The sequence below is a fragment of the Pelodiscus sinensis genome, chromosome 13, assembly GCF_049634645.1.
Source record: "Pelodiscus sinensis isolate JC-2024 chromosome 13, ASM4963464v1, whole genome shotgun sequence".
NCBI lineage: Eukaryota > Metazoa > Chordata > Testudines > Trionychidae > Pelodiscus > Pelodiscus sinensis.
In genome coordinates, this window is record NC_134723.1 from 3,245,278 (window position 1) to 3,316,382 (window position 71,105).

Below are 71,105 nucleotides of genomic sequence, written 5' to 3' on the forward strand. Positions count from 1 at the left end.
AAGCAACAGGGACAGCCAGTGGGCCCAGGAAGCCAGGCGAGAGTCTGATCCCCCCTGCACACACCACGATAGCGAGAAATCACACTGACCCCATTGGAACATATTCCGAAACAAGGCTCAATTCTGGCTTCATGTCCCCAAAAGGCACCAGCTCCATTTCCAGTCGTAGATTTTGGACCCTACCCAAATCCCATTAGCTTTCATGGAAGCAGGTTATTAAAATCCCTGACCCGCACATTCACATCCCCCTCTGTTTCCTTATTTCCTACTTCTCAGCCCTGGGAAAGCAGAGAGCTGCTGGTACTTACAGCCCATAGGAAACCCCAATCACACCCATACACAACACTCAGCAAAAGCATTCTAAATTCCCCAGCAGAAAAGCCCCTGCTGGCACTAGTGACCAGCCAGTGCAGAACCTCAAACATTAACCCTCTGTTTCCAATTGCATTGTTCAGGCTCAGCACCTCTGGGGGCCAGGAGCACGTCCCAAGCCGAATTCGCCATATTTAGAGTGCGTTTGCTCCTTGGTGCCATCACCATCGTGGCTCTGTTCCTGGTGCTGTTCCTGCATTTCACACACACGGTGAGCATGCTCAGTCAATCCGTGAATGGTTCAACCCTCGGGGAGCTCTGGGCTTCACATTCCTACAGCACCGAGTGTTCCTCTGGGGTGTAAACAGGAGTCAGGGGGAGATACGGAGGGAAGAGCAATGGTGAGAAGTCGGCCCACGGGAATGCAGTGGTTGCTTCCGCACATGGCTGGTGTGTGCCCCTCCCCCTTGCTCCCAGTGACAGTTTTCTGACTCTGGCCTAGCTACACCGCAGCAGTGTGGGGCACAGACAGTACGAGTGTAGCTACCCACCACAGGGAAAACAGGCTACAGTCGCACTGCAGTGAGTCACTATATGTGGCAGTAAAAGGCTTTGTCCGGGGGGAAGCTTCTGGAGTCTTACCCTGTGGCCTGGAAGGGATCCGGCAATAGGACACTGCCCTGCTAAAAATACCTGGGTAGGTGAGTGAGGCGCTGTGTAGGCGTGTGGAGAGCTGCGTAGGGCACGTACCCTACGGGGCTGGTGTATCTGTACGCATCTAAGCCCTGCTTCACCATCTACACTGCTGCTGACAGCTGTGCTGGGGCAGGATGGGGGTTCTCTAGTGCATGTTCTGTGACACTGAGGTAAGGACTCGGGATGTCCAAAATCGGTTAATTGAATCGTCGATTCACCTCATGAATTCTTATTGGCTACTCGATTATTCTCTATTTCCTGGAGGCGGGGTCGGCAGCCAGTGTGCTCTGGCCTCACTCCTGAGGTGCCCCCTGCCACTCCACACTGCTGCCTCTGTCTCAGGCCGTTATGAGAGGCAGCAGCGCAGGGTGCCAGGCGGGAGCTGGTCCGCGAGAGAAGCCAGTTTAAAAACCAGCTCCCGTCATGGACCGGCTGCCTGTCGCCCAGCGCTGCTGCCTCTGATAAAGAAGCAGCAGCACGGGGTGGCAGCAGCCCCTGTCTGGGGCGGGGGCTGAGCTCCCAGACCCGGCGTGAGCTGGAACTGAGCTGGGCTGCCTGTCCCCCTGGCTCCTAATACACGTTAAATGCAGAGCCTCAGTGGGGGTAGGTCCCGGACCTGGTGTGAGCCAGGACTGAACCGGGGCTGCTGGCCAGCTTGCTACAGAATTTACTGGCAAAGTGGGAGTTGGGAAATGCATGTCGTCTGTAGCATTAACCTATAAGCTTTTGCTTATTGGTTAATTGGTTAATCGACTACACGATTACAGCCCTAGTAGGGACAGTGCACTGTAGGGAAGTACATTGAAAACCTGTATTGATAGACACACATTTTTCCCACTAGAAGATTTACCAGGCATTACTCGATTCCTTAACTCGAATAATTTGTGTTTGTCTTCATTTAAATCTTTGCTTTGAGGTGGCGCCAGGGAGGAGCGGTGCAGGGTGCAGGCTGCCCTGGGGAAAGCCCCTTTTCACCACAGCTTGGGGCCAGGTGAGACACGGTCATGGCTGTTGCAGCTGCTGCAGGCACAGCCAGGGAAGGGGTAAAAGTCCCCTGGCTGGGGACAGACAAACAGAAACACAAACACACTGCAATACATAGCAGATAGCTGTCCCTTTCTCCACTCCTGCCTCTTGCTAGTCCAATGGGGTTATAGCTGTCCTGGTCTCCATCTCTGGTCCCTTGCTGCCCTCTGTGGTCAATCTACACTATGACTTTCCCACCTACCACATTCCTCCCTTTCCATTTTATGAGAAACAATCAAATTCCAGGCACATTCCATTTTCCTGGCACAACCAAACTCTTTCCTTGCTTTAAGTTATGATAAGAGGAAGCTGCCCACCAAATTTGATGTCCCTACCTCTTACCATCCAGGAGGAATTCTTGAACAAACAGACTCACAGACAGTCAGATATACCGATGCACATTTCCAGAATACACAGATATTAGATTTGATATCTACGTATCTCCACTACTTAGCTCTCAGCCATTGGCAACATTTCTCCACAAGCTAATATCACATCCAGATTCCAACTCAGCAGTACTTTTTTGGAACACAAGATCAATTGCCGACTAATACAAAACCCTAATTTATATACTTGAGAAAGAAAATAAGGTATTTCCAGTTGCCCTGAAATACCGATGCCTGGAGACATTATACAGTAGGACTCTGACTGCCAATTGTTGAGAATAAGTGACAGGAGAGGGATCTCTTGATGGTTCCCTGTTCTATTCACTCCCTTTGGGCATCTGGCATTGGTCACTGTCAGAAACAGGACACTGGGCTGGATGGATCACTGATACAACTCAGTATGGAAATTCTTTTAGCAACAGTTCCAACTTCAGCAATACACAGCTACTCAGATAAATAAGGACAGCGGTGTGCAAGGGGACGCTGGGCTCCTCGGCCACATTGCTGATGGGAAAACTTCCACCCCCTTTGTTCCCATGAGTATAGGGCTGCAGAATCAGTCAGTCAGCAAATCTTCCCCTCCCTGACTTCTTTCATTCCCGGCTCCATTTTCCCCCAGACATGCGCCCTGCTGCCTGCACCCAGGAGAGCTCTGAATCCTGCTGAGGAAGTAAGATCTAGCTGCCTCCAGACACCCTATATCAGCATCTAAGCGGGGTCTGTGGAGCCCTTTGTGAGCAGTGCATGTGGAAACTTCAAATCCAGGACACAGACCTGGAAGCCTCCCGTGTCAGAGGAGACGAAGGGAAGAACAAAACTACGTCGCTCTCCCCTACCGATGGCGCTTTTAGCCAGACATCTTCAAGGGCTTTACTAAAGACATGAAATATTCTCCTATTTCAGAGGCAAAGAGGTGGAGGGATGTGAAATAGGCACCACGGTAGAACTATGGCAGAGACCAGGTCTTGTGTCTCTACTGTGGTGCTTTCTCCATTGCCCCATGCTATAGTTCCTAGGGTCTAAATCAGGGGTGGGCAATAATTTTTGGCCGGGGGCCACTTAACATTTTTTTTAAGTGGCCCCAGGTCACCTTGGAAGGGGCGGGGCCTGGATGCTTTTGGGCTTCCTCACCCACAGACCATGATTGGTCTGGAAATGGGGGGAGCCCCTTTGCTCCGCCTTCCCACTAGGCACCTGTATCCCTGGCAGGGTGGGAAGAGGCTTCACACACTCCCCCACCCCCAGGCCAATCAGGGTCTGGGGACAGGAGAGCATTCAAAGCCTCTTCCCGCATTGCAAGGAACATGTGGCACTTTGAAGTGCCACATGCTCCTTGCAGGGCCAGGGCAGGGCAAAGGAAGTTTTGCGCAGCTCCCCTGCCCCCAGGCCGTGATTGGCCTGGGGGTGGGGGAGCACGTAAAACCTCCTTCCACCCTACCCCTGCCCTGTGAGGAGCACACGGCGCTTCAAAGTGCCATGTGTTTCTTGCAGGACAGGAGGAGGCTTCGCACGTTTCCCTGTCCCCAGGCCAATTAGGGCCTGGAGCGGGGGAGCTGCACAAAACTTCCTTCGCCCTGACCCTGTGCGCTTCTCGCAGGGGAGGGGAAGGGTGGAGGAAACTTTGCGTGCTCCTCCCGCCCCCCGGCCAATCAGGGCTTGGGGGCTGGGATGTAAGTGACGTCTCCTCCCACCCCGAGAGGAGTGCATGGTGCTTCAAAGCGCTGTGCGCTCCTGGCAGGGCGGGAGGAAGCTTTGTGTGCTGCCCCGCCCCCAGACTTTAATTGGCCTGGGGGCGGGGGTGTGGCAGAGCTTCCGCAGGCCGGATCAACCCGCTTGGTGGGCGGGATCTGGCCTGCCGAGGCCCTTTTGCTCACCCCTGGTGTAAATCCTCAGGCAAACTCAATTAAAGCCTTGGCTAGAAATGACCTGAAATTTCCCGACAAAGCAATCAGGATACATTTGAAATAGGAAACACCGCACAGCCACAGAAACAAGGAATTATAATTAACAACATCAACAAAAGACAGATGTGGTCACTGCTTTTCTCCCTCACACACCAAAAATGCCCCTGAAATGTGGGTTGTTGAGTTTCGAGTCTTCTCAAGTAATGAAAAGAAAATGGAAATGTGGGTTTTGAAATAGTCTTTGCAATGATATTTTTCCATTTCTAACTATGGTTTTGAAGCAAAAAGGTCAGTTCTTGACACGTCTTTTTTTGTTGTTGAAATAAAAAGGTTAATTTTCCATTTTGACATTTCCAGTTTCATTTTTTAAATATTTTTTGTTAAACATGTTCAACATTTCTACTTTTCCCCCTTTTTCAAGTAAGAAATTTGGAATGTAAAATTGTGCAGCAGAAGGGAAATGCCAGCTTTTTAACAGCTCCACTGGTAACTGGTAGGCCTAATGGCAACACCAGGAACCCCTCATTCAGCCAGTGAATATCAGCAGTGCAGGGCCAAAGGCTATGGCTGGCAGTAGGGTGACTGAAAAAACCAACAGATGGTCTAGTAGCACTTTATAGACAAACAAAACATGTCACTGGTATCATGAGCTTTCGTGGGCACAGCCCACTTCTTCAGATGAAAGCTCATGAGCCTATCTAGGTGTACCAGTTAATTCGAATTAAGGGGTTTTTCTCAGAGTACCCCTTCTATACGCGGCAAGTTAAATCGGGCTAGTCAATTTCCAAAATGGCGACCAGACACGACTATGCTAATCAAGCGTGGGATATTTAAATCCCGGGCTTCATTAGCAACTTCAGTCACCTTCATTTGCCTCCCTAGTTCGAACTAGGGGGCAGGTGTAGACGTACCGTAACAGACTAACTCGGCTATCCCCTGAAGCAGTAGGATGACAGTAAGGAGAGAACAGTACCACAGACAGCAGGAGGAATGTCAGCTAAAAGAAACCACAGAAAGATATTAAAAAAATAGTCAGGCTGCTGTTACTGTGGAGCTGCAAGATGCCAAGAGTTTCTCGTAACAAACACACACATTTGTGTTTGTGGCACCTTCTTCCCTGGCTCTGTATCATCAACACACATACAACATTTTAAAAACAAAGAACAAGACCAGAAATGCGATTCAAAGGAATAAAAGAACTAAGAGAAACGCAGAGCCTTGTGGCTTGTAATACGCTAACCCCTGCGCCATGTGGGGAAAGAGGGAGGGAATGAGATGAATTGAATATCAACAAATCATTAGTAGAACTTTAAGAAGAAGAATATTGTAACATACAGCTGTGTGTTGATCCGCTCAGCACTATTGCCTGGTAATGGTGGGACCTTTCTGCTCCAGCACCCTTGGGACCTGAGCTGTCCCAAACCCACAGGGTGCATCTAGACTGGCAAGATTTTGCGCAAAAGCACCTGCTTTTGTGCAAAATCTTGCCTCCTGTCTTCACTGGCTGCGAGTATTTGCGCAAGAGCACTGACTTTGTACTGTACAAAATCAGTGGTTCTTGCGCAAATACTCTGATGCTCCCGCTGAGGGATAAGCCCTCTTGTGCAAGTATTCTTGCGCAAGAGGGCCAGTGTAGACAGCCACGTTAATTTCTTGCGCAAGAAAGCTCAGTGGCTAAACGTTTCCATTAAAAGTATTTGTGCAAAATCATGCCAGTCTAGACGCAGCCACTGAGTTTGCTGCAGCAGGGAAGGTCTGTGCTCCCCTTTTGGCTGTCGTCCCCGATCCCTGCCGGCCCTACTGTCCCCAGCCCTGCCAGGGCCACACTTCTCCCATATTGGCCTCGACCAAGGCTGCACTCCCGAGCACCAGTCCAGACTGCTCTCCTGGTTGCCAGCCTTCCTGTGCTGGCCCCAGCATCTGGCCAGCCGGGGCCTTTACAGCCCCATCTATTAGCCTCATTTAGCAGGGGCACAGTAATTAAAAGGGGCTTTTCTCCCCCTCTCCCTTCTTTTTCTGCGGGGTTTGCCCATGAAAGCTCATTCTACCCTCCCTCTATTTCTATTTTCATTAGTCTCTAACGTGCCACAGGACCACTCTTTTTTCCAAGTTCCAGACTATCACAGCGACTCCTCTGGTCCCTCTCGTTGGTTTTTGGTTTTGACCCTCTTCTGCGGCATGGCAGCTGTGAGCATTTTTGAATAATTAATATTTTCCTGTCAGATGCTCTGTGCTACCAATGCCCCACTTATGTCTCTGTGAGTTTATTAGCTTTGCTGACACAGAAACCCCAGCTGGAGACCTACAGATAAGCATCTATTTGCCTGTATTTGCCCACATTGCTACAAATACATTCTGGGAGAAAAATAAGAAAACGGTACTTAAAAATAATTGCATCAATTTCCTGAATAACCAGTTTCCAGGGAGTCTTTAACAACTGAGATGTGTAGGCTTTGGAGGGGGATGTCTCCCTATGATATTATTTTCCAGGAGTATCCTATAGAAACCTCACAAGTTAATGCTACAGTTACCACCCTTAAAGGTCCTTTGTTGTAGCAGTGATACCACTAATCTGTATCTGAACAGACAATGGTCCCTACAGAAAAGCGATATTCAGTTACAATGTTTACTTGGGTATCAGGGGCTGGTGATCTGCTGTTCTCTGTCTCTCTTTATTGCAGGCCTCTCTTCACTGAAATCCCTGCGAGTTCAGTCAATGGAACTGTAGGTCAGTCTGTCCTCCTGTCTGTCTCCTTTCAATTCAGTTGTTCTTTTTTCAGTGGCATTGCTGTAACACCCCGATGCACTCACCATCTAGACAGCGGCTAGCTGCTCTGTCCCTGCTGTGGGATTCCCACCCGCTGCTCTGGTTATAGTTACACAGATCTTGCATACCAAGGCCAGGCAGAATTGTTGCACTACCTAGATAGAGTCACAACTCTCCCACACTTGCCATCCCATTGTGCCCTGACATCAGTGTATATTGGTGCAACTCACATTGTGAGTCTGTTTTCTGAAGTTGCATCACAACATCTAAATAGCCTCATGGCTTCTTAGCTTCCCTATGAGCTCAGCTTGCCCCATGATTTGGCCTGTCCTGCAGATTTCAGGCCAGTATGGCACCGAGAACTTGAACTGTGGATGGAGTGGGGGAGAGAGACAGAGCACAGACCTGTCAGGGGACAGCTGCTGTCACTCAGATGTTTTGAAAAATCAATAAACAGAAGCACCAAGAGTAGCGAGCAAGAAGCAAGAGCAGATCCACTCACCGTCTGAGCCATCTGCAGCAGGATAAAACAGTGACGAAGGCAATGCCGTGGAGACGGGAATCCTTCTTTTCTCCTTCGCTGTCTGACACAGGACAGACAACATGCTGGGTTTGTATTTCAGAAATTAGTACTCAGAGAGCTGTACATACATGTCCCACAGAGGATCCCCAGTCAGGCATTTGTGTTAATATCAAATAGGTGACAACTGCAGGTAAGATGCCTCAGTATTAAGACAAGCTGTGGATATTAGGAGACAAATTTTCAGCCAAATTGAAACCAACCATCCGGGAGCTTATTTTCATACACTTGCTGCTGGGATCTCTAAGGGTATGTCTACACTAGAAAGTTAGTTCGAACTAACGGACGTTAGTTCGAACTAACTTTCCTATGCGCTACACTAGCGCTCCGTTAGTTCGAACTTAATTCGAACTAACGGAGCGCTTAGTTCGAACTAGGTAAACCTCATTTTACGAGGACTAACGCCTAGTTCGAACTAGCTAGTTCGAACTAAGGGCTGTGTAGCCCTTTAGTTCGAACTAGTGGGAGGCTAAGGCTTCCCAGGTTTCCCTGGTGGCCACTCTGGCCAACACCAGGGAAACTCTATTGCCCCCCTCCCGGCCCCGGAGCCCTTAAAGGGCCACGGGCTGGCTACTCACTTTGTGCCAGTTGCAAGGCTGCCAGCACCCGTGCCTGCACAGCCTGCACCTGCCACACCATGAGCCAGCCATCCGAGGGCTCCCAGCCCTCCACTGCTCCCCACGACCAGCCTGGCGGCTCCCGGGAGCCTGCCCGGGGGCGCACAAGGCGGGCGCCCGCCTGGTCAAGTGCGGAGATCGTGGACCTCATCGAGGTTTGGGGGGAAGCCTCAAATGTCCACGATCTCCGCACTAGCCACCGGAACGCGGCCGTCTATGGACGCATGGCTGCCAGCCTGGCCGCCAGGGGCCACCAGCGCAGCCGGGAGCAGGTGCGCTGCAAGATTAAAGACTTGCGGCAGTCCTACTCCCGGGCCTGCCTGCCAGGGGCTGACCCGGAGGCCTGCCCCCACTTCCATGCCCTGGACCGCATCCTGGGGCCTCATGCCGTCCCTGCCCCCCGGGACGTGATTGACCCCGGGGCAGAGGGACCGCTCCTGGACACCGAGGAGGAGCAAGAGGGCTCTGAGAGCCAGGAGCCTGCTGCCAGCCTTCCCAGGACCCGGGACCCCCGAGGCACCCCACAGAGCCGCTCGCCTGCATCATCAGAGGCCGGGGAGGCGTCCACCTGTGAGTACCCTCGTGTTCCCCTTATGTGTACGGGGGGCTGGGGCGAGAGGGAGCCCCGGGACCGTGCGCCTGGGCCTTGCCCACCACGGAGCAGCAGCTGGGGATCCTGCAGGGGCCCTGGCCTTGCAGAGGGGAGCTGGGTTTCACACACCTGGGCCCCTGGGGTAATTGACCGCTGGTCTTCTTGCACCACAGCTGCAGCACCGGGGACTGCAGGGCGCACCACACCGCCTGCAGCAGCCGCCCGCGCCCGGGCAAGCAGGACAGCCAGGAACCAGGAGGACTACCAGAGGCGGCATCTCCGGTTCCTGGACCGACAGCTCCGTCTCCAGGACCACTGGGTCCAGGAGGACCTCAGGCTGCGCCAGAGGAGTCTGGAGGCCCTGGAGGAGCAGGGCCGTGCCCTGCGAGGCCACCTCCAGAGCCTGCTAGACCGCTTTCCATTTCCTCCTCCCCCTGCTCCCCCTCTTGCTCCCCCTCTTGCTCCCCCTCTTGCTCCTCCTGCTCCCCCTCTTGCTCCTCCTGCTCCCCCTCTTGCTCCCCCTGCTCCCCCTCTTGCTCCTCCTGCTTCCGCTCCTGCTTCCTCCACACCCCCTGTCCTCTCTGCCCCCCCCTCCACAACCATTCCCCACCGACGCCCCCGGACCCGCAGTGTGGCGAGACGGGAGAGGCACCCAGACTCCCACCCCTGAGCTTTCCTTTCCCTTCCTCCCTTCCCTCCCCTCCCCTCCCAGCTCCCTCGTCCCAGGTTTCCCCCTCCCTTCTCCCACCTTCATTCCTCCCTCCCCCACCCCAGTTCTGTGAAATAAACAGACGTTTTTGTTGGAAAAACAGGTTTCTTTATTGTACAGTAGGTAGGGAGGGGAAAGGGGAAGGGGGGGGTAGGGTGGAAGAAGGCCCCGGTGGGGCATGCAGGGAGAGGTCAGTCCTCCTCCTCCTCCACCTGGAAGCTCTCCCGCAGGGCTTCCCGGATCCGGATGGCCCCCCGCTGGGCTTCCCGGACGGCGGCGGTGCGGGGCTGACCGTAGTGTCCAGCCATGCGGTCAGCCTCAGCCATCCAGGCTGGCAAGAAAGCCTCCCCCTTCCGCTCACACAAATTGTGGAGCACACAACATGCCGCCACCACGGGAGGGATGTTGTGCTCGGCCAGGTCCAGACGGGTGAGGAGGCATCGAAAGCGGGCTTTCAGTCGCCCGAAGGCCCCCTCCACCACGATGCGGGCCCTGCTCAGCCTGTTATTGAAGGCCTGGCGGGAGGGATTGAGGTGTCCCGTGTAGGGCTTCATGAGCCAGGGCTGCAGTGGGTAGGCGGCATCCCCCACCAGGCAGACGGGCATGTCCACGTCCCCGACCCTGATGTGGCGGTCGGGGAAGAAGGTCCCGTCCTGCAGCCGCTGGCACACGGAGGAGTTCCGGTACACCCGGGCGTCGTGTGCTTTGCCGGACCAGCCCACATTTATGTCCGTCAACTGTCCCCGGTGGTCACATACGGCCTGCAGGATGACGGAGAAGTACCCCTTGCGGTTCACGTACCGGGACGCCTGGTGTTCCGGGGCACGGATGGGGATGTGCGTCCCGTCGATGGCCCCCCCGCAGTTGGGGAAGCCGAGGGCGCCGAATCCCCGGATGACGGCATCCGGGTCGGCGAGGCGGACCACCCTGCGGAGCAGCACCCGGTTGATGGCCTTGACCACCTGCGGAGAGAGACACAGCAAAGCGTCAATCAGTGGGGCGCCCGGGTGGCTGGGAGCGTGCGTGCCCTGGCAGTGCCCCGCGCCCCACTCCCGGAAGCAACCCCCCTGGCGGCGTGTAGTACGGCCGGGACAGCCCGACCCCTCCGGTGCGGGGCGCTTTCGCCTCCTCCCGCCCCCCCCTTTGTCCCTGGGGCGGCCCATCCCCTCCTCGCAGCCCCCCTGCCCCCCGGCTCGGTGGCCGACGAGCGCCGTACCTGCATGAGCACTGCTCCGACAGTGGATCTCCCCACGCCGAACTGGTTCCCGACGGATCGGTAGCTGTCCGGCGTGGAGAGCTTCCAGAGGGCGATGGCCACCCGCTTCTGGAGGGGGATGGCGGGCCTCATGCGAGTGTCCCTTCTTTGCAGGGCAGGGGCGAGCCACTCGCAGAGCTCCAGGAAGGTGTCCCTCCTCATCCTAAAGTTCTGGGTCCACTGTCGGTCGTCCCAGCGCTCCAGGACGATGCGGTCCCACCAGTCGCTGCTGGTGTCCAGACGCCAGATGCGGCGGGGCACGCCGGTGCCAGGGCGCCGCCGCGGCTCCTCCACGGCCCCCAGGGCGGCCAGGCGGAGAGGCAGGGGGCTGACGTTCCCCAGGTGGTGCCAGGCAGCCTCGAGCCATTGCTGGCAGGCTTGCAGCAGCAAGTCCAGAACGTGCACCAGAAGGTGCAGGGCGAGCCGTGGCTCCATGTTGCCACCTGCGGTGGTCCCCCCCGAAGGGAAGCACCGACACAGACGGGCACAGAGACCGACGCTTTGCTGTCCCTCGGCGAGGTTGGCAAGCAAGCAGGAAAAGCTGAGAACCGGCTGTCCAGGGGGGGTCCCTTTAAGCACGAGCCTCAGATAGCCTCAGACAGCAGCCACACAAAGCAACTGCTGACCTGATGCCCTGCCAGAACCGGTTTCAGCTGCCCTTAAATGCCCCCCTGCGTCCAATCAGTGTGGACGCGCTAGTTCGAACTAGCAAAACGCTAGTTCGAACTAGTTTTTAGTTCTAGATGCGCTAGTTCGAACTAGCTTAGTTCGAATTAACTAATTCGAACTAAGTTAGTTCGAACTAGCGCTGTAGTGTAGACGTACCCTAAGCCCCTGTGAAGCTTTCACTTCACCCCCTAAGCAATGGTCCTCACCAGCCTCATATTTATTTAATATCAGTTGATATATTTACCAGAGATGGGTCAAGAAAGTGATGCCTGCATCACATATAATCACGGCTAATGGAGTTAAGGGAAATGGAAACTCACTGGAACCTGTGTTTTGATGGTTAAAATGAGGCGTGGACGCAGTCTGTTTTGCTGCAATGCATTGAAGGTGACGCTGTAGACGCTGCTGTCATTCAGCCAGAGGTTCTGAAAGAGCAGAGAAGCATTTTCAGGGAAAAATACAGCCCAGCCTTGGTTTGCGAAATGTGTGTGCTATCCACAGCAGCGGGTGGGAATCCCCTCAGCACGGACAGAGCAGCTAGCCACTGTGTAGCTGGTGAGTGCCTCAGGGGTGTTACAGCAATGCCACTGAAAAAAACAAAAACAACTGAATTGAAAGGAGACAGACAGAAGGACAGACTGACCCACAGTTCCATTGACTTTATTCTTAGGGTGTGTCTACACCACAAAGTTAATCCGAAATAACAGCAGTAATTTCGAATTATAGCATCTGCACAGGCAAACTGCTATTTCGAAATGAATTCGAAATAGTGGAGCCCTTATTTTGAATTTGGTAAACCTCATTCTACGAGGAGTAACACTAAATTCAAAATAGCTATTTGGAATTAAGCGCTGTGTAGAGACTAAATTCGAAATAGGGGGCCTCCTGCCCTTCCCAGGGAGCCCTGGTGGCCACTCTGGGCACAACCAGGAAAACTTATTCTCCTCTCCCCCAGCCCCAGAGCCATTAAAGGGGTAGACCCTGGCCACAGTGCCTGTGCCAGCTCCAAGCCTGCCAGCCCAGAGCCAGCAGTGGCCACCGGGACCCCTGACCCAGTGGCCCCAAAACATGAGCCAGCAAGCCCCTGGCAGCCAGCCCTGCACCGCTCCCCAGGAGCAGTCTGCCAGCTCGCAGGAGCCTGACAGGGGCTGGAGAAGGCAGGCTCCTTCCTAGTCCAGGGTGGAGATCATGGACCTTATTCAGGTTTGGGGGGATGCCCCCAACATCCATGACCTCCGCACTTGATGGTGGAATGCGGCCGTCTAGGGCAGGATACCTGCCAGCCTGGCCACCAAAGGCCACATGCGAACCCAGGAGCAGGTTTGCATGAAAGTCAGGTTGGTCTGGCGAGACCCCCAACCCTGAGCCCTGAGCTTCCCCTCCCCCTTCTTCCCCTTGCTTTCCCCATCCAGCTCCCTCCTCCCCGGTTTCCCCCTCCCCTCTCCCACTCCTTTTCCCAGTCTCCCCAGAGTTTCATCCCCCCCCCCAGTTTCTATTTTTGAAGATACGTGTCTTTTATTTGACATCAGGAAGGGGGGATAGGGAGGGGTAAGTGGAAGGACGTGAGGGAGGAATGGGGCACGAGCCCCTGGTGGGCAGGACCAGGGAGGCTCTGAGGGCTTCTCGGGGTGAACGCTCTCCCTCAGGGCCTCCTGGATTCTGACAGCCCCCCGATGGAACCCCCCAGATGGCAGCCTGCACCAAGTGCAGCTGGGCTGATGGCAATGACCCCATGAGATGCACCGTCATGCCCAGGGGCAGCTCTGGCTCCATGTGGCCGAGTGCTGTGGTGTCCCGAGTGCGGGCACTCAGGGCACTCCAAGGCAGGACTGCTTTGCTGTCCCTCATCGAGGTAGACAAGCAAGCGGGGAACCCTGAGAACTGTCTGTCCGGGGTGGGGATAGGGTCCCTTTAAGCACTGAGCTCAGTTAGCCTCAGACAGCAGCCCCACACACTAAGTCCTAACCTGATGCCCTGCCAGCACTGGTTCCGGCCAGCCTTAACTTCGGTTCAGGGTCCACTCAGTGTGGTCATGCTATTTCGAAATAGCAAAATGCTATTTCGATATAGTTTTTGTGTATAAATGTGTTATTTCGAATTAGCTTAATTTGAAACAGTTAATTCGAATTAAGTTAATTTGAAATAGTGCTGTAGTGTAGACATATCCTTAGGGATTTCAATGAAGAGAGGCCTGAAGAAACCTGCAATAAACAGAGACAGAAACCAGCAGATCACCAGCCCCTGATGCCAGCGTAAACATTCTACCTGAATGTTGCTTTTCTACAGGGACCATTGTCTACTGAGATTTAAAAGAGTTTATTTAATTGCACCCAGGTTCTGCTACACAAAACATCACACATTTGATGGCAAAGCTCGGCACCATCTTCTATATATTTTATTATTTCCCAGTCACTTAATAATTATCATGACTCCAGTAGGTTCTATAGCAACGCTCCCCAGTTTTTGAAGTATATGGGGGGGGGGGGAAGAGGGGGATCTCTTACAAAAGCCTGCATCTACCCTAGAGACTAGCAATGATGTAAGTTGCACCAGTGGGTCTGAGCCAGCACAAGCCGTTCCTCTCAGGTGCTCACAGAGCACTGAACCCACACACAGCGTACACTGCAGGGGCTGTGGGTTATTGCACCTTGACCACAAGGGCCAGCACTGCTTCCAGGAGCAGGTGTTTCATGTTCAATCGATGTGGTTAATGGGGTTAACATTGCATCAGTACGCTCTCTCCCTTTTTACTTTGCATGAAGGACATTTCACATAGTTCTATCCTGCCTGAGGCTTTGCGCATGAGAGGGAGAGTGTGTGTCTGTCTGTCAGTCTGTCTGTCTTGGGGGGAAAGGGCTCTGTCTTCACTCACATGGAAGGGTAGGATGTTACTAGCTTTTTCCAAACCACTCCCAGAATAGCAGGCTGATCTTTACCGTGATGAGCGCTGTTACTTTTGGGGATGGAACTCAACTAGGAGAGAAATGTGAGGGTCTCCTCCTATTATTTGTTCCATTTACTAGTCTTCTGGTTTTATATATGAGAGAGAGAGAGAGAGAGAGAGAAAGAGTGAGTGTGTGTGTCTCTCTCTTTCTCTCTGTTTAACATGTTTCCTTCTATTTTTGGTCTCCCCTGATAATATTGAGAATGTAGAGGTCCAGGCCTGGCTTTGGAGGAGAATCTTAGATTTTCTTACTTCCCTTCTCTGGTTCAACTAAGCCCAGAACTAGGCGATGTTGATAAAGTTTCAACAAAGGCTCAGCTGGATCCATCTTGCATTGACCAATTGGCAGCCAAATGAAGTGAGACATGGTGTGGGTTGTGTTGTGTTGCAGTGTTTTTCTTAGAAATGGGCAAAGAGTCCAAAACCAAAAGGAATATATAATTCAAAGTGATCTGCACAGGAAAAGAAACATTATTTGTGCTCTTTGTTGCTTTTTTAAGATGCATGAAATAAGTTGTTGGCTTTTATACTTTATCTTCTGTTTTTAACCTAGAGATATGCATGTATATTCAATTCTCTGCCTCAGCACTTTGTTAATGCAGAGTTAAGGTTTGCTCTGCTCCAAAGGGGATTAACATCTGGCAGTTCTGGGGAGGTCTCTCTAGCACAGTGAAGTGGCTGAATGTAGGCAGGAGCAGCCACCTGGCGTTCACAAAGCCTGCCCTAAATGTGACTTCTGCCTTAATAAGGACCGGCTCACCCCCTGCACCCACGTGCCGCGTCCCCAGCGCTCCGTATCTGGAAGGCTCAAGTGCCATGTCCTCTGCCGAGACAAGCTGTGGGAATACTGAAGGGGGTGGGTCAGGCACAAAAGGTGATAACTGTCCCACTCATTTCAACAGACGCCCCCTGAGCCTTCGCCAGACCAGCTTGTGGAACACAGTTTTGATGGCAATCTCATTATGGCCCAGGGTTGCAGAGCACCTGGAGTATTAAAACTTGCTCCTTTGATTTGTTCTCGGGGGTGGGCCAAGAATCCCACGCTAAATCACCGCCCTGGATTCCCATGAGGCTCTGCAGTTTCAAAGGCAAGCAGAGTGAGCAGGCGGATTTTGGAGCATTTCCACAGGCTGTGGTGCAGTAAACTGGCTTTGAACTAAACGCTTCTGGTTGCTCTATGGGAACATCCAGGCCACTGACTGCAGCTTGTGGGGCTCAGGCTAAGGGACTGTTTACTTGTGGGGGAGACATTTGGGCTCAGTGCAGTCCTAGCTCTAGGACTCCCCCACGCCAGTGTCCTGGAACTTGGGTTCCAGCCTAAATATCTACACTGCAGTTAAACAGCCTCTATGCCCAGATGTACAGCTCTGAAGCAAACACCATTAAACGTAATATACCAAGACCCATTCCACAGAATATACATGGAGAATATTATCCACTGCAGTGGTCCCCTGAGAAATTATGCTTGTTTTATAACTAGCATGTTGGACTCCCCTTGTCTGGCACCCTTGAGACCCGAGCCAGGCCTTTTTGTACCATGGAGAGGCTGTGGTACCAGGAAAAATAAATAACAAAACGTTTGGCACTAGCTATCAGGTTTTATCATTTTAACATAGCAAGGTTATCTTCACACTCAAAAGGGAAAGAAACTTAGTGTAAAATAATTTAAGTTTCTCCATTACACTTCCAGGCTCCCAAATTAAGGGGAGTCCAGAGACACACATTATAATTTAAACAGTTGCAAAAAGGAAGATCTTTCCTTCCCCAGATCAGCTGCAATTCCACACCCCACTCACCCAATTTCTTTTGTCTTCACTTCATGGTCTCAAAATTACGTTAGACTGAATCAAGAGCATCTCATTCCAGGATGTTCATGGAGCCCACAGACCAAAGCAGAGCCTAGGACAATGTATAGTTAGTTTCATATTCTGGATCCCACCTGATGGCTCCAAGTACTACACATACTGTGCATCACAGATACCCAGAGAGCTACTGGAGCAGGAGTACACAGGGCACATGTCAATGGAACACAGATTAGCACTTAAAATGTCCCACTTAAGATGCTTTGAGGGTAGGGACCATCCTGGATCCCTGATTCGGGCCTCCAGGCTCTACCCCGTAGGAAGACAATAATTTCAGGGGGTAGCCAGGTTAGGCTGTAACAGGAAAAACTTAAAAAACAACGAATAGTCTGGGAGCACTGTAAAGACTAACAGAACATGTAGCTGGTATCATGAGTTTTCGTGGGCACAGCCCACTTCTTCAGATGATGTCAAAGTGGGTTTTGCCCATGAAAGCTTGTGATACCAGCTATGTGTTATAGTCTTGAAGACAATAACGATAATCCACAGGATCAGGGACCCAAGCTGCTTTCAAAAAGATGGGTCCTGAGTTCACAAAGACGCTTGGGATTTAATCCATCATCCATTTATGTTTGTAAAATGCACTCATCTGGAGAGCTGGGCCATCTGGAAAAATCCATCTGAACAACATTGATATTGCTGTAGCTTTACATACAGGTAGGATATTTTGGGGTATTTACAGCAGAGCTCTTGAACTGTGCGACTCCCAGAGTAACTGCATGTGCTGAACATGCCTAAAACCAGCTGTCCATGTTGGGGTTACGGCTGCTGTTAAGAGAAGCATATAGAGGCATATTCAGTCTGTGACTCTAATCTGGAGTGCCTCTGTCCCGTGTCTTCTCCTATCCTTGCATAAATTGTTGATACCGTCTTTGGCAATGAATTTGCCATGAGAGTGTCCTCATGGTTTGGGACCTAGAAATAAACAAACAAAACAATCCAGTGAGAGAAGAAACGTATTCCTGGGGATCAGCCTTGATCAAAAAGAGATTTGATTTTATATTTATCTATTTAAATTTTAATCCTATAACACCAAGGAGCTACAATTGGCTTGGCAACTTTTCCTTCTCTATCCTCCTCCCTTGAGTTTAAAGTCAGGCCGGGAACCGCTGACTGCAATTGAGAACAACAACATAAGGGGCTGACTTTGCGACGTACTGCAAGAGTACCATAATCTGGGGCCCCGGACCAGTCAACGTATGCAAAACAGGCGCAGCCACTCACAGTTCAAAGCTCAAGGTAGGAATAACATGTGATTTCTCCCACGTGATCTGCCTCCATGGACCTCTCTCTAAAGACCAGACCCCAACTGAGGACGTGCCTTGCACGGCAGATTGGCACAGAACACAAATACGCAGAGAGAGGCCAACATTTGCATAAAGCCTCCTATGGGGAGAGCACAGACGCTATGACAGACAGCTCAGAGCGCTGCTGATTGGCCAGTTGAGTCGTTCGCACAGCTGACGGCAAGGCCTGTCCTGCGGGGGGCCAGTGGAGTGGTCTGAACGTCCAGGGGAGCCGTGATCACACAGCGGCAGGGAGCACAAGGTAGTAGTGGGAAGGATGAGAGCCAGCAATGCAGAGCATGGGGAGCGTAGGCGGAGAGTTGTAGGGGTTCACAGTGCCCAGGCTTCACTGATGGGAAGGGTCCGGGGAGCCCGGCTCCAACAATGTCAGAGGGGAGGGGCCAGCCTCTGCTTACCTCCCCCAAACATCCCTATTGGCTGCCTGACATGAGCTCTCTCATGCTAGCTGCTGCACTGCATTGTGGGAACAGCCCTGGCAGCAGGCTGATTGCTGCGTCTGCCCAGGGAGGAGGCACATGGCACCTTCCCCCAACAGCTCCAAGTGGAGTCCTGCCCATCTGGGGCTTGGTGGTCATGTGTACTGCCAAGAGAAGAAGGGGGGGGGGGGGGGGAAGGGGAGGAGAGGAGAAGAGGGAAATGTGGCCCTTGCCACATCTCCTCCCTTACCGCAAACCCCTCATCTGCACCCTAGAGCTCGCATCTCTCTGTCCCAGCCCTGAGCTGCTTCCATGCCCAAATCACCCCTAGTCCCCAGCCGCACCCCAGAGCAAGAGTCTTCCCTCCCCCACACACCTTACAAGGCTGCTTGGGGGGAGGGGAAAAGGGGGCAGGATTTGGACCTGCTCTGGGTGCCACCAAAATTATACAAACCTGTCGCCTCTGTCAGTGGGAGGTGAGAAATGGGGAGAAGGACAGACAGAGGGAGCATTGGGAGAGCGAGGTGGTCACATATGGAGGACCCCCTATCCACACGGATCTGAGCTTAATATTAGTTTGTGTTTAGCATGGGGTGGGGGTTCAAGTAGGTCTGGTTTTAAAGGGAACTGGTTCCTCCATCCCCGGCAGCAGACAACTTAATCTTGCAAAGACAGGCGTCACCAGTGTATGTGGGGGAAGCGCAGAAAACCACACGGTGCCGAGCTAGAGCAAGAAACTCATGAAACCACATGGACCCTCAGCACGGGGAAACCACCGCCCAGCAGGACCATGTCAGGGACTGCAAGAGCATGGCTGCTGGGGAACATGCTCAGAGTCAGAAAGAGAGAGATGGGGACCCCCTGTAATGCTGAGACCCCTAATGGGGAGGTTTATACAGAGACCGGCAGTTGGGGCCCTGGCCTGGATAGCCAAGAGGTGCTATCAGCGTGTAACATTAAATAACAAGCAATGATCACCACCATTTCCTAGGCACAAGAGAACAGATTTGACCAGACGCTCAGACTAATCACCCTCCTTCCCCTTCGCAACTTCTCATGTTCATTAATATCTGCGTCCTTCTCTAGTGAACGCACCTGCGCTCGCTCTGAGAAATGCTACCACAAACCAGAGGATGGTTTTGGAGAAGTGTCATAGCTCAGACCCTGTGTCTAGCTAGCTGCAGGGTTTGCTGAAGGTGCCTCCGGGGCCAGAAAACCCACGCTTTCAGCAGTCGCCAGGTTTTAATAGCGTGTATGAAAGTCAAGTGTTTCTCTTCCCCAAATGCCCACCCACTATCAGTCACCATGTCTGGGGGGAAGGGAAGAGAGTTAAGGGCCAATGTAATATCCTCCTACATCTCAGCACAGACATCATCTATCTGCAAGCCTCATATAGCCGTGTAAGTACCATCCAGTGGGCATGTCTAGAGCAGGAAAACAGGTCACGGTTCAGAACATGTTAGCTAACCTGTTAGTGTGGACAGGGATCAGCATATTTAAAAATGTGATCTGTCTTCATGATCAATCAGCAGCTTCCCACTGATGTGTTAAATGTGCTACGCTCAGCCCAGTATATGGTGTTTTAAAATGCTTTAAATTACCTCTTTTCTTACTCCAAACAGACATTGTGCAGAAGGGTTGCAGAATCAAGTCCCGAGTGCAGAAAATACGGAGTTAGCTGCCTGTCTTTGGTGTCTGTCTGTCTCCCAGATTAACCAAGCAGTAGCTCTATAATTTCCAGTAGCCACTAGCACAGCTCAGGAGTGATGTTTGCAGTGTTGTAAATTACTTGATGGTTAGGAGAGAGAGGCAGGTGATAAGTGAAATGCTGAGTAGAATTGCCTCATTTGTGTGGATACACAAAATGAAAATAATTTCCCTTATTTGCCAAGTGGGCAAAGGTTCAGCGTGCTATAGGGAGAGCAGCAGAACAACAAGAAAAGGGGTTGGTGTTTGGTCATAGATGGGAACTTCCAACTCAGCTTCTGTAGTTATGGAAAAAAGCCAAAAATGACTCGCTGAAAGATGCAAACCAAAGGCAACCCCTCCCTTTTCAGTCCATCAGGGCCAGCGTCTAGTGCCTTGCAGGATGCGATGCAGTTTGCATTTACTATGGCCAGGGTTACGTTTGCTCAGTGCGTGGTATTTAATCTCTGTAATGAGTTTTGCTGTCATATTACATCAGAATCCCAAAATGTTGTCAGCAGTATCAACATTGCTACTGATGCTGGTCACATTCATTGCAAGGAAAAGCTACCGTCATGTAGAAACAGCTGGCAACATGGAGGAGTCACAGGGAGAGCTGGACCAGTAAGAAGTTATTGTACCCCATTTTCTCGTCATTTCAACAATTTGCATTTGAATTTTGCATGCACAGCTGTATGATTATATTTGCACCAGTGTTCCCTGTAAACTGTGCACTTGTGCAGCTGCTCAAGAGAGATTCAAATGGGTGCCCACAGCTAGATTTTTGTTTCTATTGGTGGTGCACATTCACACATACTTTGGTGCACATATAAAAATGTATTCTGTGCATGAATGGAAAAAACCACACGTGGTTGGAAAAGATGAAGTGGAAAATTGATTTGCATACTTACCTGTTTTTGTTATTCCTCAAAATCTAAATAAAAACGTGTTCAAATTATCAGCTACACATGACAAGTAGAAAAAGCTCACTAATGCAACCTAAAATTATTATTACTAATTATCTGAATTAATTTGAAAGCTTAGTAAATTTTTCATCTTTAAATCATTTTAGAAGTTGTCTTTTTCTGTTATGTCCAGTGAATGATGTATGTTGTCAGGAAGTAATCCAAGATGTGCAGGCTATGTGCAAACAGATTATTGTAAATATTAACAATTCTTGATCAGACACCTGGATTGTATCACTTAAAGAACCAGGTTGCTGCTGCAAATGCTTGTATTTGGTGGCTCAATAATTTGCCTTCCTTAAATATTCTCCCAAACTTCCTTCATGAGCCAAATTCCTACCTAGTCTAAATTAACAGTGTTCCATTGAAATCAACTGGATTTTTAATTGATTTCACATAATTTGAGTTAATTAATTAATGTACAAGTCACAAAAGTCAGTTGTAAACTGATCTAAGGGCATCCACTTAGGAAATTATATCAGTTTAACGAACTCATCTTAAGACCTGATTTGAGTTAAACCTGTGCAGCGTGTAACTATGATTCACGGTACCTTTTGTTGCTTTATGATTCTTGTTTTCCTCTGCTGAACTGCACCTGTGAATGTTGTTTGCATAGTTAATATTTTACAGGGACAGTCGACGGTCTGTGCTTCACATATCTCCTTACTCCCACTGGCTGGGACTCTGCTGCTGGCTGCTTCTGGGGCTCACCGTGGTCTATGGTGCCTTAGCACCCCCCGTTGTACCACTGACTGGGAGTCGATTGAGCTAAGTCTCTCCTACCCCAGCTCTGACCCTCCCCCACAATGCCAGTGCCCAAAGCTCTCATCCTCAGCCCCACTCCAGAGTCCACTCTCATCAAATGATGTTGGGTTATGGCATCAACAATTTTCTGCCTCTGGGTCATGAGAAAAAAAGTTTGAAAACCGCTGCCCTAGACACATCCCCAATTATTGTCTGTGATATGGGACAACACATTGTTGCAATGCCCCGATATTGAGCTGCAACCCTCCAAAATTTACACCTTGAGTCACTCCATGGAGACAATGTTGCATGGCACCAGCAATGCCGTTATGTAGAGATGCCACGGAATCGTGCTGGGAACCTCGATCCTGACAGGGTGGTAGATAACCCTACATAAACCCATGTCCCTTGGGCTGTCTTGGATCACGCACATTTCAGGTTGTGATATAATGGGGGAGGGCATCCCGCTGGCTGGGAGAGCAGCATGTGGACTTCACAGACGCCAGTCAGGGTCACTTGGATTGGTTTGTTAAAAAGTGTTTTTGCACAATCCAAAGCACCGCCGCAGTGAGTGAGGTGTACGAGCAAAGCCACTCACCCTTATGCCGTCTGCACCAGACGAACAGCAACAGGAGCAGCAGGAGAAAACTGAAGCCTCCAGTGATCTGGAGTCCAAGGAGGAGGTTCGGAGACCCTGACATGTAAAAGGAGATCACTGTCTGAGTACGTCCTAAAGAAATACCCATCCTGGCCAATGTGCATTTTTCAGAGATGGTCTTGGCAGATTACAGGATTGTGCTGATCTCAGGAAGGTGTGATAGGAGAGCACAGCTCAGTGGTTCCCAGATTTTGACTACTGTACCCCTTTCAGGAGTCTGATATTTTTAACATCCTTCAAATTTCTCCTTACTTAGAAACTACTTGCTTACCAAATCAGACCTCACACTACTCATGGGTCACAGCCACGCTATTACTGAAACACGGCTTACTTACTCATTTTTACCATACAATTATAGAAATCATTTGGACCACTGTATGGAGAGCACTTAATAAGTGGGGGGTATTTGTATGCATGGTTCTTCTTCGGGTAGTCCCCGTGGGTGCTCCACTTCTGGTGTCGGGCTGGTCCCGGCGCCGCAAATCGGAGCTTTACAGAGCTGTGTGTGTGTGTGGTCGGGCAGCGCGCGTGCACTCTCGTTTCGCGCCTTTCATCTACCGCGCGCTGCCCGGCTCCCGCCAGTTCTTCTCATCCGCCTTGGGTCGCAGACGGAGCTTCCCCACTTTCTCTTCAAATTTCCCCATTCTTCCCTTCGGCTGCTTGCCGTGGGGAAATTTCATAGTTTTAAATGTTAAAATACATAGCGCGTCTAGCCCCGTTGGCAGACGCGGTTTAAAAAAAAAAAAAAAAAAAAGGAAAAGAGAAAGAAAAAACCGAGTAAGAGCAGTGCTACATATATAGTGTTGGCGTTTTTTTCTGTTGCCTGCTCCGGTTACCAAAAAAAAAAAAAAAAAAAAAGACAAAGGAAATAAAATTTGGATAAAGTAAACAGAAGGAAACTAACTCAGAGAAGCTGGGGACGCATACAAGCGGCTGCACTTAGCCGGCGGTAACGTTCAGTCCCCACAATTCAAAATGCCGGGCTCCCCCGGCTTCAAAAAATGTGAAGGCTGTGCTGAACCAATGCCGGTGTCAGATGGTCACTCGGCTTGCATTCGCTGCCTTGGGGAGACTCACATCCCCCAGAAGTGCTCCCACTGTGCCAGCCTAACGACTAGAGCCCGCAAGGAGCGGGAACGTCGCCTGAAGGAGATCCTGTTTGATAAGGCTCTCATGCCTCCCACTGCCTCAGGATCCTCTGCCTCGGACCCCACCACTGATAAGCGGAAGGCTCCTTCTGAGGCTTTGTCCTCATCAAAAAAGAGGAAAGCCTCTCCTGCTCACTCCCTGCCAGCTGCTCCGCAGTCGCGGGCAAGCGCAGGTGACAAGCCGGGCACTTCTCGTTCGAGGGTAACCCGTGCTCCGTCAGTGAATAAGCCGGCCGGCACTTCAGAGTCTCGTCAGCCCCCTGCTCGGGATCCTCACCCGGCACCGGGGCTTCTTAAAGAGACAGACGCAGGGGCTCCAGTTGTATCGGTGCCGGCTGCTGAAGGGCTTTTAACCACGGCCCCCCACAGGGAGCTGTCCTCAGCACCGGCAGGGGATCAGCGTGCCCATACTCAGATGTCTGCTTCACAGCCCTTAACCCTTCACTCTCCAGGCTCTACACAGCCAGCAGCATCAACACAAAGATCAAATGCCCAGGGAATCTCTCAGAGTACCTCGCCAAGGTCTCACCACGAGCCATCCCCTTACCGTTGTGCCTCTACGCACCACGCAAGAGACCATGGGCGTTATTACCACCGCAGTCTCTCATCTCGTCACTATTATGATAGAGAGCGTAGCTGTTCACACCAGAGATATTCCAGATCTCCTTCTCCTGCGAGACGCTCACGATCACCAACTCATTCATCTAGAAGTGCATATTACGTCAGGTATGACAGCACTAGATCTTCTAGACGCTTGTCCCCTGCAAGGTCTGGCCGGCACTATACCCATCGTTATAGACCGGACTATATTGAATCATCTCATCGCAGTCACTCTCGATCTCATCGCAGGTCTCCATGTTCCTGTAGGTCAGTTAGTCCACGCTCTGGCCGCTCGGAGATCTCCAAACGTTCTCCGCTACGACGCCCTGTATCTTCTCGTTCCCCCACGCATTGTTCACGAATGTCAGACCTAGAGGAAGGGCAACTCTCGGAAGCTGATCCGGATATGTCCCCTAATACCAGTTCACCACAGCCCTCTAGGGATGAACCGTTGTCTATGAGCGAGAAGTCACCACCGGACGATCTTAGGGAATTCCAAGACCTGTTTAAACGTGTGGCGCAATCCCAGGAAGTGCAGCTCACTGAATCTCAAGCTAAACAGCATAAGTTGTTTAAGAATCTGCACCCTAAACAACAGAGAAAGATTGCACTCCCGGTAGATGAAGCCATCTTAGAAGTGGCACAGGATATCTGGCAGACGCCAACGTCGATACCGCCCACTAATAAGAAAATTGATAAGAAGTATTTTGTCTCATCCAAAGGTCTGGATTTTCTTTTCAATCACCCCCAGCCGAATTCCCTGATAGTGGATGCGGTTCGTCACAAGAACAAAATGCCCCAATTTAAGAATTCCCTACCGGATAGGGAGACAAAGAAATTGGACCACTTTGGTCGGAAAGTTTACTCCTCCTCAACCTTGCTACTGAGGGTCGCCAATTATGCTGCTCTGCTATCGAACCATAACTTTGATAATTACTCTAAGTTACCGGAACTTATGCAGCACCTCCCTGACAGTAAGAAGTCTCTCCTTAGATCGGTTGTCCAGGAAGGTTTCACCGCATGTAGGACAGCCCTTCAGATAGCCGCGGACATTGCCGACACAGCCGCTCGAGCGATGGCAACAGGCATTGCGATGAGGAGAGCTTCCTGGCTATTGTCAGCGGGAGCCCCTAAGGAGTTGAACTCCAAAGTGGAAGATTTACCCTTTGATTGCCAGAAGTTGTTTGCTTCTACTACCGATGAGATCCTCCATTCTGGCAAGGACTCTCGTATGACCCTCCGTTCTCTGGGGATGTACACGTCACCTTTTAAACGCAGACGATACTACCCCTTCCAGAGGAGATATGATTTTTTCCCCTATAAGCAGCAGCAGCAGCATCAGCAACAGCAGCGTGGATCCGACCAGCCTAGATTCAGACAGCGCCCTCAGCGCAAACGTCAACAACAGAACCGCTCTGCTGCTCGGCCTTCCCAGAAGCAGCAGGTTTGACTTCCGTGCAGAGGACGCGAACATATCTCCACCGGTCAACACTCTAAAGCCTGCAATCACCACCACCACCTTATTCCACCACCGCCTGAGGCCATTTCTTCATCAATGGGCCACCATTACCTCGGACCGATGGGTCCTAGAGGTCATATCATCGGGCCTGACAATCCCGTTCGCATCAATCCCTCCTACCACTCCTCCCACCCCATCCCTTCTCAGGGACCCGTCTCATGGGGCCGCTCTTCGAGAAGAGGTTCTTCACCTACTCGAGATTGGAGCCATAGAGAGAGTACCCGACGAATTTCGAGGCAAAGGGTTCTACTCCAGGTATTTCCTGGTTCCCAAAAAGTCCGGCGGGTGGAGACCCATCCTCGATCTGAGGGGTCTCAACCGTTTTATCCGAAAGCAGCGCTTCAAAATGACCACCCTGGCCAAAATCATGCCAGCTCTAAACAAAGGAGATTGGTTCGCAGTCCTGGATTTGCAAGACGCATATTTCCATGTAACGATTCACATAGCGCACAGGCGTTTTCTCAGATTCGTAGTGGGCGACGATCATTTTCAATACAGGGTCCTGCCTTTCGGCCTCATTTCGGCCCCAAGGGTGTTCTCCAAGACACTAGCGGTAGTGGCTGCCCATCTTCGAAGGATAGGAGTCGTTATCTTCCCCTACCTCGACGATTGCCTCATCAAGGCACGCACCCAGTTAGAGGCTCAGCACATGGTAGTCGCAACTCAGGAGTTGTTCGACTCCCTCGGCCTTATTGTGAACACTCAAAAATCACGCCCACTACCAACACAGATTTTAAACTTCATAGGAGCGCGTCTCGACTCCCAGTCGGAAAGAGTCCACCTTCCACTCGAGCGTTTTCAAGTAATGCAAGACCTGATAAAAACAGTCTTGCAAGCTCCAATGCTCCCGGTACGCGTGTGTCTACAGCTTCTGGGACATATGGCTTCCACAACAATCATAGTGCGCCATTCAAGGCTACACCTCAGGTGTCTGCAGCATTGGCTAAGCACGGTTTACAAGCCTATGGACCACAGCATCCGCAAGACTGTGGTACTTCCAGTACATGTCAAGGACTCCCTAGTATGGTGGACGAATCACAAGAACATGCTGTCGGGAGTCCCCTTCCATGCACCACAACCGTCACGAGAGATAACCACAGACGCTTCTCTCATCGGCTGGGGTGCCCACATGGGCACAAAAACAGTTCAGGGTCGTTGGTCCACGATGGAGATGATGCTCCATATCAATCTTCTCGAGCTTCGGGCCGTGTTTCATGCCTGCAAACACTTCAAGGTATACATGAGAGGTACTGTCACCAGAATTCTCACGGACAATGTAGTGGCAATGTACTACATAAACAGACAGGGGGGTGCCCGATCCCGTTCACTTTGCGCAGAGGCGATCCGCCTCTGGAAATGGTGCATTCGAAACAACATCTCTATAGTCGCGTCATACTTACCGGGTGTGAGCAATACCACAGCGGATGCACTGAGCAGGTATTTCCCCCAGGACCACGAGTGGGTGATCCGCACAGATGTCATCTTAACTCTCTTCCATCAGTGGGGGTTTCCGGTGATAGATCTCTTCGCAACACATGCCAACGCGAAATGCACAGCTTACTGTTCCAGAGCGGGAGTGGGACCTCACTCTCTGGGAGACGCATTCCTCCTTCACTGGGGCACATCACTCTTGTATGCATTCCCCCCTGTTGTACTCATTCCCAGAGTACTCGAGAAGATTGTGATGGACAGGGCCCGAGTGATACTTATAGCCCCAGCATGGCCCAGGCAGCCATGGTACTCGACCCTTCGGCAGCTCTCTGTACGAGCACCGCGCCGACTACCTTGCCTACCGGACTTGCTGACACAACAGAGAGGCTCCCTGCGTCACCCAAAGCTGGATACTCTGCACCTCACTGCATGGATGGTACATGGTTCAGCGAGTCCGAGAATCTTTGTTCGGACCAGGTGAAGCGTGTTCTCCTGCACAGCAGGAGAGATTCCACCAGGAAAACTTACCTGTCAAAGTGGTCCAGATTTGTACGATGGTGTGCTCCTAAACTCCTGGATCCCTTGCTTTCGCCGATGCATGTATTATTGGACTATGTCCTCCAGCTGCAGGCAACCGGACTAGCCATTTCATCACTTAAGGTCCATATAGCGGCGATAGCTGCCTTTCACTACCCCGTTGAAGGCAAGTCAGTTTTTTCTCACCCCATGATGGCTAGATTTCTCAGAGGATTGGCTAACCTCAACCCACCACGGAGGCCTCCGCCACCTGCATGGAGTCTTGACCTGGTACTTGATGTCCTCACTAGGCCACCGTTTGAACCGTTGGCCACGGTACCACTACCGATGCTTACAATGAAGGTACTCTTTCTTCTGGCCATAACATCAGCACGCAGGGTGAGCGAGTTATCCGCACTAATGTCAACACCTCCCTATACAGTCTTCAACCCGGAATCAGTGATACTGAGGTCTCATCCAGCCTTTCTACCTAAAGTCTGTACGGAATTTCACATAAACGAACCAATCGTTCTGCCATGTTTCTACCCAAAACCGCATGCATCTCAGCGAGACGCTCTCCTGCATACGCTTGATGTCCGTAGAGCTCTGGCTTTCTATATAGACAGAACCCGTGCTTTACGTAAGACAGACCGCCTCTTCATTTCAACATCGGGGCCTTCTAGGGGCAAGTTCTTATCCGCCCAGCGCATTTCCAAACTGGTTGTCTCTTGTATTACGACGTGCTATACTATTCGTAAGAAGTCTCTCACCTCGCAACCTAGAGCTCACTCAACACGAGCAGTTGCTGCGTCTACAGCTTTCGTGAAAGGTGTCCCTCTTCGTGACATCTGCCGTGCTGCGACTTGGTCTTCAAATTCTACCTTCTCAAGACATTATGCAATTGTTCAGCACTTCGCCTCTGACTCAGCAGTAGCCTTGGCAGTGTTGCCTGCTGCTCAGAATACCGATTCCGAAACACACGTTTAGCCGAGATTACTGCTTCGGAGTCACCAGAAGTGGAGCACCCACGGGGACTACCCGAAGAAGAAAAGGAAGTTACTCACTTCGTGCAGTAACGATCGTTCTTCGAGGTGTGTCCCCGTGGGTGCTCCACGACCCGCCCTCCTCCCTGCTTCGGAATCTTGTCTTTCTGTCTTTCAGATAGGCGGTGAGACGAACTGGCGGGAGCCGGGCAGCGCGCGGTAGATGAAAGGCGCGAAACGAGAGTGCACGCGCGCTGCCCGACCACACACACACACAGCTCTGTAAAGCTCCGATTTGCGGCGCCGGGACCAGCCCGACACCAGAAGTGGAGCACCCACGGGGACACACCTCGAAGAACGATCGTTACTGCACGAAGTGAGTAACTTCCTTTTTAGTTTCAGGCTCAGCTCTAGATAAAAGTGAATTACGTGTTTAGTACATGAAATTCCTGGCTACTTTGTTGGAAGAGAACATTCTAAAACAGGGGCTTGGGAACCTAAGCCACCCCTTTCCCCCCGGCTTGCCTGGACTGGCTCCTGAGGCTTGGGGTTCCCTCTCAGATTTAGGGAGACTGTGCTAGTGCTCTAGCCCCCACTGTTCCGGGGGACTGGAGCACACAAAATCTGCTAGCCTGGGGTCCCCTTGGCTTTGGTGTGTGAGGGGAATGTGGGGAGGGTCTTTCTTCTTCTCAGTCAGGGGCCATGTCAGTGAGGGGCTGAGTTTTATGTTTTTGCTTCTCACCTGTGTGTGGCCCCAACTGATTTTTCTTTGGGTCAGCAGCCCCCAAACCAAAAAAGGTCCCCCACCCCTGCTCTAAAACCACAGGAAAAGACCTAGTAGTATTGCCATAAGCATAATGGCAGTAAGAATGGCCACAACCAAAGGGATACTGGAATACGTGGGAATATTTTATACAGGAAGACAGATTTGCCAGTGAATTTGGGAGCCGAGCCCTGTACCTTAAAAATTTCAGTAGACTCTAAAGAGACAGCATTTCTGAGCGGATAGGACTTTCAGTATCACCTGTGTGGCTACAAATCCCACCTGACTGGCATAGAATGGCGGGAATGGATCATACTCCTGGCCTTCTAGTCAAGATAGCAATAGACATTGCAGAACAAACAACAGATCAAGGAAGCCACAGAATCTAGGGAAACAGCAATGGCAGATTATGTCAGCAAACTGAGGGTCATCTAGGCAAATGACACATGGAGGGTACGTCTAGACTACAGGGTTTTGTCGACGGAAGTTTTGTCGACAGATACTGTCGACAAAACTTCTGTCGACATAGAGTGTCTAGACACATTCAGTTCTGTCAACAAAGCAAGCTGCTTTGTTGACAAAACCCTGTAGTCTAGACGCAACCCTACAGGCAATAACACCTTCTGTCGACAGAACTCTGTCGACAGAAAGTGTTATGTCTCGTAAAATGAGGTTTACCAGCGTCGACAAAACTGCTGAGTTCTGTCGACGTTATGTCGACAGAACTCAGCGGTAGTGTAGACGCAGGTATAGTTTTGTTGACATAAGTCCACTTTTGTCGTCAAAACTCAGTAGTCTAGACCCACCCGGATACAGTTTGCAGGAACAGCTGCACATCATTGCTTCCTGAAGCAGCTAGAGATGTAACACACAAGAGGAGACTCTTACCTGAGTCTTAGGTGGCAGAAATTGAAATTACTTGAGATACAGTTTACACGATCTGATCGAGACAAACCAATTTGGCACCTGGGAAGAAACATTTGCCTTCTGACTCAGCTACAATTCTCTAGGGCATGGTAAAAGAATATACAAGAGGCTATTATGGCAATTAAGTAGCATAGGAGTCAGAGGTAAGGTTCTGTCATATATTGGACACTGGTTAAAATAAAATTAAAGTGTTAACACAACTCCTCAATATGTAATGTAGTTGGTTAATATTATTAAAGAGTCCAATATACACTAAGCATGCTCCTAACAGTCAAGAAAGATGGTATCTGCTTTGGTAGTCCCTGAAGGATTCAGATTAGGGCCAGTATTAATTATCTGGAGAAGGAAGTGAACTGGGAAGTGAGTGCCCAGATTAGCAGATGATAGAAAATGTTTAGTTTAGACACGATTAGAGAAGACTGAAGAATGGCAGACAGATTTAGCTAAAATTAAATGATCAGGTAATAATAGAGTAAATGTGGTTTGATGCACATAAACACAAAATGATGCACACTGGAGGGAACTGCTTGTCACCAAGTTACATACATACCATCACCTGGGTTTCCACTAGAATCTGGGTTTTTATGGTTCACGGGCAGTTCAGACACAGTCACTGTGATGTTTCTAGCTTGTTGCGATCCACTGAAGGTGACTTTATAGACGCCGCTGTCGCTGAGCTGCAGGTTCCGAAGGAGCAGAGAAGCGTTTTCAGGGAACAGCTCAGCCCGGCCTTGGTAGGCGGGATGTGTAAAATGATTCCCAGAGCAGTGGGTGGGGATCTCCTCAGCGCCGACAGAGCAGTTAGTCACAGTGTACTTGATGAGTGGATTAGGGGTGTTACTGAAATACCACTGAATGGACAGTGGAGAGGGAAATGGCTCTGGTTGGAGCCGGTAGGAGACGGGCAGGAGGATAGACTGGCCGACAGTCCCATTGACTGAATCCTGAGGAACCTCAATGAGAAGAGCGTGGGAAGAACCTGCAATAAACACACAGACACAGATCAGCAAATCAGCTGCACCTGACACCAGAGAAAACTTTCCCTTTAAAATTCCCAGTGTCTGTAGGAAAATAATAACTGAATGCCATTGCTAAAGAGAGCTTCCCACAGCTGTCAAGACAGCAAGTGGGGCACACTGAGATATATTCTAGCTGTGTATGTCATATTTTATTATAGTCCAGTACAACTATGGCTATGTTATGCTCCAGGAACAATGCTTTCCAAGAGTACAGAGGTTTGCAAATTTGAGTATAATGAAATCCACACGTGAGGAGAAGGCAGTACCCTTGGTTCATGAACAACAAACCTCCAAGCTCATCTCCGGAGACATCTGGGGCTGCTCCAATTGAAGTTGGTGGAAATTACGTGTGTGTATCTGACGAGATGGTTGGGCTACACAAATAAAGCTGTTTCTAGTGTTTTAGCAAATGAACCAGTAATGGGCAGGCGGTGACAGGAATAGTGAGAAATGTGGCTTCATCATTTTGGGAAACAGGTTCTCTTAAAATAACCCAAATTGCTCTCAGGTGTTTTACTTTTTACTCGTTTGATAAAAAGAGTAAGGGCTGGGGAGATAAGTCTATTGGCACCAGCACTGGGAGAAAGAAGGAGGGTGACATGCAGCTGAATCCTGCCTCTCAGGAGAGCCTTCAAGGACTTGGAGATGTAATAGCTTGTACCAAGTTGGCCCCAAAGACCGTGCTTGTTGCAGAGACTGCTTGGAACACCCCAGTGATCTCTTAGGACTAGACTGTTGGGGATGGACCATTCCCTTCCAAAGACATTACAAGGAAGAAGGTTATGGGTGCTGGGGGAGGAAGAGGTGGCTTCTCTTTGGAAGTTCAAGTTAATCAAACTCCAACCTCTGCCTACTGCCATGAAACCTGCCCACAGTGTGTGAGCTCTGAACCAACACAAATCAGTGGGGTTCCAAGAGCCTTCATACTGTTCTACAGGGAAATGAAAGTCAGGTATGTTGTATGAAACAGCAAATGAACCCATCCAGAAAGGATGCTTGTGCTATAAAACCTTATTATATACTGCACTTTGTACTTATACAAACTGCACCGTCAAGGCATAACTGATCAATACAATCAGCCTATTACAAGCTATTACATTAAATCAAACACACACAGAAAACCTTCGGGGACAGGACCAAACCGTTCCCTTCCCCCCCATGATGTGAAACCGTGTCAGTGCTGACTGCACGTTAGAAACAACACAGAGCCGATCTGTCAAGTTCAAGTTAGGACATTTCCAGTGAGGCTTTTCCAGCTCCTTCCCCTCCCACACTTACCAAGGAACAGCAGGATAGACCAGCAGCACCCGCCTGACTTCATATCTCCTCAGAGTCAGTGTGTGTGGCCGCAGCAGAGACAGTGGAGGAGGACAGCCCCTCGCTACTGACCTCACAGGCCAAGTGAACATCTCTGAAATGTCATCTCAGCCAGGAAGGAAGTTACTGACACACTCAGGGTCTCTACAACAGGCAAAGGGCTTTATTTATACATCACTTTTATTTGCCACATCACTTGAAACAGGTATGCAAAATGGTAAAAGTGTGGAAATAACAATCTAGCTCGGGGTGACCAACCTGTTACAGACAAAGAGCCAAAACAGTGGTGGATACAGCGCAAAGAGACGAAGGAAAGAAGTTGTTGAGCAAAAACCAAAAACAACAACAAAGAAAAAACACCGATGCCCCTTTAAGAGCCGTGTGTGGCCCAAGCCCAAGCTTCCATTGGCCGCAGCATCATATCTTGCTGCTCCAAGTGACGCCCTGACCAGACAAGGAAAAAAAGTCAGAGCAGGGGAACGCAGAACAGCTGCAGGTGTGGGAGCCGAGCTGTGGGAGCCACAATTTTTCCTCTGAAGAGCCACATGCGGCTCGCGAGCCGTGGGTTGGCTACCCCGGATCTAGCTGGTCTCTCCCTAATCTTCGTACTTACTGAAGTAAGGGCTGGAAGCCAGTTCTGGACCAGATCCTGTGCTCAGATACACAGGTGTCAGTCCACAGTACCTCCACCAAAGTCAATGGGTTTCCATTGGGGTAAGTGAGCAGAATCCGGCCCTTGGCTCATGATTTGACACCCACTGGGCTCAGGCGCCGTATCGCACAGCTACCGTGGAGTGGGGTGACCATGTTTCCCTTTGGTGAATCTGGGGCCCTTGGTAAAACTGCTCAAAGTCAAACGAGTTCAAAGGCTTCCAGTCAGAACGATGCCATGTCCCTTCCCAAACATGCCATAACTCTCCTGGGCCCAGCATGAGGAAAGGGTCATGGGGGGCTCAGGTACAGGTGTAGTGAGGCAAGAGTGACACTGGGGCCACTGGCCACAAGGCCCCCTCTTCTCCAGGCCCTGCGTCTTCCCCACTCTTGCTCCCCCACTGCCCCGTCTCTTTCGCCAGCCAATGCTGCCTGGGAAACTAGCAAAGACGGGGGGGGGGGGAGCCCGCTGCCAGTAGCGGGGTCATGTTCCCTCCCGCCCACCCCCAGGAAGCAGTAGCCCCAGCTCAGGCTGCTCTCTGGCTCACGTCGCTCTGCTCCCCGCCAGTGAGTGTGGGGTCCAGCCCCTCCCTCGAGTGCTGCGCTGGGAGAGCAGTATGAGCTGGGGCTGCTGGCTCCGCTTCCCCTGCTGCAGCCAGTGAGTGGGGGCAGGGCTGCACCCTGCTACTGGTGCCAGCCCCCCTGCTAGCGCCCCAGATTCCTAGACACTCTGGGCCACAGGCTGCTGGCTGGCCCTTTGGCCCATCCACCTATGGCATTTAGGGGATGTGCGCCCCCTCTTGCCACCCCGTGTGTCCCCCTTGGGGGGCTGTAGGTTTGGTTGAGGGGTTCAGAGAGCAGAGGGGGTGGGAGACGTGAGTCCCAGACTGACGGGCTCCAAGGCCCAGTCGGGCTGTGACCCTTCCTCTGCCTGGGCACAGGGTGACTGTTTAGGGAGCAGGGCCCAGCAGGCTCAAGCCAGTTCCACAGGGTGGCTCTAGGGAGGCAGTGCCACCCCCAACCCCGATTCCCCCAGCAGGACACCCCACCTGTCTCAGCTGTGGTGGGGGAAGGAGCAACCAAAATTATGATTCAAAGGGGGCAGGGGCTCAGCTCAAACATTTTGAAAAGTGCTGCCCAGACTGTAGGGAGGGGGTAGCTCCGGGTGAAGGAAGAGGAGAGGTGAGGGGCTGTGTCCCTCTGTCACACAGTGGCTGCCACTTCTCCCACTGCTCCCGGGTGAAATATCTGTCGTTAGTGTCACTCGGGTGTCATGGCTGACGATTGACCAACAGACAAATCATCACTAAAGTGGAATGAATGGATTTTGCCTAATGTCAATACTTCACCCAACTCTTTTTAAAAGAAATTATCCAGGTTACCATTTTGTTTAGTTTCTGTCACACCAGTTCAACACAAATCACTCTTCCTAAAGTTGTTCTCAGGTATCTCCCCTCTGAGTTACCTGACGCGTGACACACTTCATCAAAGAGCTGAAACATGCTTCATAACCAGGCAGGGTATGGTCAGGGTCCGTTGCCCAACTGTCCTCCATATCCACAATGAAAATCTTCAGTTTCACTCCTAGGCTACGTCTACAGTGCACGGCTATTTCAGGATACCTCTGGTATTCCGAAATAGCTACCCCACGTCTACTCAAGCTGCTCATTATTTCAAAATACTTTTCAAAATAATGGGCATGTTATTTCACCATCCTGGTAAACCTCGTTGTACGTGGGATAAGAAATGGTTTGAAATAGTGTGCTATTTTGAAATTTAGCGCAGTGTAGACGCTCCGAATTTCAAAATAAGGTACGCAATTGATGTAACTCAATTTGCATAGCTTATTTCGAGTTAAGCCCTGCTGTGTAGATGCAGGAAGAACCTCTTTTCCCCCAGAAAGGGACCTAGGGAACATGACATTTACATATATTTCCGCAAACTGCATTTAAAAGACAGTGACTATTTCCAGTGAACTTCTGTACAGGCAAACCTACCTCCTACGGAGAATGATTGCCCCCACACTCAGACACAGCCCTTCACACACACACACTAACCACAATGATAACTCTGCTTCACTGTCCGTGAGACGGAGAAAAGATGGGCTCTCTCTTCCGGTGTTTGCACTGAGCTGTGACCACCAGGTGTTTGAAACAGAGAGGAAGGCCTCTTATCACCTTCCCCAATCTCTGTCACTGCTGTGGCCAGTGGACACAGCTAAGTCAAACCTGCTCTTCACGATGTGTTTGTGCTACCTCATGCTGGGGCCCACAGAGACGTATTCTGTTATCCAGCACAGACATACTTTATTATTTCTGTAACAGATTCAGGTCCTGATCTGCTCTTACATCCCCCCAGAGTAATGCCATGGGAACAGAATAGTGCCTTCAACCTCCGTATGTCCAACCGGGCACAGCAAAGACAAAATTGAGCCATCATGTAGCATTGGTGGAAGCCTGGGTTTTATCCCCCACTAGTTCCCATCTAGGTTGTGTCTGCATTTGAGTTTTTGTCTCACCCATAATTATTCCCAGTAGATACAGATGGACTGGCCGTGGCAGAGGTGGGATGTGGAGGTGGCAACATTTTCTCCAAGGGTAGGTCTATACTGTATCCCTCTGTTGGCAGAGGGATGAAGATTAGGCAGGCCAACATTGCAAATGAGGCAGGGATTTAAATATCCCGTGCCTAATTTGCATAAAAATGGTCACTGCGTTTTGCCGACTCAGCACTTTGTCGGGAAAAAGCAGCAGTCTAGAGGGGGATCTGTTGAGAAAGAAAGCCTTTTTCGACAGATCCCTTATGCCTCCTGCAAGGGAGAAAGGCTTTCTTTCTCGACAGATCCCACTCTAGACTGCTGCTTTTTGATGACAAAGTGCTGAGTCGGCAAAACACGGTGGCCATTTTTATGCACATTAGACGTGGGATATTTAAATCCTTGCCTCATTTGCAATGTCGACCTACCTAATCTGCATCCCTCTGCTGACAGAGGGATGCGGTCTAGACATACCTCAAGTGTGTCATTTAGACCTGCTCAGGGAAGGTGGTAAAAACACCTGCAAATAGCTGATGCTGGAGTCTCCATCATTGTTACCATTGGTGGGGTTGCTTGCCCTTGGCACTGGAAGTAAAATATACTCACCTGTAGACAAGGCCATGATGAAGAAGCCTGTCAAGGGAGGTCAATGGATATTCTCTCCTGAAGAACACACTACATTTGTAATAGCACTAGGCAGTAAATAGCACTGGGGTTATCAAAGGGATTAACTCTGAGCTACCGGACAAGGTTTCAAAGCCCATGTTCTGTCACATTCTCCTGTCTCATCCCATGACGAGACCAGCTAGTTGGATGTTAACCAGAGCTGAGCTGACCATACACCCATTGCCTGTGAAACTCCATGACAAAAAAGTCACAACTTCATTCTGGACCATATTGTGTCACACTGCAAACTGACACATGATTGAACCTTCTTTTCCAACAAGGCACTAGGCCAGTGACACGGGGCTGCTTCCCGCGAGTATTCTGAACAGTTAACGTTCCCCTTCCTTCCTGAAATGTGCATCTTGTGCCTTCCGCCCACCCCCCACATTGCTGTAAATATTTTCAGTTGTACACAACAGCAACTTCGGCTACAGATACAGTTTCTGGGGCAGCAGCCTGAAGGTGACCAACATGCAGTTCAATGCAATAACAAATATGTTGTGATAGTAACAGATGCCACAGATTCAGCCCACACACAAGCAGCCGCTCGTAGACAGCGCACATGTGGTAATGGCTGGGCTCTCCAGAATAGCAAAGAGGTGTATGTGCATGTAATGAGCTCACGCAGAGCATTTACACGGACTTCTTTGCTCTTAATTTTTTTATTCTCTTTAAGTGAAGAAACATATTTGTTGACTATTTTTTCCTGAATATTTTCAGAAGCAATTGTTTTCTCCAGTCCAAAGAGTTTGCCAATTGCACTAGCTGTAAAGCTGGGCAAATCCTTCAGGAGAAAGACAAAACCCAACACCCTGATTAGCAAAAAGCCTTGCCTAGTTTAGGTCAATATGGTGTGTGAAGTCCTGTTAGTCACCACTTGCAAATACTTCGCTGACTGCTGGGAATTTCTGGCAATACTTGCAGGAACCAAGAGTTTCTCAAAATTTAGTCTCCATGGTGGTTCCTCCAAAAACCTATTACAGAAGTTAATTTTAAAATCGTTCAATCAACAAATCAAGGCACACAAGCAACGTCACACAACTTAGGCAACCACTCATATAACACCAATGCTGAATGCCAGATACACCAATTGAACATTTTGCAAGTAACTGATAGGCTGAAAGTTTGTCATAGAAATGACGTGATGAATACTTACAAATAATGAACATGCAGAAATCAGGAACAGTTCACAAATGATTTGCTAACTAAAATGGAGATCATGTTCTTAGAGGATGTTCCTAGTAGCAAATAGAGTAGCCAGTTCTGTCTATGATCCGCAGCTTTGTAGCATATTCAGCTACACTTTGTTAGACAGCTGGGATAGCCTTGGTGACTGAACAAAATAGGAAGAAACATAGCACTTTTTTTTTTAGGAGAAACATTTTAGGAAGTAAGAATAATTCTCACTGTTACCTATTTAGGAACTTACCTACTGTTTGAGAATTTAATGTAGATGATCTGTAATTTTAACAGGAGTGTATTGAACTAGATCATTGAAAAATTGTGGAGTGCTGTTGTAGCACATGAGAAGGGAATTGTATACGTATAAAGCTCTGTTCTATGCAACTGCATTAGATTAGATTAGCGTACAATTGAAATGTAAGTTGACCAATGGTTACTTTCTACTTCTGTTTGCAAAGAATGGAATGTCTGATGGGTTATTTTATGTCTAGAAAACAGCAGCTTCCTAGGCAATTTGTCTTTTTCCTTCTTTCACTATTATATCTACAATATAGAAATGACAATAACGTAAAATAATTCTTGCACTAAAGTAGGAAGTAGATGTGTGCTTAAATAAATCTAAACATGTAACACTTTGTTATAGCTATTTTGGATTACAGCAACATGTATATCTGCAACCATGGCTAAGATGCTAGGCTATGTACAAAAAGACAGTCCCTGCTCTGAAAAACAATCTAACTTTAATAATGCTTGAGTATTAGTTCTACCTGTGCAGTTTATATCCAATGTTAACAAATGCATGAAACCTGGAGGATGGAATTTTGGACCAAGAATTGTTTGACTCACCTTTGGAACATACATTATCAGTCTGTTTATGATTGCAAGAGGTCAGACTTTGGGAAATTAAGAGAATTAGCAAAAAAATTCCAACAGGTGTTGTGTGCTTGTGAGTACAAGTGAGTCATGCCTGTAGGGGGCGTAGCTCAAGTCTGCCATGTTGCACCACACATGTGCATGCCGCGATGTGGCCCAGCAGTCTCATACAATATCTGGCTGTCATGATAGGGGGTAAATGCAGCTGTTCCATAATGTCCTTTATTGCTAGGAGCCTGGGCTAGGGAAGAGAGACTCTGGTTTGGGTTGCATCCAGCAGGGCACCCGCAAACTCTATCCGCTACACGGGGATTGGTACATCTCCATGATAAAACCAGCAGCTGTGTGACTCCCATGATGCACCACAACACTCAGTGAGAGGAAAGGCCCCTGGGAGATGTAGTGCGGCTCAGGAGAACAGTGCATGGGAGACAATGGGAGCTCGACCTGGGAGTCCCATAAGACAATGAGCCACAAGAGGGAAACAATTTCACTGATTCTCACTGAAATGTTTGGGGTAATTTCAACCCAAATGTTACATGGAGGGTTTTGTTGCCACATTTTTCATGGATCCCTAAGCCACGCCTCTTTGGCTCGAGGATGGACCATGGAGAGAGTGCCGTGCCAGGAAAAATAATCAACCAACTTTCAGCACTAGCAATCAGGACAGATTGTTTTAATGTAGCAAAGGCATCTTCTCAGTGAAAGGGGAAAGAAATTTGAGAAGAATCTCAGTTTCTCCATTACATTTCCAGGCTCCCAAATTAAGGGGAGCCCAAGGGCATGAGCTACCTGCCTAATGAAACATTTAAAGGGTTACAAAAAGGAAGATCCTACCTTCCCCACATCCGTAGCAATTCCACACCCCACTCACCCAATTGCTTTTATCTTCACTTCAGCTATGTCTACACTGCAGGCTTCTAGTGCAAGAACTGTTTTGCGCAAGAGTTTCTGTGCAAAAATTCTTGTGCAAGAGTGCGTCCACACTGCCATATGCTTTGCGCAAGAGATGTGCTTTTGTGCAGGGGCGTCCATGGCAGCGTGGACACTCTCTTGTGTAAGAAAGCTCTGATGGTCATTTTAGCCATAGGGGTTTCTTGCGCAAGAAAGCCCTGTTGCCCGTCCACACTAGCCTTTTTGCAGAAGAGCTCTTGTGCAAAAGGGCTTATTCCTTGTGGGGAAAGGAATAACTTTTGTGCAAGAAGCCCTCTTTTCTGACACTTTACTATAAATTTACTTGCACAAGAATGTGCGTGCAGTGCAGACGCTCTGCAAGTTTTTGCGCAAGAACAGCCATTCTTGTCCAAAAAGCCTACAGTGTAGACATAGCCTTCATATTTTTAAAATTACTTTAGAATGAATAAAGAGCATCTCATTCTAGGATCTTCACAGAGCACACCATCCATGGCAGAGCCAACAACAAGCTACCGTCAGTTTCTTATTCTGCATCCTACCCCGTGGCTCCAAATGCTACACATACTGAGTATCACAGACACCCAGAGAGCTACTAGAACAGGGACACACAGGGTACATGTTAATGGAACCCATAGTAGCGCTTAGTATGTCCCACATGCTCTGGAGATAGGAATCATCTGTATGTTGTTGTGTCTGTTCATTGCCTGACATAATGGGATCCTGGATCCCTGACTCGGGCCTCCAGGCTCTCCCCCTGTACGAAGAGACAATAATGATACTCTACAGGATCAGGGACTCAAGCTGCTTTCAGAGCAGATGGGTCCTGAGCTCACAAAGACGCTTGAGATTTAACCCATCATCCATTTACGTTTGTAAAATGCACTCGTCTGGAGAGGTGGACCGTCCGGAAAATCCATCTGAACCACATTGCCACGGCTGGAGCTTTCCCAACAAGTCGGATGTTTTGGAGTATTTACAGCAGAGCTCTTGAACTGTGCGACTCCCAGAGTAACTGCATGTGCTGAACATGCCTAAAACCAGCTGTCCACGTTGGGGTTCCGGCTGCTGCTAAGAGAAGCATATAGAGGCATATTCAGGCTGTGACCCCAAAGTGGGCTGACTGTTCCCAACATCTTCTCCTATCCTTGCATAAATTGTTGATACTGTCTTTGGCATTGAACTTTCCATGGGAGATTCCTCTTGATTTGAGACCTAGATATAAGCAGACAAAACAATCCCATGAGATAAGAAAATTATTCCTGGGGATCAGCCTTGATTAAAAAGAGATTTGATTTTATAGTTATCTAATTATCTATCTATTTGTATTTATTTATCCTATGACACCAAGCAGCAGCAATTAGCTCAGCAGGTGTTCCTTTTCCATCCTTCTCACTTGAGCTTAAAGTCAGTCCGGGAATTGCTGACTGCACCTGAGAACAACATCATCAGGGATTAATTAAGTTTATGGCACCCCAGGAATCACATTGTGACATATTGCAAAAGTATGGTGATCTGGGGCCCTGGACCCAGCAATGTATGCCAAAAAATCTCCATCAGTCAGAGACATGGCTCAAAGCACATGGTAGAAATAAGCACATGGACCAGTCCCTAAAGACTCAGGATGTGTGTAGCACATCAGATCGGCACAGGTACAAATATCCAGAGAGAGGTCCACATTTGCATAAAGCCTGTGAAGGAGAGATCACAGAAGCTACTACAGACAGCTCAGATCACTGCTGATTGGCTGAGGCAGTCTGCTCTGGCCGGACACCAAACTTATTTGTGGCTCAAGATGAGTCATTTACACAGCTCTAGTCAAGGCCTGTTCTGTAGGTGGGTCAGTGGAACTGTTCAGGTATCTCGGGGAGTCATGACTCTGCAGTGGATGTAGAAAGGAGAAACCTGACATAAGCCCATGTATCGCAGGCCTGATGTGAGCTAGGTAAAAGTGACCAAGGCTTTGCTAATATAAAGCAAAGTTGGTTTATGAGCAAAAGGCAGGTCCTGCTTGCAAGATCTGGCATCAACTGGGCTGATATTTCCAAAACACTCCTACCTAAGGGGTACTAGCACAGGTCATAATCACATGCCAGAGGCAGCTAACAGAACTGTGAGAACAACGAGCAGTCCTGGGGCACCTTAGGGTATGACTCCACTACAGCGTTATTTTGAAATAGTTAATTCGAAATAGTTTGGCTGTGTAGATGCTAGTAAAGTTATTTCAAAATAACTTTGCTGTGTAGACATACCCTTAGAGAATGACACATTTATTAGCTTTCATGGGTAAAACCCACTCCATCAGATGGCAGGAGACGGTGCTTCGTTTGACAGTAATCGTGGCCTAGTGCCATGGCACCTCATCTGAAGTTGTGGAGTTTGGGAGTTCGCGGAGTCTGCTGTGCTGGTTCTCTGCACAGAGCAAATGCAAGACACTAGGAGGAACATACACACAGGCAAACGTTTGTCAACATGTGCTGGAGGGAGATACTATTAGGACACCACATCACCGACCACAGTGAATGTCACAGGGAGCAAAGTGGTGGTAAAGGGATGAATGAGAGTCAGCAAGAGAGACCTTGGCAACAGGCAAGGACAGACAGAGAGAGCTGGGAGATTCACTATTCACACTGATCTGTGCTTTGTGCAAGTTTGTGCTTAGCACAGGGGTGGCAGTTCAGGTAGGTTTGGTTTTAAAAGGAGCTGGTTCCTCCATCCCCGGCAGGAGACATCTTAATCTTGCAAAGACAGGCGTTACCAGTGTATGTGGGGGAAGCGCAGAAAACCACACGGTGCCGAGCTATAGCAAGAAACTCATGAAACCACATGGACCCTCAGCACGGGGAAACCACCGCCCAGAAGGACCATGTCAGGGACTGCAAGAGCATGCCTGCTGGGGAACATGCTCAGAGTCAGAAAGAGAGAGGTGGGGAACCCCTGAAATGCTGAGACCCCTAATGGGGAGGTTTTTACAGAGACTGGCCGTTGGGTCCCTGGCAGGATAGCCAAGAGGTGCTATCAGGGTGTAACATTAAATAACAAGCCATGATCACTACCGTTATTCAGGCACAAGACGACAGACTTGACCAGCCTCTCAGACTAACCACTCACCTTCCCCTTCGAAATTTTTAGTTCCCCTTAATATCTGCATCCTTCTCTAGTGAATGCACCTGCGCTTGCTCTGAGAAATGCTGCCACAAACCAGAGGATGGTTTGGGAGAAGTGTCATAGCTCAGACCCTGTGTCTAGCTAGCTGCAGGGTTTGCTGAAGGTGCCTCCGGGGCCAGAAAACCCACGCTTTCAGCAGTCTCCAGGTTTTAATAGCGTGCATGAAAGTCAAGTGTTTCTCTTCCCCAAAGGCCCATCCCTCACTATCAGTCACCATGTCTGGAGCAGTGGGGGTAGAGAACAGGTCAAGAATGACTCAGAAAGGTGCAAATCAAAGACAGCCACCCCCTTTGCATTTATTATAGTCATTGTTTCAGTCTGCATCTGCTCAGCTCTTGGTGTTTTAATGTCGGTAATGAGCTTTGCTATGATAGTGGTAGGTCAGATGCGCCTCTCCTACCCTCACCGCAGAGCGGCCATGTCCGAGACAGACTTGGGAGGGTCATCAGCCCTGGCATGGAACTACTGCAGCCAGGGGAGAGGTATCCTCTCTGCCAGTTCCAGAGAGGGCAGTTCTGCTGCACCAATTCTGTGTTGGGCCCGGCAGGCACAGCTGGCACTCTGTGTGGTCACCTTGAGCCCTTGCCCAGAGCTTGTTAGGCAGCTGCATGGCTGTCCGGCTGCGCAGTGTAACCCACACACCTAGCATGGTGCATTGTCCCCTTAGAGCAAAAGATTAAAACAAGTGAGCCTGAGGTGAGAGTTTGTCTTCTGGTACGTCTGTGAACGATGTATATTGTCAGGAAGTCATTCTAGGGTGTGCATCTGCTACTTACAAGCAGTTGTTTCTAAACATTCAAAATCCTTGATTGGATACACTGATCATGACAAATAGAACCAGGTTGCTAAAGCAAATCCTTTTTATTTGTTAAAAATTTGCTTTCTTTAAATATTCTCCCAAAATTCCTTATGAGCCAAATCCCTAGCTGGTCAAAAATTACACTGTTCCATTGCTCTCAACCAAATTTTTAACTGATTTAGTGTAATTTGATGAGTTAATGAATTAATCTAAAGTAACATAACCCAGTTGTAAACTGATCTAAGAGTGTGCACAAAGGAACTGATGTCAGTTCATCTAACTCAGCGCAAAAACAGATAATAGTTGAAGTGCAACTTGTGCGTGGAAACCAGATCCCCATGTTTTATTATGATTTACAGTACCTCTTGTTGCTTCATGATTCTTCTCTTCCTCTGCTGAACTTCACCTGCTAAAGTTGTTTGCACAGTTAATATTTACAGGCACAGTAGGATTCTGTGATTTACATAAATCTATGCATCTTTCTAGTGCTTGAACTCAATAGTCTCACTGCATTTTTGAAACAGAAGACATGCATCACTGGCACAAAGAGAAATGGATTATTGTCTCTTGAGTTAGAGATTTCTCTGTATATGTGTTCTGGGAGCAAAAGGGGGAAAATGATTTACAAATAATTAACCTCAGATTCCTGAAAGAGTCAAAGGTATTTAAGGGTTATGGGACTGATTTTTTTCCCCTCACTAAAACCAGTTTTACATATCTCTAGTGACATCAGTGGGATTACTCCAATTTTCAATGGGCTTTACGATTTAATCAATTGGCTTAATGAGTGTCTACCTGTGCCAGTTCCTTTTGGAGGAGGTTCTGAAGTGTTGCTCACAACTTTCCATCCCACCATTTTCAAAGGCTCCATATTGCCCTAGGCACATCACCGATTATTATCTGTGATATAGGACTATCATAGGCTAAATCCCCACTCTGGCACAATAAATGCAGAAGTGGGGGCCCGCAAAAGTACCCCAAAGCCTTATCTTTCCAGGCTTTGGTATAAAACTTCCCCCCAAAATCTTAAAAACCTGGATTTTGGGGATAAAAAAAATCTGTTGCCACCACCCAAGTAATGATAAGGAAACCAGGGGAGAGATCACTTGGGAAATCTCACCCCCTACGATACAAACCAGGACACAAAACTTAACCAATACCAGGTTAATAAAAAGAAAGGAGAAAGATTTTTTATTATCACCACAATATTCCTGTTGCAAGTACAATGACTAGATGGAAAAGTCACAAATTAATATACTCATGAGGGGAACCCGCCATGGGCCAAGACTTAATTACAAAGGAGAGCAAAACCCGTTTTTTAATGCACAGACATCAGATTCCCATTTCCAAACCATAAAACAATAAAACCTAATGGATGTAGCTAAACTTTACCTTACTTACAGCATCTATTCTTGAAGGGAGAGATTCTGTCTGTTCCCCTTACTAGCTGGAAAGAAACTGCCCCCAGAGACAAAGGAGGGAAAAACTCCAAAATTCCTTTGTCCCAGTTTGAAATTCCTACCTATATTCCTATTGGCCGACTCTACCTGGCTTAGGTATGTTAACCCCTTAGTCCCCAGGCTGCTGGCCATTTCTCATGATCATGACAGGCACAATATATGATTGCAGAGCCCCACTGAGCTGCAACCCTCCAAAGTTTGCATCTTGAGTCACTGCATGGAGACAACGTTACATGGCCCCAGCAGAATGTTTTTATCTACAGATGCCACGGAGCCATGCTGTCAATCTCAATCCTGACAGTGTGGAAGATAATCCTACATAAATGCATGTTCCTCGGGTTGTCTTGTGACAACTTCCCCATGGTCTCCCAAATGATCAGTAGCATCTTGCACTTTTCTGGACATGATGTAATGGGAGGGTCACTTGGATTTGTTCATTAGAAAATATTTTTGCAGAATCGAAAGCATTGCCAGCAGTGAGTGAGGTGTGGAAGGAAGACCACTTACCCATATGCCATCTGAAGCAGAAGACCAGCAACAGGAGGACTAGGAGCAAACTGAAGCCTGCAGTCACCAGGAGTCCAGGGAGGAGATATGGATTCTTCTCTGGGTTTCCTCCTGACATATAGAAGGAGACATGTTTTCTGAGTATTTTATAGACAAATAATGATCCTGGCAATGTAGATTTTTCAGAAAAGGCCTTTGTAGGTTGAAGGGCTGGGCTGAATTGAGGTAGCAGTGCTAGGCTAGCAACCATGAAGACCTCGGGTAATGTCTCTCAACGCTTGTACCTTGATGGCTATGCAGCTGGGGAGCATTTGCTCCCACCACACCTGGTAAGATGTGCACTCGGCAACAGAAGGGCTTCTGCACAACCCTGCCGCATTCACTGCATGCTTAGGAGACACAGCCCGTGGGAGAGAACATAGGCAAATAACTGAGGGTAAGAAATGCTGCCCACCTCAGGACTTCTAGGCAGTGATGAAGGCACTCACCTGGGATGGCAGAGACCTTCAGAGGAGGGCTTGAACCCAGCCTGAGTTCCCCCATCTGAGTATCCGAATCACCAATCTATTGGCTATTCTGGGATGAGTCCCTCAAACTCTCCTGCTGAAGCTCTTGGACTTAGATTTGAACTTGTGTCCCACCCTCCACTTCCAGGTGAACACAGCCCTGGAGACCATTTGAATATTTAACACATTGGAAAACTCTGTAGGGTGGTGATCAGGACCCTGCTCCGAGAGAGGAGAGATCTGTATTCACAGCTGTGGTCTACAGCAAGGATTCTAGCTGTGGTCTCCCACATCTTGAGTTCCCTAAACACTGTTAAAGGTAGGAAGAAGCAACTCCCCCTCCAGTAGCAGTGTGAATTTAGAGCCTTCCACCCCAGCTCCAATTTTGTTTGTTTTATTCTGACTAAAACCATTCAGTGAATTCATGTCAAATTTGCAAATAGTTTTGGGTCAATTTCTTTCTATCCCTTATTCTTTTGGCACCATAACTATAAACAAATGGGCTGTAAGAATCTTTTCCTCGCAAAGAAAGTATATTTTTTCCGTATTCCAAAAGTGCTGAACTATTTCTTCTTAGTCTTTCCAAAACAAATAACCTTTGATCAGACACCTCACCTTGAAAATTTCAACTTGATCAGTGAATGTTTTGGAAAGTTTTGAGGACTGAGAATGGATGTTTAACCTTCCCCGGCACCATTACAACTCAATAAGCCTTACTTCCGTGTCAGGCAAACTGACGGAACGGATAACTGTGGAATGTTACACAACATCTGGATGAATGTCATTGCATGAGCCGGTCCTGAAAAAGTGGCTGAAAGTCCACTCAATTTCTGATCCCAAAAGCAAGGCGTTCTAGGACCTGGAATCCCAGGACAATAGCAGACTGAGGAGAAATGTATGCTGGGAGAGGAATAGAAAAGCAGTGGGCCCACGATGCCTGGGCTCCAGGGTTGGGAGGTGGGGGCAACTCCACCAGTGTTCACAGCTGGGTCAGACCAAAGGTCCATCTAGCCCGGTGTCCTGTCTTCCAACAGTGGCCAATGCCAGGTGCCCCAGAGGGAATGAACACAACAGGGAATCAAATGATCCATCCCTTGTCTCCTTTTTTCACAACAGTAATAACGCTTTCCCAATCACAATGGATATTCCCAACCAGGGCAAATGACAGACTTCACCTGGCCCTGGGCAATATGGCAGAGGTCTCGCCTCCCGACCTCCGAAAGAGGTGTGGTCTCTGGTGGAAGGGGTGGGGCTGAAGGCAACCACCTCTCAGCACCGGGGCTCCAGTGGCAATTTAAAGTCCCTGAGACTCTGTCCACTGCTGCTACTCCAGTAGCAGTGACAGCCAGGAGCTTCAGGCCCTTTTAAATCAGTGGGTGCTGGGGCAACTGGTCCCTTTGCCGTCCCCCTTCCCTTGGCAGCCTAGTTCTCATCCTTATACATCCAAGGATCCATGAGCCCTCTTGTCTACAGCCATGCCTGGGGACCTCACGTTCAGTTCGTTATCCACCTGGGCCCCAAAGACCTTTCAGTGTCACTGCATTCCAGGACACAGGCCCTCATTCTGTAAGAGCAAGCTACGTGCTCTGTACGGAGATAACTCGTCTCACGTTTGTCTGTGCTAAACTGTGTGCTGTTCCGATCAGCTCACCTTACCAAAAGAGCCAGATCAGCCTGCATAACTGCCATGCTTCTCTCATTATTTAGCACCCCACCAATTTTTGTGCCACCTGCAGCCTTTCCTGGCAATGAATTTCTATTTGCTTCCTTAACTCTATTAGCCATAACTCTATCATTGATGACTTTTGCTTCATCTCTGATACAGGTCCATCACTTTCTTGGCCTATCTCTGAAAAATAGATCAATTAATAAGAAATAAACGTGAGGATGGGGAGGAGCAGCCAAAATGTTTGTGTGGTACTTTAAGAGGCATTCTTACACCTGTGATTTAAGGAGTGAGACCTGGTTGGACAGTGGCTGTTGCTATTGAAGATCCAGTTATGTCAGAACCTATGACATGACCTGAATTGTCTCGCCCACTGAAGTCTGTTTGCTCGCTTACAGGATAAGTGTTAGATTTCTGCACACTCCTGTTCCTGCTCGTGTGTGGCATCAGAGGTGGGTCAGCCTGCTTTGGTGGGGAGCACACAAATCACATACTTACTGGAGACTGTTAATGTGATGTCTCTCGTTTGCTGCACTGTGCCGAAGGAGATGCTGTAGACTCCGCTGTCATTTAGCTGCAGGTTCTGAAGGAGCAGAGAAGCATTTTCAGGGAAAAAGACAGTCCTGCTTCGGTATGCTTGGTGTGTGTAATATTCAGCGCAGCGGGCGGGAATCCCCGCAGCACAGGCAGAGCAGTTAGTCACTGTGTAGCTGATGAGCGTATCAGGGGTGTTATTGAAATTCCATCGAATTGGCAGAGAAAGGTGAACAGAGCAATTGAATTTAAAGGAGACAGACAGAAGGACAGACTGACCCACAGTTCCATTGAGTGAACTCTGAGGGACTTCAATGAAAAGAGGTTGGGAGAAACCTGCAATAAATAGACAGAGATCAGCAAATCACCAGTCTTGATACCAGAGTAAACATTTTCACTGAATATCACGTTTCTACAGGGAACATTGTGTACTGAGATTTTAAAGCGTTTACTTCATTGCACCCAGGTTTTGCTACACAAAACGCTACAAATTTTGTGGCAAAGCTTCGCACCATCTTCCATATATTTTATTATTTTCCAATAATTAGATGGCTATCACATGACTCGAGTAGGTTCTATAGCAATGCTCCCAAGGGGGGGGGGGATGTCTGTTGGACTTGGAATTCTGATAAAAGGTATGTCTGCATGTCTTGGAGGGCAGCAGCCTTGATGAATGCTTAGAAAGAGGAGTCTGTGTGGAAATGGTGTTTAGAAATACCTTGACAACTTCAATAACTATGCAGATGGAACTACTGAGCAGTTCCTTGCCCCAGTTCAGTAAAGAGCTGCTCTCTGCCATCAGAGAAGGAGTGCCCAGGTTTCATCACTATGGGAGGGAGAGATCAAAGCAAATCCGGCCTCTCAGAAAACCCTTTAACGATTTGTGAATCTATTGGGCTTTATCAAGTGCCCCCACCCCAAAGAGCCTGCCTGAGAGGGAAGCTCCCAAAGCCCCTCATGAACCGGGTTTGGAGAAGGGAAATAGGCAGGACATAGACACACCGAGTGTGAATTTGAATCTCTAAGGGACCCTCCATGCCATGGACCTGAGCCAACTGCTACGAACCTAAGACATTGGTTTTAATTTGTGATTCCCAAACCAGCACTGTTACTCAGATATAACTCCAAAGAAAGACAAAGGACATTTAAAAAACATAACAGCAAACAGCCATGTAGAAAAGATGCCAGTAGAATACAGCAGCCTGACTGTGCAGATCAGCTTTCATACAAGCTGTACACCCTTGAAGCCAACGGCTCAAAAACAACACTGCATAGCATTATAGTGTTGCAGACTATTAAATGAATCCAAGCAGGTACATTGTGGATACCACGACCTCCTTTGCTCTTTCCCCACATGATGTGGAGCAATTCAAGTGCTGTATGTCATATACTGGGTTCCCTCTAGTCCCAATTAGTGCATTTCTAACGAGGCATTTTCAGCCCTCTCCCCTTTCCAGACTTACCAAAGAACAGCAGGATGGAACAGCAAATCCGACTGCTCCAGTGGGAGTTCATGGCTGGTCAGACTCACCACACATGGCCACAGCAGACATTGTAGGACGAGTGCCCTCCTTACCGACCTCACGGGCCAAGCGGACGCCTGCGGTATGTCATGGCAGGCCAGGAAGGAAGTTACAGATGCTCTGAGGATCTTTGCACCGTGCAGAAAGGCTTTCTTTGTCAATGGCAAAGAATTCAAGTTTTTGTCTATCATCTGCAGCTGATAGATTATTTTTTTGAACTGTATTGGGGGGAATCTCTTACTAAAGGCTCTGGCCACTCTAGAGAATTGCACCGAAGCAACTTGCACCAGTGGCACTGAGTCAATGCAAGCAGTCTCCTCTCAGGGGCTCACAGAGCACTGCACCCGCACACAGCGCACACTGCAGGGGCTGTGGGTTATTGCACCTCGACCACAACAGCCAGCACTGCTTCCAGGAGCAGGTGTTCAGTGTCTGTGGGCAATGTGGTTAGAAGTACACCAGTTCACTTTTTTTCTTGCTTTGTACAAAGGATGCTTCAGATGGTTCCATCCTGTCTGAGATTTTGGGCATGAGTATTGGGGGACAGAGACAGGGCTCAGTCTCCTGTATGCCAAGGTGGGGTGTTACTAGCCTTCTCCGAGCCATTCTTGGGATGGCAGCCTCATGTTTACCATGCTGAGCACGGATACTTTGGGAGGCAGTTCTCTGCCTCTTATTTGTTCCCTTTGTCAATGTCCTGGTAGTATATTATGTTGGATACTAATTTTACTTTCTTGGTTTTGGTGATTAACCAATTTCTTTCTCTTTTTTTGCTCTCCCCTGATGATGTTGAGATAGGAGAGGTCCAGGCATGGTTTCGGAGGAGTAACTTAGATTTCCTTACTCCCCTTCGCTAGTACTGCTCAGCTCAGAACAAAATATTGATACAGTTTTAACAAAAGCTCAGCTGGGCCTATCTTGTTGTAAACAATTTGCAGCCAAACAAAGAGAAGCAAAGGTGTGGATTATATTGTGTTGCAGTGTACTTCTTAGAAATGGGCAAAGCAACCAAAAACAATACAAATATATAACTGAAATGATATGCATAGAAAATGAAACATTGATTTGTGCTCTTTGTTATTTCCACAAGAAGCATGTTTTTATGGTGCTCACTAAGCCTGCTCTAAATGTGACTTCTGCTTTCATAAGGACCACCTCTCTCACTGTTCTCATTCTTTGTTATTGGTATGTGGGTTGGGAGAGAAAACCGGGAGGAAGATATTTTGGCTTACATGAAAATGAGAGACCCCCTTAGGTTAAAAGTGCCAGATGTGGGCACAGCTTCTCCTTGTCCTTATAGAAGATGGTGTAGGAGAACTCCAAGGTTAATTCTTGGAGCTCTGGTACCTGTCTAGCTGAGGTACTTCCTAATGTCCAACCTAAACCTTCTTCACTGCAATTTAAGCCCATTGCTTCTTGTTCTATCCTGCAAGGCCAAGGAGAACAATTTCTCTCTCTCCTCCTTGTGACACCCTTTTAGATACCTGAAAACCACCATCATATCCCCTCCCAGTCTTCTCCTTTCCAAACTAAACAAGCCCAAGTCTTTCAGTCTTCTTTCACAGGTCATGTTCTCTAGATCTTTAATCGTTCTTCTTGTTCTTCTCTGGACCTTCTCCAATTTCTCCACATCTTTCTTGAACTGGACACAGTACTCCAGCTGAGGCCTAATCAGTACAGAGTAGTGAGGAAAAATGACTTCTCGTGTCTTGCTCATAAAGACTTCTGTTCATGCATCCCATAACCACGTTTGCTTTTTTTGCAGCAGTGTCACACTGTTGACTCATATTTAGCTTGTGGTCCACTATGACTCCCTAGTACTCCTTGCTAGAGAGTCGCTTCCCATTCTGTGTGTGTGAAACGGATTGTTCCTTCCTAAGTGGACTGTTCCTTACTAAGTCATTTTTATATGACTCCTTTGTATTTTTAGATCATGCAAGATCTCCTGGTTAAGCCAAGGCGGTCTTTTGCTGTACTTTCTGTAACAACAACATAAGTTCTGTAGTTCAGAAAAATCCATTCTTTTAAGATTGTGGCCACATTATGACAAATACTATCATGAAATATTGAAAGTTTGTGCAGAATGAAAAGTTCAGAAAAATTTCAATTTGGAAACATTGCAATGTTTTGTTTTGGGTGGAGTGCTGTCTGAAAAGTCATTGTAAGGAAACATCTTAATATTCCCAAATCAAAACATTTCATTTTGCTTTGCTTAACTGACTGAAAACACTTTTTCAGTCAGCTCCATTCCTCTGCTGTGGCATGTTATTCGGCAGCAGTTGTCAAACAGGATGCCCAATGTCACCATCCTCCCCAATTAACTAGAGTCCGTGATTGGAGTACATCTCCATGATAGACCTGCAGCCATGTGATTCCCATGGTGCATCACAGTGCTCGGAGGGAGGCAAGACTCCTGGGAGAGGGAGTGTGGCAGGGAGCACAGCCCACAGGGGACAGTGGATTCCTGAATTATGACTCTGACAAGACACTGAGCCACAAGTGGGAAAAGGTTTTATTTTAAACTGATTCTCATTGAAACCTTTTGGGTAATTTCAACCCAAATGTTACATGGAAGGTCCTGTTACCACGGTTTTCATGGGCCCCCTAAGCCAGGCCTCTTTGGCTCGAGAATGGACCATGGAGAGGCTGTGGTGCCAGGAAACAAACAATGAATTTTCAGCACTAGCAATCGGGACAGATAGTTTTAAAGCAGCAAGGTTAGCTTCACAGCGAAAGGAGAAAGAAACTTACTTAAATAAAAAATCTAAGTTTCTCTTTACATTTCCAGGCCTCCAAATTAAGGGGAGCCCAAGGACATGAGTTGCCTGCCATATGAAATATTTAAATAGTTGCATAAAGAAAGATCCTTCCTTCCCCCACATCAGCAGCAATTTCCTGTCTCACTTACCCAATTGCTTTTATCTTCACTTTGTGTTCGCAATATTACTATAGACTGAATAAAGAGCATCTCATTCCACAATTTTCATAGAGCCCACGATCCATGGAAGAGACTTGAACAAGGTATAGTACATTTCCTATTCTGGCTCCCACATGATGGCACCAAATGCTACACATACTGTGCATCACAGACACCCAGAAAGTTACTGGGCTCACAGGGTACATGTTAATGGAACTCATAGTAGTGCTTAGTATGTCCCACATGCTCTGGAGGTAGGAATCATTTATATGTTGTGTCTGTTCATTGCCTGGCATGATAGGATCCTGGATCCCTGACTTGGGCCTCCAGGCTCTCTCCCAATACAAAGAGACAATCAGGATAATCTACAGGATTATCAAGCTGCTTTCAGAGCGGATGGGTCCTGAGTTCACAAAGACGCTTGAGATTTAATCCATCATCCATTTACATTTGTAAAATGCACTTGTCTGGAGAGCTGGGCAGTCTGTAAAAATCCATCTGAACTACATTGCCACTGCTGGAGCTTTCCCAAGAAGTCGGATATTTTGGGGTATTTACACCACCGTTCTTGAACTGTTTGACTTCCAGAGTAACAGCATGTGCTGAACATGCCTAAAACAAACTGTCCACGTTGGGGTTCCGGCTGCTGTTAAGAGAAGCATACATAGGCGTATTCAGTCTGTGAGTCGAAAGCGAGCTGTCTCTGCCCAACATCTCCTATCCTTGCATAAATTGTTGATACTGTGTTTGGTATTGAACTTTCCATGGGAGAGTCTTCATTATTTGGGACCTAGATATAAACAAACAAAACAATCCAGTGAGATAAGAAACTTATTCCTGGGGATCAGCCTTGATTTAAAAGAGATTTGATTTTATATTTAGCTATCTTTTATCCTATAAGAGCAAGGAACAACACTGGCTCAGCAGCTGTTCCTTCTCCCGACTCTTCTCTTCAGCTTAAAGACTGGCTGGGAACCGCTAACTGCAATTGGGAACAACAACGTAAGGTACTAATTAACCCAAGACTGACTTTGTGACATATTGCAAAAGTGCAATGATCTGGGGCCGTGCCCAGCAATGTATGCAACGTATGGGGGATTCACTGTTCACACTGATCTGTGCTTTAGACACATTTGTGTTAAGCACATGTGCAGGGTTTCATGCAGGCAATGTGCACCACCATTTCCCACGCACAACAGAACAGACTTGACCTGCCTCTCAGACTAACCACTCTCCTTCTCTTTCACAAATTCTAATTCCTATTAATATCTGCATCTTACTTTAGTGAATGCACCTGCCTTCACTCTGAGAAATGCTGCAATAAACCAGAAGCTGGTTTTGGAGCAGTGTCATAGCTCAGACCCTGTGGCCAGCTAGCAGCAGAGTTTGCTGATGAGGAGTCTGGAGCCACAAACCCCCGGTTTCAGCAGCCAGGTTTTAATAGAGTGAACCAAAGCTAGGTGCTCCTCTTCCCCGAAGGCCCATCCATCACTATCAGCCACCATGTCTGGGGGAGGGAAGAGTGTTAATGACCAATGACATATTCTCCCACATCTCAGCACACACGTCATATATCTGCAAGCCTCATGTTGTTGTCTAAGTACCATCTAATGGGCAGGTCTAGAGCAGGAAAACAGGTCACGGTGCAGAATGTGTTAGCCAACATGTTAGTGTAGACAGGGATAGCATATTTAAAAATGTGATCTGTCTTCATGGTCAACCATTAGCTTCCCATTGATATTTTAAATGTGTTACACCCAGTCTACACGAACTGGCACATGCTGTTTAAAATGCTTTCAGCTCCTTATTTTCCCAGTCTACATAGAACCATTGTGCAAAAGGGTTGCAGAATCAGATCCCAATCACCACTGTACAGCAATGGACACTGGACATTGCTAGGTAGGAACAGCATGATAGCTGCCTATCATTAGTCGCTGTCTGTCTAGAAATTAAAGAATAGCTCTATAATTTCCAGTAGCCATGAGCACAGCTCAGGAGCAATATATGCAATGATATAAATTACTCAATGGATAGGAGAGAGAGGCAAAAGGTAAGTGAAAGAAGCAGAGTAGAATTGTCTCATTTATGCTAATGAGATAATCTGCAGATAAGCAAAATGAAAATAGCTGCACTTATATGCAAAGTGGTCAGAAGTTTCTGAGTGCAGTACCCGGCAGGGCAGAACAACAAGAAAAGAGGATGGGATTGATCATAAATGGGAACTTCTAACTTCTTCTTTAGTTGTGGAAACAAGCCAAGAATGATGCACAGAAAGGTGTAAATCAAAGACAACCGTCCCCTTTGCAGTCTACCAGGGCCAGAGCCTAGTGCATTTACAATGGTTGCTGCATTTGCTCAGTTCTTGGTGTTTGAATCTCTGTAATGAGCTACGCTATGATAATGTTAGGTCAGAGTCCCAAAACGTTGTCAGCAGTATCATGGAGAGCTGGTAGCTGGGCACATGCATTGCAAGGAAGAGCTATTGTCATGTGAAAGCAGCTGGCAGCATGGAAGAGCCAGGCTAGCAGACAGCATAAGGGCTGGCGGAGGCTGCGTTGGAAGAGCAGCCGGGGAAGCTGGAGCTGTGTGGCGTTATTGTACCTCATTTGGTCACCATTATAGTGTTTGGTATTTGAATTTCACATTTGCAGCTCAATGATTATGTGTTTGCACATTTGCTGTGTTTATTTCCCCCAGTCTAACTAAAATGCCTAGTGATCAATTATGCACACAAAAAGGAGAAAAATCTCACTAATGCAACCTATACTTATTATTAATTACTTTAGTTGGCGTTAGACGTGAGCAGTGTTCCCTCTATTGGTTATGCCCAAGTGCAGAATGTCTTTCATTATGTGCGCAAATATGGAGGTGATGTGTCACCTAACAAAAGTCATTCCACACATGAACAGTGTGTGGCAGGGGTGGGGTGAGGGGTTGAGGTGTGGGAAGGGGCTCAGGATTAGTGCAGACAGAGGGTTGTAGTGTGGGGTGAGGGAGTGAGGGCTTTGGCTGGTGGTATAGACTCTGGGGTGGGCTGAGGGATGAGGGACTTGGGGTGCGGGTTGCCCCCTGGAAGAGAGAGAGGGGGCTAGCTCCAATACTCTCTCACTGCAGCAGCTTGGGGCCAGGAGAGAGGTTCTGCAGCTCCAGCAGGCACAGCCAGTGGAGGGGCACCTGTGACCCCAGGAGGAGCAGGTACAGGCTAGGCTGGGTAGGAGTCAGGGAAATGGCACCTGTCCCCCAGCAGTGGCAGCTCTGGGGCAGCTGCAGGTTGGGCACCATGGCCATAGAAGAAGCATTCTCCTCTGGCCCCAGCACTGAGCTGTCGTGGCCAGGGAAGAGATGCCCCTCACCTACCCCCGACACAGAGCTACAATGTCTTACGGGTCAGGGCCCCTCCCCTCTGGCCCGGGGCAGAGTTGCTATGGTCCAGTGGGGAGGGACATTAGCCCCCGGATGGAGCTGCTGCCGACAGGGGAGAGGATTCCTGTCCACCAGTCCCAATATGAAGCTATGGCAGCTCCATCCTGTGGCCAGCAGGGAGGGGCATTTCTGCTACAGCAACTTCATGCTGGCACCAGCAGGCAGAGGCAGCACGTTATGCGATCACCCTCAGCCCCTGTGCAGGGCTTGTTAGGCAGCTGCGTGGCTGTTCAGCCAGCTTAGAGGGAACTTTAGAAATGGTCTTTTTCTGGTATGTCTGTGAACGGTGTATATTGTTGGGAAGTAATTTTGGGTGTGCAGATTATTTGCAACAAGCTGTTTGTAAACATTTAAAATGCTTGAATGGAAACATGGATCATGTCACTTATAGAAGCAAGTTGCGGAAGCAAATGTTTATTTTTGTTTGTTCAAAATTTGCTTTCTTTAACTATTCTCCCAAACTTCCTGAAAAACCAAATCCCTATCTGGTCAAAAATAACATGGTTCCATTGGTATCAACCGGCTTTTTAACTGATTTAGTGTAATTTGATGAGTTAATGAATTAATCTAAAGTAACATAACCCAGTTGTAAACAGATCTAAGAGTGTGCACACAGGAACTGATGTCAGTTTATCTAACGAAGCTCAAAAATGGATACAGGTGACCCCCAACTTACAACAGCCCTATTTACAACCCCCTGCATTTACAACCATTTTTTCCATGCGAGATAGCTCCTAAACCCCCCCAATTTACGTCCACAACTCGTATTTATGACAGCGTACAATTCAGACTCCACGCATCATCCCAAAACAGGAAATGTACAAAGTCAATGAGACTCGCCAATCTGCAGCTGCTGCTTGAACTGCCCGTGTCTCCACCACATAGGTCTTCACTTTTTAGTTATCTTTGTGCATTATTTGAACTATTTAGTTTAATTTTCCTCCATTTCCGTAGTCAATTTTGGTATTTTTAGGGTATGAAATGGGTTTCCAGGAACGGAACCACCATTTATAACATTGCGCCTATTGGAAATAAGGGTTCGACTTACGATGGCTTGACTTACGATGGTTCTCCAGGAACCAATTAGGTCCTAAGTGTGGGGGTCGCCTGTAATAGCTAAAGCGCAACTTGTGTGTGGAAACCAGATCCCCATGTTTTATTCTGATTTACAATACCTCTTGCTTCTTTATGATTTTTCTCTTCCTCTGCTGAACTTCACCTGTGAAAGTCATTTGCATAGTTAATATTTTAGAGGGACAGCAGACATTCTGTGATTTACATAAATGTATGCAGATTTGCTAGTGCTTGAACTCAATAGTCTCACTATACTTTTGAAACTGAAGACATGCATCACTAGCACAAAGAGAAATGGATTATTATTTCTGAGTTAGGGTACGTCTACACTACAGCGCTAGTTCGAACTAACTTAGTTCGAATTAGTTAATTCGAACTAAGCTAATTCGAACTAACACGTCTAGAACTAAAAACTAGTTCGAACTAGCGTTTTGCTAGTTCGAACTAGCAAGTCCACATTGAGTGGACTCTGAACAGGGCTTAAGGATGGCCGGAAGCAGTGCCGGCAGGGCATCAGAGGAGTACTTAGAGCGTGGAGATGCTGTCTCAGGCTAGCCGAGGGCTGCGCTTAAAGGGTCCTGACCCCCACCCCGGACACACAGTTCTAAGGGGTGCCCCGCTTGAAAACCAGTCCTGGCTTGGAGTGCCCGGAGTGCCCACACTGGGCACATCACACCACTCGGCCATCAGCCCGGCTGCACTTGCCGCAGGCTGCCATCTGGGGAGAGGGGGCAATTGGGGGGCTGCAGGAGAGCTTCCACCCCCAGAAGCCCACAGAGCCAGCCCAGTCCTCCCCATCGGGGGCTCGTACCCCATTCCTCCCTCACCTCTTTCCACTTACCCTTCCCTAGCCCCCCTTCTTATTGATGTACAAAATAAAGATAACGTTTCTTCCAACATTGACTCTGTCTTTATAGAACAAAACTGGGGGGAGACTGGGAAAAGGAGGTGGGAGAGGGGAAGAGAAAGGCTGGGAGAAGGGAGGGCAACTAACATGATCAGGGGTTGGGAACAGGTCCCAGATGAAGAAAGGCTACAGAGACTGGGACTGTTCAGCTTAGAAAAGAGGAGACGGAGGAGGGACAGGATAGAGGTCTCTAAAAGCAGGGGTTGGGTGGAGACGGTGCATTCAGAAAAGTTCTTCATGAGTTCCCATAAAGAAGGACTAGAGGACACCAAAGGAAAGGAATGGGTAGCAGGCTTGAAACTAGTAAGAGAAAGTTGTTGTTCTTCACAAAGCAAATAGTTAATCTGCGGAACTCCTTGCTGCAGGAGGCTGTGAAGGCTACAACTAGAACACAGTTTAAAGGGAAGTGAGATCAAGTCATGGAGGTTGGGTCCATGGAGTGGTCTTAGCCAGGGGGTAGGAGTGGTGTCCCTGCCCAAAGTTTGTGGAAGGCTGGAGAGGGATGGCACGAGACAAATGACTTGGTCACTGTCTTCGGTTCATCCCCTCCAGGGTCCCTAGAGTTGGCCGCTGTCAGCAGACAGGCTACTGGGCTAGATGGACCTTTGGTCTGACCCAGGACGGCCATTGTAAGCTCATGGCTCAGGGTCGGGGGTCTCAGTGGACCCCCTTGATTTTCATGCACACCTGCTCCTGGGTGGCCAGGCTGGCAGCTCTCCTGCCCTAGCCGGCCACTTTCCTGTGCCTAGTGCAGAGATCGTGGACAAGGTCCACGATGTCCGCACTAGCCCAGGAAGGTGCCCGCCTCTTGCGGTCCAGGGCAAGCTCCCGGGAGCAGCCAGCCTGGTCCCGGGAAGAGGGGGTGGGCTGGGGGACATCGGGTGGGTGGCTCTGTGCTGTGCCAGGTGCAGGGTCTGCTGGCTGGGTGCTGGCAGGCTTGCACCTGGCACGGGCACCGTAGCCAGCCCGTGCCCCTTTAAGGGGTCCGGGGCTGGGAGGGGGGCATAGAGTTTCCCTGGTGTTGGCCAGAGTGGCCACCAGGGAAACCTGGGGAGGGCTAGCCTCCCACTAGTTCGAATTAAGGGGCTACACACCCCTTAATTCGAACTAGCTAGTTCGAACTAGGCTTAATCCTCGTAAAATGAGGTTTACCTAGTTCGAACTAAGCGCTCCGCTAGTTCGATTCAAATTCGAACTAGCGGAGCGCTAGTGTAGCGCCTAGGAAAGTTAGTTCGAACTAACTTTGTAGTGTAGACATACCCTCTGAGACTTCTCTGTATCTATGTTCTGGGAGCAAAAGGGGGGAAATGATTTACAAATAATTAACCTCACATTCCTGAAAGAGTCATGGGAAGGCATCGAAGGATTATGGGATTGATATTTTCCTCACCAAACCAGTTTTATGTGTCTCCAGTGATGTCAGTGGACTTACTCCAATTTACAATGGGCTTTTAGATTTAATCACTGTCTCCCAGTGACAGTTCCTTTTGGAGAAGATCCTAAAGCATTGCTCACAATTTTCCATCCCTCCACTCTCAAAGGCTCCATAGTGCCATAGGCGCTTCACCGATTATTTTCTCTGATATGGAACAATATATGGTTGCAGTGCCACAACTGAGCTGCAACACTCCAAAGTTTGCATCTTGAGTCACTATTTGGAGACAATGTTACATGGCACCAGCAATGCCATTATGTAGAGACGTCATGAAGTCGTGCTGTGAACCTCGATCCTGACAGGGTGATACATAACCCTAAATAAATCCATGTTCCTTGGGTTGTTTTGTGACAACTTCCCCTGATTTCCCAAATGATCAGTAGCATCTTGCACATTTCAGGCTGTAATGTAATGGGAGGGCTTCACTCTGGCTGGGAGAGCAACACATGGACTTCCCAGAAGCCAGTCAGGGTCCCTTGGATTTGTTTATTAGAAAGTATTTTTGCAGAATCGAAAGCATCGCCAGCAGTGAGTGAGGTGTAGAAGGACGACCACTTACCCATATGCCATCTGAAGCAGAAGACCAGCAAGAGGAGGACTAGGAGCAAACTGAGGCCTGCAGTCACCAGGAGTCCAGGGAGGAGATATGGATTCTTCTTTGGTTTTCCTCCTGACATATAGAAGGAGACATGTTTTCTGAGTATTTTATAGACAAATAACTATCCTGGCAATGTGGATTTTTCAGAAAAGGCCTTTGTAGGTTGCAGGGCTGGGCCGAACTGAGGCAGCAGTGCTAGGCTAGCAACCATGAAGACCTCGGGTAATGTCTCTCAGCGCTTGTACCTCGATGGCTATGCAGCTGGGGAGCCCTTGCTCCCACCACACCTGGTAAGATGTGCACTCGGCAACAGAAGGGCTTCTGCATAACCCTGCCTCATTCACTGCATGCTTAGGAGACACAGGCCATGGGAATGCACGTGGGCAAATAACTGAGGGTAAGAGATGCTGCCCACCTCAGGACTTCTAAGCAGTGATGAAGGCACTCACCTGGGATGGCAGAGACCTAGGCTCATATCCCCCCTTTATAGCAGGGCTTGAACCCAGCCTGAGTTCCCATATCTGAGTATCCGAATCAATAAGCTATTGGCTAGTCTGGGGTGAGTCTCTCAAACTCCCCTTGGACTTAGACTTGAACTTGTGTCACCCCCTTTCCAGGTGAGTGAGAGTCATTCTGTCTCTTGCTCTCCAGCCCAGAGATCATGCAAGTACTTAACAACGGAAAACTCTGTACTGCGGTGATCAGGACCCTCTCCAGTATTACTGATACAAGGGCCCCGATGAAGACACATACTTCCAACACAAGGAGCAAAGTGTAGACACAAGTGATGTAATTACTGTAGCAGCTGTAAGCCAATTCAAGTTAGGTTGACTTAATTTTGTAATGTAGACCTGGCTTGAGAGAGAGACCCATCCAGTTGGCCATAGGTTTAATTCACATTTATTCAGAGATGAGTCTGATAGTAAACCAGAGTTAATAGGACCCTTCACCCATTGGGTGCTCTCCAAATAGTAAATCAAATAGAAAAACAAGTCCAAATAACTTCAAATATTGGGAAAGTTGGGAGCCAGATTTTTTTTTTCAGGCTGGACCCACATCCAGCTTTATCAAAAAAGATGAATTTATCTTTGAAAGTTTATGGGGCTCTTGGATTCATACTGAGCACAAACAAAGATTTACATTTCAGTACTATTTAGTCTGATTCAGCATTAGCATTGCATAAAATGTTTGCAAGGAAATTTGAAACCACACAAAGCTCAGCTATGTTGAGGTTTTGTTACAACCTGAAAACTCAGACCTGAGTCCTCTGGAGGTGCAGTTACCTTTCCAGACAAGCTAGGCCGACATGTGGCTCTAATATAAATTCAAATGAAACGTGATGATTTCAAAGTGAAGTTCCATTTGAACACAAAATTCAGGGTATAACACTGTCTTGGGCAAGTGCAAATTATTATTACTTTTTTTTTGTGCAAAATATGAGGAGAGCTCCTCACAGCAGAAGTTTCCCACAACCATGGCAGACCAAAAGCAATCTGGATAGACTGTGATCACTGTCTAGAACTGTTCATTTGGCCAGAATTTGCCAGGTTTTGTTGCTTTAGGGAAGAAAGGTCCCTGTTTCCTTCCCAGTCTTGATCTAGGTTGACACACTAAGTTCCCTCTAAGCTGCGTAGCCCCTTGGTGGTACAGCTGCCTATTAAGCCCTGCATGGGGGCTCAGGGCTGCAGTGGGGAGAGATGCCTTTCCCCAAGTCCCAGACCTGCTGCAACAGGGAGAAATGCCTCTGTCTGCCAGCCCAGCATGGAGCTGCTACTGCCAGGTTGAGAAGTCTCTGTGCACCAGCCCAAGCACTGAACTGCTGTAGCTGGGGTGGGAGGCGCCTCTGCCTGTTGGCCTCAGCACTGAATTCTGTGGCTGGGGGAAGGAGCCTCTGCCTGCCAGTCCCAGCGCAGAGCTGCCATGCACTTGTCATGGCCGGGACAGAGATGTCCTTTCCCTGGCCCCTACACAGACTAGCCCAGACATGCCAGGGCCATGGAATAGTGCCCCTCCCCATCCATGATGCACTGGAGCTGCTATGGCCATGGAGCAGCACTTTTCACCTGGCCCTGAGCTTCTGTGGTGAGCGACAGTATGGGGTAGCCCTATCTTCTTGAAGCAGCTTGCACCCCCCTTCACCTCCCTCACCTCTTCACCCCCAGGCCCACCTTAGAACCCACATCCCATATGGAACACATTTTCCCTCACATCCCAGCTCTGAACCGCCTCCTGCACCCCAAACCCTGCATCCTTGGCCTCACTCCAGAGCCTGCACCCCTAGCCAGAGCCCTCACCCTCTCACAACCCTCTGCACATCCCTGAGCTCCTTCCCACACTTGTAACCCCTTGGGCTACCTCCACCGCACTCCGTCCGTGTGCACATTGAGTTTTGCAATGTGTGCTGAGACAGATATTGGTGCACACATCACTCCATATTGGTGCACATAACATTAATTCCACACAAGGACATAAACAATCAGAGAGAACATTTATCACAGAAGCAACAATAGTTGAGCAATTGCATAATATTATAATACCCCAAATATAATTGAGGTCAACATCCATGTAGAAGGGGAAATATAAAAAACTAACCCTGTCACACTAAACATTAGAAAGGGAGATTTTTTTCCCAAGAAAGAAGAAGTCAATTAGAAATGAAATAAAGAGAAATGATAGAAGTTTAAAATCTCTAGAATCAGCCCACGGGGTAAGGAATCAGAATATTAAACAAGGTGCATGCATACCAGTAAATGAAACAGGAAAATGGAAGAGGGGGGTGGGTGGAAGAGGTCAAGTGGCAAGGAATGAGTGAATATTCAGGCAAGAATGCTGTACTTCAAAAAGGGGAAATCCACTCCTAGCAAAGCTTGTTAAAAGTACCAGAAGCTAAAGCCGATAAATTGTAATATAGAAATGTGGGGGATTAAAAAGGAATGTGGTGAACAGTTAGCCAAAGTCATAAAAATAAATGACAACATATTATGTAAATACATTTGGCGTATGAAGACAGAGACTCAGACGGTAGCCTAAGGGTATTCTAGAAAAGCTCAGACTTTGTATTAATATATGGCTTGTCAGTCTGAGATGGAATTTTGCTATTCTTGTGTCTTCCCCAAAGGAAGTATGAGAATAGCAGAGTGGGGAGCAATGTATCCTGGGTAAATGGACAGGAACAGAAATGCAGGGATGGTGAGTTATATGGGCCGGGGTGCCTTGACTGTGATTGTTTCTAGCTGGAGGAAATAGGACCCTTTATTTGGTGTCTCCAAGCAAAATGCCTGTCATGGAGCAGACTCAGCAGCATAACACCGTCATGCCTTGGAGAATTAGCTTGTTGTTTCATTGGGCACCTTCCTCCAGCTGGTATCTCCCCATGGCCACTCCTGTCTCTTTGTGTCCCCTTCCGGGGGGGGGGGGGGGAGGGTTATTCCACTGCACACTCCAGGGTCCTCCCTTCTCCCAGGGACCTCCAGTTCTTCTCCCCAGGAACACCCATTTACCCTGTACCCACCTTGCCTCAGTGACCCACTGCCGGTCTTCCTCTAACCCCTGCCTCTGGGGCAAACTGCCGTCTGTCATGGCCACTCATCACTGGTAAAGGGGTGTGGACCTTCTGCCTCCCATGGCTGCCTCCTGCAGCCCCAGTAGCCTCAGTCCTTGTAGCATGGGGGCTTATTTGGCTCCCCAGCCATGCCTTCCTTCCTCAGCGCTGCTCTACCTCCATGAGCCTCCCTGGCAGTCAGGTCCCTGCTACTCTCCAACCAGAGCAGCAGTCAGCTTTCTCTTTCCCTCTAGGAGTCCTTCCTTATATAGCCCCCAGCTGGGCCTTCAGTAGCAGAGCTGCCTCAGCTGGGGCTTCACTCTGTTTTGCCCTTAAAGGGCCAGTGTAGGGCAAACACTCTGTCACAATTCCCAATAGGGATTTAGGAAAACTCGGGGGAGGCCTAGATGGACTTGATAAAACAGCCTGAGAAAGAGTTGTGTTTTGGGGCTAGAAAACTAGAGATGGGGGAAAATCTGGAGAGAGCAACAGCTGCTTATGAGTCTCTGAAGTAACTCAGGTTTGCTCACTTAGATTCTTGCTTATCCCAGGAGCATAAAGCTTTGGGGTTTGGCCAAAGGGCTACACTAGTCAAATGAGAAATGGGAACCTGAGGCAGCAGCTGCCCTATGATAAAATTACCTTTGATACAATTAACATGATAGAGACATTGGGAAGAAACATTTGCCTCAACTCTGCTAGAATTCTCCCAGAGCATCAGTAAAATAACATTTGGTATCATTTACTTGTACTTGTTAAAAATAAAGTGCAAGCACAACTCTTTAATATTCAGTATGGATGGCTAATATTTATTAATGCAAGTGTCCAATATGCAATAGGCATGCTTCCAACATTCAAGGTGGGTGGCATCTGCTTTGGTAATATGCCTGAAGGAGTCAGACTAGCATTGATGTTAATGCGTTAGTGATCAGGAGAAAGGAGTAAACTGGCAAGTGAGTGCTCAGATTAGTAGACACAAGATATTTAGGAGCTTCAGGGAGTAGCTGAGTTATTCTGTACAGGATAAACTTAAAAAACAACAAATGGTCTGGTAGCACTTTATGGCTGTGTCTAGACTGGCATGATTTTCCGGAAATGCTTTTAACGGAAAAGCATTTTCAGAACAGAGCGTCTAGATTGGCACAAACGCTTTTCCGCAAAAGCACTTTTTGCGGAAAAGCGTCCGTGCCAATCCAGATGCGCTTTTCCGCAAAAAAGCCCCGATCGCCATTTTCGTGATCGGGGCTTTTTTGCGCAAAAAAAATCTGAGCTGTCTACACTGGCCCTTTTGCACAAAAGTTTTGCGCAAAAGGACTTTTGCCCGAACGGGAGCAGCATAGTATTTCTGCAAGAAGCACTGATTTCTTAAAGTAGGAAGTCAGTGCTTTTGCAGAAATTCAAGCGGTCAGTGTAGACAGCTGGCAAGTTTTTCTGGAAAAGCGGCTGATTTTCTGGAAAAACTGGCCAGTCTAGACACAGCCTATAGACTAACAAAATATGTCGATGGGATCATGAGCTTTCGTGGCCACAGCTAGTCATCTGAAGAAGTGGGCTGTGCCCACAAAAGCTCATGTTACCATCTACATGTTTTCTTAGTCTATAAAATGCTACCAGATTATTTGTTGTTTGTTAAGTTTATAGAAGTTATTTAGTTTAGACATGATTAGAGAAGACTGAAGAACTGCCGACAGATTTAGCTAAATTAGATGAGGGGTAATGATAGAGTAAATGCAGTTTGATGCACATAAGCACAACATACAGTAGTGTCCTGATTATCTGACCTAAACGGGATAGACAGGTGGTCGGATTACTGAAAATGTCAGATGATAGGGACTCTACTGTAGCCGGCGCCACTTAGTCTCCATCCCTGTCTGGCCCTGGGCCCTTCCCTCCCTGCAGTTCCCGGGTGCGGGCCGGGAGAATGGCCCCACTCGCTGCCCCATCGCTCTCCTGGAGCCGCTGATGCTGCTCCTGCTGGCACCGCTTCGTCCCCGGGAGCTGCAGGGTCGGATAAAGCGGAATGTCGGATTACCGAAGGTCGGATAATCCGGACTCTACTGTAATGCATGCTGGAGAGATCTGCTTGTCACTTTGTTACATACATACCATCACCTGTGTTTCCATTAGAATCTGGGTTTCCGTGGTTCACGTGCAGTTCAGACACAGTCAATGTGATGTTTTTAGTTTGTCGTGATCCACTGAAGGTGACCCCGTAGACACCGCTGTCATTGAGCTGCAAATTCTGAAGGAGCAGAGAAGCATTTTCAGGGAACAGCTCAGCCCGGCCTCGGTAGGCGGCATGTGTAAAATGATTCCAAGAGCAGTTGGTGGGGATCCCCTCAGCATCGACAGAGCAGTTAGTCGCTGTGTAGCTGATGAGTGGATTTGGGGTGTTACTGAAGTACCACTGAATGCCCAGCGGAGAGGGAAATGGCCCCGGCTGGAGCCGGTAGGAGATGGGCAGAAGCACAGAATGACCGACAGTTCCATTGACTGAATCCTGAGTGATCTCAACGAGAAGAGCATGGGAAAAACCTGCAGTAAACCCAGAGAGAGAGAGAATCAAATCACATGCACCAGACACCAGAGAAAACTTTCTCCGTGAAATTCATACTGTATGAAGGAAAAGAACAACCTAATGCTATGTTTTATTACCTCGCATTACAATCACGGTTATGTGATCAAAGTTGCGGCTCCAAGGCTAATGCCTTACAGGGGTACACGTGGCTGCCAATTTGAATACACTGAAGTCTGCATGCAAGGAGAAGGCAGTTACCTTGGTTCATGCTGAAGAACAAACATCTAGGGATGCATTCATGCCTGGAGACATGCTGGGCTGCTCCAGATGAAGTTGATGAAAATTGTGTATACCGGTATGTATCTGAGGAGATGGTTGGCCCCATGAATTCTCTTAGAATAAAGCCAAAGGGCTACACTACTCACATGAGAAAGATGAAACGGAAGGAAGTTACTGACACTCTCCGGGTCTCTACAATAGGCACAGGGATTTATTTATAAATGTAAAAGAGCCAGGTATCAATGCATGGACCAGTAACAGGAAGGTCATACATCCAGCTGACCCCACAGGGGAGATGGAGGTGGTCACGCAGGACTAGATTAAGTGGGAGACCAGTTGCTCCTTTCCAAAGGAATCAAAAGAACGCAAGGAGGGAGTGGGCTAGGAGATTTCAGAGGAGTGAGGGGAGGCCTTTCCTTTGGAAATTCAAGTTAATCAAACATCATCTACTCAGTGAAGGAGTGTGCAACTGTTTTCTGCCTCCTGCCGTGAACCCAGCCCACAGCGAGTGAGCTCTGAACCAACAGAAATCAGTGGGGTTCAAACAGACCTCATACTATTCTACAGGGAAATAAAAGTAAGGCATATTGGAATGGTGAACAGCAAATGAACCTATGCCTGTCCAATAAAACCTTATCATACATTGCCCCTTTGCATACTAGCTGCATCTCCAAGGGTTAACTTAATACAATCAAACCATTACAAACTATTAAATTAAATCAAATCCAAACAGAAAACCTTTCAGAACAACCGTTTTCCTCACATGATGTGAAACCGTGTCAGTGCTGACTGCACGTTAGAAACGACACAGAACCTAGCTGTCAAGTTTAAGTTAGGACATTTCCAATAGAATGTTTCCAGCTCCTTCCCCGTCCCACACTTACCGAGGAACAGCAGGATAGACCAGCAGTGCCCGCCTGACTTCATGTCTCCTCAGAGTCCGTGTGTGTGACAGAGACAGTGCAGACGGCGTTTGCTTGCTACTGATCTCATAGGCCAAGTGAACGTCTCTGAAATGTCATCTCAGCCAGGAAGGAAGTTACTAACGCATTCAGGGTCTCTACAACAGGCAAAGAGCTTTATTTATAATGATAAAAGATTCAGGTTTCTACCCCCGTCACTTGAAATAGGTATGCAAAATTGTAGAAGTTTTAAAATAGTGTCTAGCTGATCCCTTCCTAAAGATAGAATTTACTATAGTAAGGGTTGAACCTCGTTTTGGACCAGATTCCTGTTCTCAGGTACACTAGTGTAAACCCATAATACCTCCACTGAAGTCAATGTATTTACTTAGGGGTAACAGAGCAGAATCTGGCCCTTGGCTCATCATTCCACTTCCACTGGGCTCAAGCTCTATATTGCAAAGCTGTCTCTGAGAAGTGATCAGCTGTAATGCTTTTCAAACCCTAAACAGGTGTTCTCTAATAAAGAGACTCCTTCGTAAGCTGTGGCAAGGCATTTGTATTTAACAACTGTTACATTAAAAAGTATTTTAAAATGCTCTAATAAAAATCACTTTGCCCCTTAACCTGGTTACATTTCTTTGATACCCATGATGTCAGAATTCTATTTCTAATTTTCATAGATTCTTTGAGGAAAAACAAGGCAGACAAGACCAGGCTTTCTAATATAGAAAAACAAGCTAGAAAAAAAAAAAAAAAAAACAACAAAAACCCAACAAACCCCAGACCTATGAAAAGAAGCACAAACCCCCATAAACATTTCTTAGCTTAGATATTTAAAAAATCCTAACACAACTATATAAAAATTGCTATCCTCCTTCATGATGCAAAATTATTAAAAATATCAGTGTGTCACATTTGAAGGCTCTGATTTAAGAAAGCACCCTTATTCAGGAAAGCATGTAAGAACATGATTAGGTGTAAGCATGCAGGGGTGGATGAGAGTGCCGCGGGGCCCCGGGCAGCAAATTTTCTTGGGGCCTCCCCTTTGACACAGCACATGTGCCGTGGTGCCAAGGCGCATGCGCGGGGCCTCGGGAAGTGCGGAGCCCAGGGCAACCGCCCCGCTCGCCCTGCCCTAAATCCGCCGCTGTAAGCATGTGCTTCCCTCCAACAGAAGACAATGGGACCTAAGGAAATGGTGAAAGCCACCATTCTGCAAAAGTTTGCTCCTATTTACATTGTAAATAATGCCAACACTTCAATACATTTACTTACAGTGCTCACAGTTAAGTAACACGTGAGCAAGCTTTTGCAGGACCAGGACCTAAGTTCTTTCTAGAATCATGGCCCAAAATAGGTTTTAGCTGGGTTTCATTTTAGAATGTATCACATCATAGATTTCAAAATAATGAGCAAAAGTACTTTAAAATAAAGCATAGCTAGGTGCTCAAATTTAATTCAGTGGAAAGACCACATAAAATCAATAATTCATCAAAAATCTTGGGGAAAAGCAGGATGAAGCAGGGGGAATACTGTATATCTAACTAGTCTTTAATAGAAGTATGTGTATACAGATGTGAAATACTTTCATTTAGCTTTTAATTTTTTTGGACCTAGTGCATATTTACAAATCTCCTGTGGTTTAGCAGAGACAGCTCTTTCCTACTTTGAGCACAAGGATTATCGAACCTAAAATTAATTCATGTTACACTAAATCTAACTTTTGTTGGATTCCATGTCTCTAGCAGTTACTCAGATTTACACTAACAGTACATCTACACTGCAACATTATTTCAAAATAATGTCTAAATACTGTCAAGGTGGAGGACTGCTTACTCCAACTCCTGTAACCCTCATTTTATGAGGAGTAAGGGAAATCAGAGGAAGAGTGCCCTATTCCAAAATAAGTGCTGTGTAGATGCTCCCAATTTCGAAATAAGATATTTTCAAATAAACTATGCAATTGACGTAGCTCAATTTGTGTAGCTTATTTAGAATCAAGGCCTGCTGTGTAGATGCACCCAAACAGAATTAGCATCCGCCAAAAATTAAAGTAAATACTATGGTCTCCATGTGTGTGGTAAGATAGAGCACAACAGTATTTAGGCCCGCATTTTAGAACAAATTCTTTATAGTACCTATGTGAATCCTTCAATGTTCTGGTATATTAGACAATATAGCTACTTCAAGAATTCTGTTTTTAAGTGAAATACCAGTAGTTAATTTCAGTCATGTATCATAGTTGATAACTTACTAGCAAAGAGACACATAATCACAAAAGTTGAATGAATGTATTTTGCCTAATGCAAATAATTCATCCAACCATTTTGAAAAAAACTATTCAGGTTACAATTTTATTTTGTTTTTGTAACATTAGTTCAAGAAAAATTACTTTCTCCAAAATCGTTCTTAAGTGTCTCCCCTTTGAGATACCTGAGATATGTCACACTTAATGAAAGAGCAGAAACATGCTTCATACCAGGCATGATATTTTCAGGATCAATTATCTAAGCGGTGTTCTCCTTATTTATGGGGAAAAAACCTTCACGTTTGTTATTAATTACATCCAAAAAGATTCTGATTATTATTCAGTTTTTTATTCTGATGGGAAATTTCTAACTAGCTCTACAGGAAATCAAAATATTTTCCATTTTCATTTGTCCTAACAATTTTTTTTTAAAAAAAGCAGACACTTTTTGGTGAGAAAATATGTTTTTTAAAAACAGTCTAAAAAGTTTTAATAGAAACATTTCAACTAATCATAATAAAGTCCACTCAGCTTCCTATATTTGGTGAGATGTCAACTTTGGTGTTTCTCTGGGTCCAAATAAATATTATGGAGGCACTATAAGAAATGGTCAAATCCCAGGTTTTTAAGAATTTTTACCCATCCTGCTTTGAATATACACAGCAATCATGTATAAATACGAGAGCACTTTTCAGAGAAGATAATGAATATTCTGTCCATCCAGCCATCCAACAGTCAAGGCATATCCTTATCCCCACAGTACAGGAGTGACTGGGCCTGAAACCCTATTTGCAATATTGCTTGGGAACCAGTGTCTATAATTGTTAATGTCAGATGACTAAATTTCTGAGTAGATCTGTCCAGGTTCAATGAATGGAGCAAACTCTGATATCAATTAATGAGTGCTACCAAGTGGGCTTCAACAGCCTTTGCAAGTTCCGACAGTGGAATTTGGTCCAGTTAGTTTGAGATGGAAGCAAAAACTTTTAGTTGCATGGGGTGAATGAAGTGGTGCAACATCAGCCCATGCAGAGTCTTCTCATTGTCCCAGGAGGAACCTTCATATCACCAGCAAGGGACATAAGGACCATGACAATTTAAATATAAAGTCACTGGACTGAATATCACAGACAGGGAATATTTTCAGTGAAGCTCTCTACATACGAGATAACCTCCTGCAGACAACACGGTCACCCACACACTCAGACACAGCCCTTCAAGAGCTCACACTAACCACAATGACAACTCTGCTTTAGCTAAAATGACTCTAGCTTCCTGCTTTACTGGCTGTTAGACTGAGAAAGGATGGTCCCTCTCTTCCAGTATCTGCACTGAACTGTGACCCCCAGGTGTTTGAAACAGAGAGGAAAGCCTCTTATCACCTAACCTAATCTCTGTCACTGCCATGGCCAGTGGACATAGCTATATGTCAAACCTGCTCTTTCATTCAAAGCATTTATACTACCTCATGCTGGTGCCCACAGAGGCTATGTCTACACTAAGAACATAAGAACATAAGAATGGCCGTACTGGGTCAGACCAAAGGTCCTTCTAGCCCAGTATCCTGTCTACTGACAGTGGCCAGCACCAGCACTGCAGCACTTCCAACTGCAGCACTTTTTTTGGGGGATGTTGGGGGTATTCCAAAATATCTATCCTGCATCTTAACACAAGCCCGTTATTTCAAAATACACCAGGCTCACTATTCTGATGTCCCTGTAAACCTCATTACACGAGGAGTAAGGGATGCTTCAGAATAGAGGGCCATTTCTAAATTTGATACCATGTAGACAGTGCCAAATTAGGAAATAAGCTATTTTGAAATTAGATTGAAATAAGACGCACAATTTGCATAGCTGAAATTGCATATCTTATTTTGACCTATGGTGCAGTGTAGACACACCCAGAGCTGTATTCTATTTTCCAACACACAGACTTATATTATCATGGCATTAATAG

At 47.9% G+C, this 71,105-nt stretch overlaps 3 protein-coding genes across 4 annotated transcripts in view; 1 reads left to right on the forward strand and 2 right to left on the reverse strand.

Annotated features, from left to right (window-relative positions):
* Window positions 1–8,007: 8,007 nt before the first annotated feature.
* Window positions 8,008–9,645, forward strand: LOC142831271 (uncharacterized). The gene is made up of 2 exons (XM_075941193.1): window positions 8,008–8,858; window positions 9,054–9,645. Exons 1-2 carry the CDS (start codon window positions 8,309–8,311, stop codon window positions 9,548–9,550), a joined length of 1,047 nt encoding a protein of 348 aa, XP_075797308.1. The 5' UTR covers window positions 8,008–8,308; the 3' UTR covers window positions 9,551–9,645.
* A 28,075-nt stretch (window positions 9,646–37,720) lies between these two features.
* Window positions 37,721–50,467, reverse strand: LOC142818253 (uncharacterized). Its single transcript, XM_075896686.1, has 5 exons — window positions 49,242–50,467; window positions 47,743–48,114; window positions 45,073–45,183; window positions 43,468–43,514; window positions 37,721–40,353 (listed from the first exon to the last, which is right to left on the reverse strand). Exons 1-5 carry the CDS (start codon window positions 49,291–49,293, stop codon window positions 40,210–40,212), a joined length of 726 nt encoding a protein of 241 aa, XP_075752801.1. The 5' UTR covers window positions 49,294–50,467; the 3' UTR covers window positions 37,721–40,209.
* Window positions 50,468–52,634: 2,167 nt separating this feature from the next.
* The window catches only part of LOC112546891 (uncharacterized), a 21,069-nt gene continuing 2,598 nt past the window's right edge, over window positions 52,635–71,105 (reverse strand). Inside the window, exons 3-7 of one of the 2 annotated variants that reach the window (XM_075896685.1) lie at window positions 66,878–67,053; window positions 65,303–65,731; window positions 59,617–59,727; window positions 56,817–56,860; window positions 52,635–53,008 (exon numbers count right to left, since the gene is read on the reverse strand). In XM_075896685.1, the coding sequence (XP_075752800.1) occupies window positions 52,868–53,008; window positions 56,817–56,860; window positions 59,617–59,727; window positions 65,303–65,731; window positions 66,878–66,920 (768 nt within the window). In that variant the 5' untranslated portion in view covers window positions 66,921–67,053 and the 3' untranslated portion in view covers window positions 52,635–52,867. Of the gene's footprint in view, window positions 53,009–56,816; window positions 56,861–59,616; window positions 59,728–63,166; window positions 63,399–65,302; window positions 65,732–66,877; window positions 67,054–71,105 lie in introns of those variants that run through there. The other variant, XR_012895636.1, reaches the window with a different exon arrangement.

Coding starts and splice junctions, on each gene's coding strand:
- LOC142831271 (XM_075941193.1), top strand. CDS start 8,309: ATGAGCCAGCCATCCGAGGGCTCCCAGCCCTCCACTGCTCCCCACGAC. Junction 8,859..9,053: donor GGCCGGGGAGGCGTCCACCT/GTGAGTACCCTC, acceptor CTTGCACCACAG/CTGCAGCACCGGGGACTGCA.
- LOC142818253 (XM_075896686.1), bottom strand. CDS start 49,293: ATGAACTCCCACTGGAGCAGTCGGATTTGCTGTTCCATCCTGCTGTTC. Junction 45,184..47,742: donor CATCACATTAACAGTCTCCA/GTAAGTATGTGA, acceptor TCTATATGTCAG/GAGGAAACCCAGAGAAGAAT. Junction 43,515..45,072: donor CTGCTTCAGATGGCATATGG/GTAAGTGGTCTT, acceptor AAACAACTTTAG/CAGGTGAAGTTCAGCAGAGG.